Source organism: Nerophis lumbriciformis, linkage group LG17 (assembly GCF_033978685.3).
Source record: "Nerophis lumbriciformis linkage group LG17, RoL_Nlum_v2.1, whole genome shotgun sequence".
NCBI lineage: Eukaryota > Metazoa > Chordata > Actinopteri > Syngnathiformes > Syngnathidae > Nerophis > Nerophis lumbriciformis.
This window is the reverse complement of record NC_084564.2, coordinates 26,248,808-26,313,566: the sequence shown is the minus strand read 5'-3', so window position 1 is coordinate 26,313,566 and position 64,759 is coordinate 26,248,808. Positions and strand designations below refer to the sequence as shown.

At 40.1% G+C, this 64,759-nt stretch overlaps 2 protein-coding genes across 2 annotated transcripts in view; both read right to left on the bottom strand.

Moving 5' to 3' along the window:
- Positions 1–9,742: 9,742 nt before the first annotated feature.
- On the bottom strand, positions 9,743–41,135 carry LOC133614259 (uncharacterized). Its single transcript, XM_072915047.1, has 5 exons — positions 40,938–41,135; positions 40,292–40,379; positions 26,462–26,555; positions 12,224–12,280; positions 9,743–10,018 (listed from the first exon to the last, which is right to left on the bottom strand). The coding sequence occupies exons 3-5, from the start codon at positions 26,533–26,535 to the stop codon at positions 9,877–9,879; spliced, it is 273 nt and encodes a 90-aa protein (XP_072771148.1). The 5' UTR covers positions 26,536–26,555; positions 40,292–40,379; positions 40,938–41,135; the 3' UTR covers positions 9,743–9,876.
- Positions 41,136–44,473: 3,338 nt separating this feature from the next.
- Positions 44,474–64,759, bottom strand: part of ttc12 (tetratricopeptide repeat domain 12) — a 106,568-nt gene continuing 86,282 nt past the window's right edge. The window contains exons 19-22 of the mRNA XM_061972979.1: positions 64,337–64,436; positions 63,970–64,198; positions 51,073–51,146; positions 44,474–44,653 (exon numbers count right to left, since the gene is read on the bottom strand). Of these exons, the coding sequence (XP_061828963.1) occupies positions 51,077–51,146; positions 63,970–64,198; positions 64,337–64,436 (399 nt within the window). The 3' untranslated portion in view covers positions 44,474–44,653; positions 51,073–51,076. The remainder of the gene's footprint in view (positions 44,654–51,072; positions 51,147–63,969; positions 64,199–64,336; positions 64,437–64,759) is intronic.

Below are 64,759 nucleotides of genomic sequence, written 5' to 3'. Positions count from 1 at the left end.
CATCCATTCCATTCCACTGTCTACCACTTATCCTGCTCAAGGTTGCATGGAGATAGAGCGTATCCCGCCTAACTTTGGACAAAAGGCGGATTCCAATGACTCGTTAAGGAAAATATTATACCGTATTTTTGGGACTTCAAGGCACACTTCAAATCCTTTCATTTTCTCAAAACTCGACAGTGTGCCTTATAACCCGGTGCGCCTAGTGTACGGAATAACGTTGGTTGTGCTTACCCACCTCGAAGCTATTTTATTTGGTACATGGGGAAATGAGGACAGAGTAAAACAACTTGCACTGAGCCTAGTCTATAAAATCCGCTACACCTCCCTGATACCGAAGTACATGTCAAACTACTTCCTTAACGTAAATGACGGCCATAACCACAACACCAGAGGGAGCTCCACTAACCACGTTAAACCCAGATTCCGATCTAACAAAGGTCTTAACTCATTCTCTTTCTATGCCACATCAATGTGGAATGCGCTCCCAACAGGTATAAAAGAAAGGGCATCTCTATCCTCCTTCAAAACCGCAATAAAAGTACACCTCCAGGCAACTTCAACCCTAAACTAACACCCTCCCCGGATTGTTAATAATCAAATGTAAACAATCAAATGTAGATACTTTTCTTATGCCTTCTGATCTCTCTCTCTCTCTCTCTCTGCCCACTACTTGCTGTACATATCCTACCAAGTCAGACCTACACTGTTTCAATATCCATTTCTCTGTTCTCAATTGTTGATGACTGATGATAACAACCAAACCTACCCCCCCCCCCCCCCCCTACCCCCCCCCTCCACACCCCGAATTGTAAATAATGTAAATAATTCAATGTATACACCCTGATGATGATCTTGTGTGATGACTGTATTATGATGATAGTATATATCTGATAGTATATATCTGTATCATGAATCAATTTAAGTGGACCCCGACTTAAACAAGTTGAAAAACTTATTCGGGTGTTACCATTTAGTGGTCAATTGTACGGAATATGTACTTCACTGTGTAACCTACTAATAAAAGTCTCAATCAATCAATCAATCAATGATAAGTGTGACCAGTAGATGGCAGTCACACACAAGAGATATGTGTAGACTGCAATATGATGGCAGTCACACGTAAGAGATACGAGTAGACTGCAATATGACTCAAGTAAACACTAAAATTGTATATGTTTAATTGAAAATATAAAACATTACACACGGTGCTCAAAAACCTATCAAAATGTTTTAGTACGACTTTGGTAAGCTATGAAGTATAATATGAGTATTATTATGGTGTGTACATATTATCTGGGGTTTTGTTTCGCAATATTATGCAAAAGCAAATTTTTTTATCTTCTGGTACCTTCTGCGGATCTGTATTTGGGATCTGCATAAGTCCTGAAAATTTGTGCAAGTCCGCCTTTGTAGTCCGTGGAAACACCATAGTCGATAATCTTCTTCTTTTTCCTCAATCTTCTTGCTATGGGACATTCATCCTCCGCTGTTGCCATTTCTAATATAAAGTAGTGTAAAGTTCTTACTTATATCTGTCAGTAAACTCGCCATGAAAGCACTAAAACATACCGGTGTAGTGAGTTTACATTATTCACCCAAAGAACTTTAGTTATTAGAGGGTTCTGGTCGGACGTTTTTTCACGGGACACATATCTGGTGTTGTTATTGCACTAGTGAGCCACGGATGAGGAGATGCTGCTCCGTTATTGATTGAAGTAAAGTCTGAATGTCGTTAAAACAGTTAGCGCCATCTTTTGACACTTCTTCCACGCCGTCCTTGCACGCTACACCGCTACAACAAAGATGACGGGGAGAAGACGCTGCCGAAGGTGAGGCACGTAAATAAGACCGCCCACAAAGCGGCGTGTCCTGACTGTCAGAAAGCATCTTTAAGATGATCTGTAAAACATCATCTATGCAACATTTTGACCAAATATCCACCATTACATGTTATGTAGACCACAAGAAAGTCTTTTACATTTAGAAAAAAATAATAATAATATGACTCCTTTAATGCACCCCATAATCCGGTGTGACTTTTGTATGAAAATAGACCTGACTAGACTTGCTCATCGGTAGTGCACCCTAGTTCCTGGGGGTGCAGATAACTGACAGTATAACCTGGTCCCTACACACCGGAGCTCTTGTAAAAAGAGCTCAGCAGCGCATGCACTTTTTGCGTCGGATGAAAAGAGCACAGCTCCCTCCCCCCATTCTCACCACATTCTACAGAGGCACTATAGAGAGCCTACTGACCAACAGCATCTCTGTCTGGACTGGAGCCTGCAATGCCTCAGACTGGAAGTCTCTCCAGAGAGTGGTGAGGACGGCGGAAAAGATCATCAGGACTCCTCTTCCTCCTATCCAGGAAATCGCAAAAAGCCGCTGCCTGACCAGGGCTCAGAAAATCTGCAAAGACTCCTCCCACCCCCACCAAGGACTGTTTTCACTGCTGGACTCTAGAAAGAGGTTCCGCAGCCTCCGAAGCAGAACCACCAGGTTCTGTAACAGCTTCTTCCCTCAGGCCGTAAGACTCTTGAACGCATCATAATTAAATGATCCCCTCAACTCCCCCCAAAATGGATTAACTCGCTGGAATATAAAAGATAATATAACATACATCCATAAACGTGGACGCATGTGAAAAAGTGCAATATATTTATCTGTACAGTAATCTATTTATTTATTTATAAATACTTATATATATTTATTTATTTTATATATATATTTATATATTATTTATATATATTTATTTATTTATATATGCACCGTATTGCCTTTTTATCCTGCACTACCATGAGCTTATGTAACAAAATGTCATTCTTATCTGTGCTGTAAAGTTCAAATTTGAATGACAATAAAAAGGAAGTCTAAGTCTAAGTCTAAGTCTATGGTCCGGAAAATACGGTACTTTATAAGTCTTTTTTTATTTGTATTTATTAAGATATCTATTAAGATGAACGTTCTAATTCATCCAGGTCATTGTCATCTCAGAGCGTTCAATCGATCGCAAATGGACTGTTTGGTTTGTCTTAGAAGACGTTTTGCCGCTGTTTTTTTTTACACTTACATGTTGCGGTTAATAGTATTCTATTTGTATTTGTGGTTATTCATACATTCGGAATGAATGATGTGATAATGTTTATCAGTCAAATCATTGGTGTTCATTTTCATTCTATCAAGATAAAAAATTATATCAAAATCAAATTACAGGATGTTATTTATGTAGTCATTTCCCTCGACTGGTGCACTAATATGTTTGTTTTATTTTGTACATATGTAGCATCATCTACAAAGATACAAAACATTGTTATTGCGACATCTAGTGGACACAAGAGCTGGGCGAAGTGGCTGGGGAGAGGGAAGTCTGGGCTTCCCTGCTTAGGCTGCTGCCCCCGTGACCCAACCTCGGATAAGCGGAAGAAGATGGATGTATTGATGGATGGATATTATAAAGCATGAACGACACAGTTTTAGGGCCTTCAGCTTTACAGTTTTTTTTCCCCTTTTCCGTCTTAGACTTTTGCAAAAAAACTGAATCAGAATGAGGCTGATTCATCCCCAGTGGGCTGCACAAAGGCACACATCACATGACTCGCCCCTGCCCCATTAAACTAGCAGGCGATATAGCAGGTGATATCAGAACATCTGCATCCTTTTCCTTGCGTCTCTACAACTGGAAAAGCCCATATCCAACCTTCAGGGCACAGAACGACATGACATATTCAGGATATAAAAAGCCTCCCCCTTTTTCTTAGCTAGGACATCACACTCCTCACTGAGAAAACAGCTTCAGAGAGCTATTGCACTAGATGTAGTGTTTTATTATTTATCAACTTTAAGAATGTTTTCTGTGTGTTGTTTTCATGTTTCAAATATGATATCATCTCTTCTTTCGATTTTTATAACACCACCAAAAGTAATATATACACTTTCTTGGGTGTGTTCAGACTTCAAACAAACTGGTGTGTTTCCTACACTAGTAAAGTTGGTCAAGTGGGATCCCCTGGTGTGCACCAAACACTTGAACTGAGACTGCTTGAGGGATTGATTTTGTTTAGACAACAAGTGGTTGAAGTGTCCGCCCTGAGATCGGTGGGTCGTGAGTTCAAACCCCGGCCGAGTCATACCAAAGACTATAAAAATGGAACCCAGTACCTCCCTGCTTGGCACTCAACATGGCCCAAATAGTTTACAGTAGCACGATGCATAATCATAATACCAGAGCGTCTAGTGAGGGTCATTTTGTACTCCCTTGTCCCAGGAAGAATGCATTGCGGGAATCTTTTATTTATAGATCTGTATCGCTCTGGAATAACCTGCCTCAAATTCTCACCGGCATTGAGAGTAAACTAGTTTGCTTGTTGATGATTTTTGTTTGGTTTTGTATTGTGTAGTTATATTTATATGGTCATTAATATTCTGTGACTGTAAATTGTTTGCTTGTTAATGCTTTTATTTGTTTCTGTAGTGTGTAGTTATAATTATATGCTTTTATTTGAGCCATGAAATTCTAAGTTAATTATTTGCAACAAAAAAAAATAAAGTTGATGAGTTTGAACATCAAATATCTTGTCTTTGTAGTGCATTCAATTGAATATGGGTTGAAAAGGATTTTCAAATCATTGTATTCCGTTTATATTTACATCTAACACAATTTCCCACTGCAAAAAGTCAGTGTTCAAAAACAAGAAAAAAAATACAAAAAATAGGGTTATTTTATTTGAACTAAGCAAAATTGTCTGCCAATAGAACAAGAAAATTCGGCTTGTCAAAACTTTCCAAAACAAGTAAAATTAGCTAAGCTCAATGAACCCAAAAATGTGTATTGAGTTTGTGGACCCCAGGAAGACTAGTGGGTTGTTGTGGCAACCAGCTAATGGGGATCCCAAATAAAAATCAAAAATCAAATCAAACATCAAGGGTTGGAATTGGGGGTTACATCACCAAAAATGATTTCCGAGCGCGGTCACCACTACTGCTCACTGCTCCCCTCACCTCCCAGGGGGTGAACAAGGGGATGGGTCAAATGCAAATTTCACCACACCTAGTGTGTGTGTGACAATTATTGGTACTTTAACTTTAACTTTAACTTCAGTGAACTCTGTTGCGGTTCAGTTTCCTTAACACACACCAGTGTTAAAATGACAGCAAGAAACATAAATGTCAAATATGTAAGAGAATATGTGCTGGAAGAGGGACCTCTCCCTACTCTGCTCTTTCCCACAGTGCTCATTGGGATTTTTGCTCTGTTGTGTACCTCAACGTGCTTAGTTTTCCCTATGCTTCCTGTGTAATTACCTGCTACACCATTTCTTTATTTTTGTTGATAAATTGTACCTGCACTTCGTATGTTGTCTCTGCATCCTGGGATCACAACCAACACAACACTCAAGACAAAACTTTACAATAAACTTGTTCGGCATAGCAGTTGCTGGTATTCGCAACTCACATTTTGTAGTAGATTATTGTTCATTTGCATCTTGTATTTCAGCATGCATTCATTTCTAGTATACGTTTTTTTTTAATCACCATTGGAAGCAATGTTCCCTCTAAGGTGCGCGCCTGTGCAATTGCGCACTGCTCAAGCGTCCTCTGCGCACGGCAAATCTATGCCACGCACAAAATCAAATAAAAAAATAAGCGCATAACAATTTTCGACACACGGAAACGACAGAGAAAACAGTTTTCGTCATCATTGTTCAAATATTGTAACGTCTGTCGAGACGCTTTGAGGACATGAATTCCATCCATCACTTTACTGAGCAAAACTCTTTATTGTCGGCCATAAACACATCACCAAAACATTAGTAAAAAAAAATTATATCTAGCAAAACTGGTCATTTTCTGCAGTACAAACCAGACCAAAACCAACTTTGTTATATCAACAGCAGCCGCTCGCTCTTTCTCACTTGCGCCAACACATGCACATATGGCACTTAACCAGTGATGCGTTTACAGCCACACAAAATGTCGGACAACTCCAACACCACACATAAAGTGTCATTCCAGGTCGTTACACTATGATTTACCAATCAAATGTGTGCTTATTCTAGTGTCATTTATTAGGAATCTTAATTTATAAATATTAATCATGAAATGCTGTATATTGAATAAATACTAATAAAAAAATATTTTTTACAAACAGGAAGTTGCAGGAATGTACACATAATCCCCTGCTTACATCTCATTGTGCAACATGTGAATGTTTTATTGGGAACTAAATGCAATGTCTGAAAGGGGTACAAATTATTTCCAAAGCAGGACCTCCACCCAGACAAACAATACAAGTACACAGTTCATGAAAAACAATATTTTTTGTTATTGTCATTGTAAGTGGGCCTAAACACTTATATTATTACAAAATAACCTCATGGAAATGACTGCTGTCATTTGATTATAATAATAAGAGAATGTTGTCTGTCTATCTGTGTTGGCCCTGCGATGAGGTGGGGACTTGTCCAGGGTGTACGCCGCCTTCCGCCCGAATGCAGCTGAGATAGGCTCCAGCACCCCCCCGCGACACCGAAAGGTTTTGCGTTTGCTCACACACATGAAAAATTAGAGGGAACATTGATTGGAAGTGACGTCAGACAGAACGCGCCACTGCCAGCTTCATAATAAAGCGGTTTCGTAACTCGGCGCTAACCACTGGAAATATGGAGGCGAGTCATCCAGACATGCTCGTGTTTCTCCTTCCGTCTGTACAGACGCTTGTGGAAATCACACATGAATACCTTAAGAGAAAGCAATTGCAGCTATTTGGGATACAACACTTCTCAGACGGCAAGAGAACTTTCGAACTTCGTCCATTTGTCGAAGGAGAGACAACGAGAATGCGGGCTCCCGTGGATGTGATAAAAAAGGTAGCGTGTGTTTTGTATTACCTGGCCGACGAGGGAAGACTACGGAAAACAGCGAATGCTTTTGGACTGACAAAGCAGACAGTATCAGTTATTGTCCGCCATGTATGTCGCGGACTCAACGTCTAGGTCCAGAGTATATAAAGTCACCAAAAACGAATGGACAATGAAGGTGAAGGCAAAAGAGTGAGGAGTGTCCTGACCAGATATGTAGTTACCTAGATTGATTGATGTAAAATGTTCTTTATCACATTGATTACTTTCAAATGGCCATTAAAGATTTGATTAATTTATGATGTCTCAGGTGTGATTCACTACAATAGGGCCCCACAGCACACTGGATTCCAGTTAAATGAAATACCACAACACTGGATATTGTTCATAAAGTAAAAATTTAATTTAAGAACTTGCACACAAAGCAACACTGGAGGTGACAACTCAGCATTTTCCGCGCATGCGTACTAAGCCGTGTTGCGCCGGCGGACGGAGGGGGTATGGGGTCTTAAACATTTTGTGTGTGTGTGTGTGTGTGTGTGTGTGTGTGTGTGTGTGTGTGTGTGTGTGTGTGTGTGTGTGTGTGTGTGTGTGTGTGTGTGGACAAGGATAAGGTTAGGTGGGATTTACCCTGGATAACCTCAGACAGCCTTTAGAACAAAAGAAACTGGTTGATTATTTCCTGTAGACGGGAGGGTCTAAACAATACTAGACAAACCTTTTGTGTTTATTGAAGGACATTTAGAAGTTAACTGGCTGTCCCGCTTTGCGTATGTAAACATGCCACAGGACCGCCAGTAACCCCTATATATTTTATAAGATTTTAGGTACATTTTTATAGCAGAATTGTCATGATTCGTGGCCGGATCATGTTTTGTTTAGTTATGTTCTGTTAGTTTTGGACTTCCTTAGTTCCTGTTTTGTGCACCTCTGGGTTTGTTTTGTTTCCATGGGGATTAATTGGGTTCACCTGCCTCTGATTAGTGGTCGGCACGCTCACCTGCTGTCAACCACTAATCAGAGAGCTATTTATTCACCTTTCTCGCCACGCTCAGTCTGGCTTCATTGTTTGCTATACGCAGGGACGTGCACATGATTATAGAAGGGCAGGGGCTCAAAGTCAGAAAAGGGCAGGACATTTTTTTTGGTCCTTTACACAATATGGAAATTAATGTAAAATTAAATTTGCTAATAGGAAGCTAACTACTTAGCTGTATGTCCTTTGTAGGTAAAAGTGATTGCCATTTCTTTTGTGTCAACAAATTATTGTCATAATGAGTTAATTCACATGATCATAGGCTTGGAAGACATGAAAAGCAACAAAACACTGGTTTATTATTAGGCTATTTATTGTTAAAGATAAACACTTTAATATTGAACATTGAACAGTGCAACATGAACTTTGAAAAAAAAATACAAAAATAAATACCCAAATGGAAAAAACTTCAATGTGAAAATCTGTCCTTCTTGCCTTAACTTGATGAAAACACCATCAAGTTGTAACTTATGGTCTTTCTCACTTAATGCTCAGACTAAACAACTGAAACGCAATACAGGGCCAAAAATATGGACCAGGGGCCAGTAGAGGGCTGTAGGATGGAGGCCACCCATACCCAAATATGCTCCTCAATGTAAATTCAGGGCTTCCATGAAATGCTGTGAAATCAGTGCACAATCAGTAGTAGTAATTACTGCACGTTAATATGGATAATAGCAAACACATTTATTTGGCACAAAATGTATTTATATTCGCTCAAACAACCCGGTATTACAAGAAAATGTGGAGTTTTTGTACCGCTGTTTTTGTTTTGTTTTGTTTTTTTACATCCCTGACAGGAATTTATTAATGTTGTTTAAAGAAAAAAAAAAAAGAAAAAAAAACACACAAAGGCAGAGGGCACCTTTTAAGACGAGGCAAAAAAGGGCAAATCAAATCAAATCAAATCAAATCAACTTTATTTATAAAGCACATTTAAAATTTACCACAGGGGTAGCCAAAGTGCTGTACAATGGGCAGGTTAAAAGATAATACGAGTACCGAGCAAACACAACACAACACAAACAAAACACGATAAAAAATAAATAAATAAGATAGAATAAATAAAAACATAAAAACATAAAAACAGGTTCACAACATGTGTATTATGGGGCGCCATTGCAGGATGGATATCACTCAGTGTTAAAAGCCATGGAATAAAAGTATGTTTTTAAGAGAGATTTAAAAACAGGAAGAGAGGAGGCTTGTCTAATACTCAGAGGTAGGTCGTTCCAGAGCTTGGGAGCAGCAGCGGCGAAAGCTCTGTCACCTCTAAGCTTCAGCCTTGTGTCAGGGACCGTCAACAGCAGCTGATCGGCTGATCTTAAGGATCGGGTGGGGCAGTAAGGCTGAAGGAGGTCGGAGAGATAGGTTGGCGCGAGGGGGCAGGGGCTCAAGCACCCATAGGGCCCTATGTGTGCATGTGCCTGGCTATACGCAACAGGTATTTCTTGGCTCCTAGTTTATGATTCCTGTGCCAAGTAGTTATCTTAGCTTCCCGTGCGATCGGCACATTTTCTTTTGCTTGTTTCCTCTTTTTGGTACGTGTTTGATTTACGAAGATTAAATCATGTTCCTACCTGCACGCCTTGTCCGGAGTGGTCCGTCTGTATCCCGGGAGAACAAACCCCGCAGTAAGATGCGACCCAATCGTAACAAGAATGAAAAATATTAGGTTTAGCTTATTTCAGTCAGGTAATATGTCACAAAAGCTGCCTAATCAAGTCATTCATTGCCGTATGTATATGTTATTTTCTGTGAAGCCTTTTGGTCTCATAGCAAAAAATACCAGTGGAATCATTAACTCAACTGAATAAAAGTCCCAGTTTCACACATTCTCCCCAGCCCATTTGCATCATTCTTCTCGCTTCCACGTCCATTTCCCCCGTTTTCACAATGTCACACCCTCTCACACTAAATTTAACTCACTTTCTTGCAGTCATTACACACACTGCACCCACTCTCTGCTTTCTTACCCTCTCACTTCCTCGGGCTGGCGCTGAGATCACAGTGCACGTACGTTACATAGTAATTAATCATCTGCAGGAGACCGATGGCGAGGCTGGCACCGCTTGACAGGGCGCCGGGCAGCGGCAGGATCCCCGTCGGCTCCTCGGCCAAACTAAGGAGACCAACACAAACCTTTAATGATAGAAGGGGGAAGGAAGGCAGGTGTATAAGTGCCAAAACGGCATCGCTCAGTAAACACAAATGCAGTGAAAAAGCAGATACGCTTGCGATCAATATTTTAAATTGAATTGAGTTGAAAGGTTAGGAGAAAAGAAATCATGTTAGATAAAGGTCAACTTCCCGTTAGTATCACATGTTCATGCTATGTGCTGTTAACAAATTAGGCTTCCTATTGAGAAAATGAAACATAGCATTGCCTTTGTTTACATTCTTGGTTTATGAAATGAAGAATATTTATTAATTTTATATCTATTTTCCCACATATTTATATATGTCTTGGTCATGTATTTCCGGTTGTTTTCTTCTTTGGATTATCTTCAAAATGTGCACTTGTATGCCACACACAGAGATGATGTAGACATATTTTTATTTCATACGCCGCTCAGCTCTATTAATCGCTATTGACTGGAGTACAAAATGTGTATTTTCATACAAACAGAACAGCATTTTCTCATTATTGTTATTGTGAATAATTCATGCACGTCATCCTGTAATGTGTTCAGAAATAACATTTCACAGTCTAACAGCGTGATGATGCGCTTTGATGTGTCTTCTGTATGGTACACTACTACACTGTGATGAAAGATGAAATCCTTTCAAACAGGATGCATGATGATTTAAACTTTAAAATGGGCTTTATGTATTTTTGGAACATGGTGTATAAGCGGTAGAAAATGGATGGATGGTGTTATAGCAGTATGGTTTGCATGACATTAAGGAAGTACAATTAATGTATTAGTTTGACTGAAAAGCAAGCACTTTACTGTAGAACACAAAATACCATTAATTGGCTGAAAATGTCATGTAATAACAAATAAAAGGTGTGTGTGAGCGAATGGAAAAAAAGCTCGGACTACCTTGGTGAGAAGTCTTTGGGGGCCACCTGCTGGTTTGCACATATAAATCTTTAGACCGGGGTCCCCAAACCTTTTGACTTGAGGGCCGCATTGGGTTAAAACAATTTGGCCGGGGACCGGGCTGTGTGTATATATATATATATATATATATATATATATATATATATATATATATGCGTGTATATATATACATATATATATATATATATATATATATATATATATATATATTAGACATAAACATATGCGTATATATATATATATACAGCCCGGCCCCCGGCCAAATTGTTTTAATATATATATATATATATGATATATATATTAGACATAAACATATGTGTATAGATATATATATATATTTATATATAGATCTATATATATATATATATATATATATATATATATATATATATATATATATATATATATATATATATATATATATACACACATATATATATATATATATATATATATATATTAGATATGTATAACGAACTTTTCGCGCGCGCAATGATGTCACGTTATCGATGAGAAAATGCATTTTTAGACAATATAATTTACCTGAGCGGCTAGGAGACACCGTGAGTAGCAAGCGGTACAAAGTGGATAAGAAAAGACAGTAAAAAATGTTAAAAAATTATTTTTTTTTATACTTGGGACTTTCCGCGGGCCTGATTTTGGACGCTGGCGGGCCGTAGTTTGGGGACCCCTGCTTTAGACCCTGAGTATAAGATGATGCAATTTTTTCATTATTAAAGTATGGGTTATTATATTATTTAACCAATGGCGGTGGGGAAAACACTTCCGTATACTCTATATATCTGCATATAAACACAGGCTTATCATTAACCTACATAATGCATTAATTCATTAATCAAATGCCTTTGATTTATCCATATCAATGTTGACTACAAAGAAACTAATATCGGAGAAAACTTTACCTCGGCATAACGAAACCCTGTGGGAAAAGGACAATTCAAAAATGACCTAATCTGGAAAGCAGAGCATCCACAGATACAACTCTATAAATATGGGGAAACATAGGAGCATGGAAACATGGAAAGAGCGCTGGGTACAATCAAACTTGACAAAATAATCAATCTGATGGGAGTAACACAGATGTGGGAAACATAGCTCAAAACAGTGGACACAGGGAACATAAAGGAATGGAAAGATGTACACATCCTTTGGTAATACACAGGGAGATCTAAATCTTGGAAATAAGCGGCATTGGAGTGGGAAGAGTGGGAACATTGGAATAAATCAAGGAAACATACCGTAAGAAAAGATGAGGACACTGGAAACGCAGGAATAACATTTGAAGCATATGGGACCTGGAAACAGTAAGAGTATGATCAAATATGTGTACAAAAGAGGAATGGAATCATAAGAAACAAACATACATCTTGGAAGGGGAAAAAGACACAGGAACCATGAGGACATCTTTGGGACACAACTTACATGCAGAGGTGGGTAGAGTAGCCAAAAATTGTACTATTACTTTGGAGCAAGGGTCTTCAATGATTTCCAGGCCAAGGCCAAACTGATGAAGAGATGGAGAGGGGAGCCCTTATTTATATATTCTGTACAAAATTGTGCTTTGAATTAAACTGGTCCTAAATATTGTGCAATACTTGGATATTCAGTTTGCTGGCAGCTAATGCACTAATTACTAGCTGGTAACTACAGCGTTAATTACTAGCTGGTAACTACAGCGCTCATCACTAGCCGGCAATTAATGTGCCAATCACTAGCTGCCAGTTGGAGAGATGCATCCTAAAGACACCTTGTTATTTTGCAATGCTGAGATATTTAAAGAATAATGTATAGCACCACTACTTGTTAGAATAATTATGTGTAAGTTATCACATAACTCTTATGCTTAAAGGCCGTTGCTATAGTTATTATCAATTGTGCTGAAGTAGTTATTTTCTATCTCTGCAAAGGGACAACTTGCAATCCAAGATTGCGAGTCGTCTCGTATCAGTGTTTGTGTCCAGACCTGGCCTGCTGACTGCCAAGGGCGAACATCGAGTGCCTTGACGCAGACAAAGCAGAGACAGGGCGATATCGCGAGTGTCAGCACATTTCCATTTCATGAATAATCATATATTGTGTCTAACTGCGGATGCTGAAATTACCCCCCTTCCTTCAGAAGCAGCCTTAGTGAAGTAACCAGGGACCTCCCAAATAAATAGAGGAGAACGTGGGACTGTACCTTAGAGCGTAGGTTGGAACACTAACTAAGTGTACAGCCCAATACGTCTCTCCTCATTGAGCTAAATTTAACTCTGTCTCTGCATGATTCATTGCTTCTTGTCTGTTTAATAGATAGTCATCAGTGTTTGAAACTGACACTAATACAGTAGCTAGCCGGCTCTAATCGCTAGCTGGCAAATAGAGTGTTATCTGTAGCTATCGTAAATACTAACATGAATATAATAAGACAAAGCAGAGACAGGGCGATATCACGAGTGTCAGCACATTTCCATTTCATGAATAATCATATATTGTGTCTAACTGGTGCTGCTGAAATTACCCCCCTTCCTTCAGAAGCAGCCTCAGTGATGTAACCAGGGACCTCTCAAATAAATAGAGGAGCACGTGGGACTGTACCTTAGAGCGTAGGTTGGAACAGTAACTAAGTGTACAGACCAATACGTCTCTCCTCATTGAGCTAAATTTAACTCTGTCTCTGCATGATTCCTTGCTTCTTGTCTGTTTAAATAGATAGTCATCAGTGTTTGAAACTGACACTAATACAGTAGCTAGCCGGCTCTAGTCGCTAGCTGGCAAATAGAGTGTTATCTGTAGCTATTGTAAATACTAACATGAATATAATAAGACAAAGCCGAGACAGGGCGATATCACGAGTGTCAGCACATTTCCATTTCATGAATAATCATATATTGTGTCTAACTGGGGCTGCTGAAATTACCCCCCTTCCTTCAGAAGCGGCCTCAGTGAGGTAACCAGGGACCTCCCAAATAAATAGAGGAGCATGTGGGACTGTACCTTAGAGCGTAGGTTGGAACTGTAACTAAGTGTACAGCCCAATACGTCTCTCCTCATTGTCTCTGCATGATTCCTTGCTTCTTGCCTGTTTAATAGATGCCATCAGTGTTTGAACCTGACACTAATACAGTAGCTAGCCGGCTCTAGTCGCTAGCTGGCAAATAGAGTGTAATCTGTAGCTATCGTAAATACTAACATGAATATAATAATACAGTATATTTATTTATGTTTTTATAAATAAGAAAACGTCAAATAACCAAAAATATAACGAGCACTACTACGGACCCCCAGTTGAAGACGTCTGCTTTAGAAAAATATGAAACAAAGAAAAGTAATCAGTAGTCATTCAAAGTAATTATTTAGGTAAAAAAAAAGTACTCAAGTAATGAGTAACTGGTGATCTAAAACATGAAAAAAACAACGACAACTTATCACATGTTTCTGTAGTTGGAGGTGGAATTATTGTAGGCTGAAATGTGACTATTTCTATTGACACAGATGACAGCACAGATAAATCTGCACAAGCCACAGTGACTCAGATCCCACATCTGGGCAAGAAAAAACTCAACCCAATGGGATAACAATGAGAAACCTTGGATATACTGTTACTGTTTTGCTGATGCCATGTCACTTCTTACAGTGTGTAGTATGAGTGCGGTCACATGACTGCCATGCTCTGTTTGATTGCCGAAATAGAGAAACTATCATCATTCATAAGGAATGTTGTGGTTTTGTGTTTTACTTCCACTTCCTACTTTACGTTTGTCTTGCAGTGTCTTTACCACTGCTTCTGGGCACCGTTGTCTTAAGAAGGGTCCATCTGCCGCCTTGGCGTTTCCGTCAAGACACAAGAACGCCCCTTACGGATCGTGTTTCATCGACTAATCGCATGTAGTTTTTCAAGTCATACAGGATATGACGTTGTTTGTCCTTCCATATTGGCAAATTTATGTGGAGGATGAATTTGAGGACCACTCATAGACAATTTAGAGTGAAAAGCTCATTTTATTTTCACTCCCGTACAAAACATTCTAACTTGGATTGTTTGCCTGGCCTCGGCACTTTCCTGAAGGACAGTGCGACGAAGACACAACAAACTCCCTTCTTGTCTCTTATGGACACACACCTGTGTTTGTTGACTTTGGACTGACTGACAAGAACACCAAGGCCGCGGAACAGAGACACGTGGCAGGCTTACACACAAAATATACGCCACACACACATACCCCATACCCCATCCAACGCCCTTGACGCAAATCTCTTAGGGGTGATGGAAGGATGGGCAGCGCCTGAAGAGCTGCAGCCCGCCACCGTAGCCCCCAATCCCTCCCCTCTGTTGCAAGCCTCGAGATGTATGATGTAATATGTATATGTGCGTTGCTATGGAGTTTTCTTCCCACTCCAGACCGGGGCCCCTTAGAAGCCCAGTCTAGATTGTATTTATTTACTCATTGACCTTTTTCCCATCTTTTATGGGGCGACCCATCAGCGTTCCTGTTCTGTAACCCTGTACACTGTTTGTTTGTCTAATCTTGAGTTAAAGTTAAAGTACCAATGATTGTCACACACACACTAGGTGTGGTGAAATTTGTCCTCTGCATTTGACCCATCCCCTTGTTCACCCCCTGGGAGGTGAGGGGAGCAGTGGGCAGCAGCGGTGGCCGCACCCGGGAATCATTTTTGGTGATTTAACCCCCAATTCCAACCCTTTATGCTGAGTGCCAAGCAGGGAGGTAATGGGTCCCATTTTTATAGTCTTTGGTATGACTCGGCCGGGGTTTGATCTCACAACCTACCGATCTCAGGGCGGCCACTGAGTAGATCTTGAACGGGTTTGTGCTGAAAACAAAGTTTTGTTGTACTTGTGCAATGACAATAAAGACCTACCTACCTACCTGGTATGTTGTCCAGAAACAAACATTTGGTCAGAGATGATGTCGCTAAGTAGGCTAATGTATTATATTCTAATAACCTTCCTTGTTAGTTAATTCTACATTAGTTTTACGCAACCAGTACAGACTGAAAATCTTATTTTGGAACTCTGGACGGATGTAAAGAAGGGGGCGTTCCAGTCTGCGAAAATGGGAACCCTGCCAGCACGAGAATGCCCATTTGTGGCTACGGTTGGATGATGTTCCTGGTTGGCAATTAGAAGATTCACTTGTCCCGAATTGACAAGGAGGATTTATCTGCCAGTGTCGCCTTCCTTGCTACGCTGGTTCATTGTTGTATGTTCCCGGTGTGCCTTTTTTGTGTGTGTTTTCCTTACCTTCACACAAACATCAATAGGGCTCACGTTGGATTGGTGAAACTGGGTCATGTAACCGTGCTCGCTAGCAAGCCAAATAAATATGTGTTTGTATGCAGTCATCGATAGATTATAAATAAAGTAAGTAAAATTAGTGTATATTTTTCTTCACAAAAATACTAGTGAATGTAACGGGGTGAATATAGCATGTACCACCCACCTCTTTAAAGTCACCGTTTGGTTTTCGGCACATAAAGGGAACAAATGCTTGCATGCTTTTGTACCGTACCAAATGTTGTGTTCCATTTATTATGAATATGACTGTACTAGGGTTGTACGGTATACCGGTATTAGTATAGCACCGCGATACTAATGAATCATGTTTGGTACTATACCGCCTCTGAAAAGTCGCAAAAAGCCGCTGCCTGACCAGGGCTCAGAAAATCTGCAGAGACTCCTCCCACCCCCACCAAGGACTGTTTTCACTGCTGGACTCTAGAAAGAGGTTCCGCAGCCTCCGTAGCAGAACCTCCAGGTTCTGTAACAGCTTCTTCCCTCAGGCCATAAGACTCTTGAACGCATCATAATAATCCCCTTAATTCCCCCCAAAAACGGATTAACTCGCTGGAATATAAAGACAATATAACACACATCCATAAACATGGATGCATATGCAAAAGTGCAATATATTTATCTGGAACAGTAATCTACTTATATCGGCACCTTATTGCTTTTTTATTCTGCACTATAACGAGCTAATGAAACTAAATGTCATTCTTATCTGTACTCTAAAGTTCAAATTTGAATGACAATAAAAGGAAGTCTAAGTCTAAGTCTCTCAGTAGCGAATGTAGTCGATACTACTATGATTACGTTGATATTTTTTGGCATAACAACATCTTCTTTTATTTTTTTATATTGTGTTTATAAACTCAGGAAATATGTCCCTGGACACATGAGGACTTTGAATATGACCAATGTATGACCCTGTAACGACTTGGTATCGGATTGATACCCAAATTTGTGGTATCATCCAAAACTAATGTAAAGTATCAAACAACAGAAGAATACGTGATTATTAAATTTTTGCAGAAGTGTTGATAGAACATGTTAAAAGAGAAAGTAAGCAGATATTAACAGTAAATGAACAAGTAGATTAATAATTCATTTTCTACCACTTGTCCTTAATAATGTTGACAAAATAATAGGTAGATAAATGACACAATATGTTACTGCATATGACAGCAGACTAAATTAGGAGCCTTTGTTTGTTTACTTACTACTAAAAGACAAGTTGTCTTGTATGTTCACTATTTTATTTAAGGACAAATTTGCAATAAGAAACATATGTTTAATGCACCCTAAGATTGTTTGTTAAACTGAAGCCAATAATGCAAATTTTTGTGGTCCCCTTTATTTAGAAAAGTATCGAAATAATGTTGGTACCGGTACCAAAATATTGGTATCGGGACAACACTAGACTGTACTATTACACACCTAGTACATATGCAATTTATAATTTAGGTGGGATGATATTGATGTTCTTAAAGCTAATATGATAAGCAAGCCAGGCTAAGATTCCAATCGGCAGATAAAGAAGCTGTGGCAGTGCAGACTGCAGACGCTATCTTTCCTTCATCCCCAACACAAGCTGCCCCTTTGGCATTTTGTGCTTCTAATATCTGGGCTTTGGCCACACTTTAATTGTGTTTTGTTTGGGATTTTTTGGGGGGTCAGCAGTGTATGTCTACTCTTCCTTTTCAATTGTCTGTGTAGGTGTTGCTTCAGGTTCAAATAAAGTGACCTCTGCTTGCAGTGGGCCTCCTGAGTTTCAAAGCTCTCTGAGTTTCTTTTTTGTTGTTTCCACAAACAGAGGTAACAACAGTTCTCTTTTGCCATCTCCACGCGGACACAGGTATCTTTAAAAGCATTGTTTTCTACGGATTTGTGTCTCTTCTTGGCCCCTTGCAAACTCCTTTCGACGTCATGTTACAATTGCAGCTGGGTTAAAGTCGTTCTAAAACAGTTGCTGTATCCTCCAAAGTGACGCCCCAGGGAATCCAAGTTGTGTCACAATCCCAACCTTAACATCTTTTAAAAGAAACATTCAACTATTTGAGGTACATTTCAGGACAGAGGGCACATAAAAAAAGTTAAGAAAGTTACATTCAAAGACTTTAATTAGGACAGTCAACTTATTTTCTTAATGGTTTCTCCTAAAGTGGGACACTTGTGTTGAGGTGGATTTGTCTTGTCTTGAATAGTGATGGGTGGAGCAATATCATAATATTATATACACAGTATTTAAATAGGGCAGCACGGTGGAACAAGGGGTTAATGCGTCTGCCTCACAATACGAAGGTCCTGGGTTCGATCCTGCACTCGGGATCTTTCTGTGTGGAGTTTGCATGTTCTCCCCGTGACTGTGTGGGTTCCTTCCGGGTACTCCGGCTTCCTCCCACCTCCAAAGACATGCACCTGGGGATAGGTTGATTGGCAACACTAAATTGGCCCTAGTGTGTGAATGTGAGTGTAAATGTTGTCTGTCTATCATGTGGCTCTGCGATGAGGTGGCGACTTGTCCAGGGTGTACCCCGCCTTCCGCCCGATTGCAGCTGAGATAGGCTCCAGCACCCCCGCGACCCCGAACGGGACAAGCGGTAGAAATGGATGGATGGATGGATGGATGGAGTATTTAAATATTGATGGAGATGTGTTTGAGAGAATGATTGAGATACTGTACCTCGGTTTTCATTAGTAATCCCTTCCAAAAGGTCAGTTGAAAAATGAGAAGGGTTTTTTCACATGCAAATCTAATTAATTCGTCACAGACACCCAAAAGTGTTAATACAAGAGAAAAGCGCTCAGTAAGCGCAGACCTTTGCCAGGTCCTATCTCCCAATAGTAAGAAAAAAAAACTGTGAATCCAAACGGTGATCTGGACAACCCCCAAAATGCAATAATTTGTTCCTGATACCATTTCTGACATTTCCTAAATTTTGAGCTATCTGAAACAGAGTGAACACTCATGTCAGCCATCCACCACGGAAGCATAATCCTAAGGTTTACCAGGTTTTATCCGGCCTGCGGAATGAGTTTGCTAAGTATAAAAATTAACCTGAAACTTTTGAACGAAAGAAACAGCTGTTCTAAATGTTTCCACCAGATGTCGCAATAGCAATTTTTTGTATCTTTGTAGACGATGCTACATATGTACAAAATAAACCACATGACGTTAGTGCACACTTGTCACCATTAAAGGGGAACATTATCACCAGACCTATGTAAGCGTCAATATATACCTTGATGTTGCAGAAAAAAGACCATATATTTTTTTAATCGATTTCCGAACTCTAAATGGGTGAATTTTGGCGAATTAAACGCCTTTCTATTATTCGCTCTCGGAGCAATGACGTCACAACGTGACGTCACATCGGGAAGCAATCCGCCATTTTCTCAAACACATTACAAACACCGAGTCAAATCAGCTCTGTTATTTTCTGTTTTTTCGACTGTTTTCAGTACCTTGGGGACATCATGCCTCGTCGGTGTGTTGTCGGAGGGTGTAACAACACGAACAGGGACGGATTCAAGTTGCACCAGTGGCCCAAAGATGCGAAAGTGGCAAGAAATTGGACGTTTGTTCCGCACACTTTACCCACGAAAGCTATGCTACGACAGAGATGGCAAGAATGTGTGGATATCCTGCGACACTCAAAGCAGATGCATTTCCAAAGATAAAGTCAAAGAAATCTGCCGCCAGACCCCCAGGAAAAGAGAACGGATGAGGGTATGTCTACAGAATATATTAATTGATGAAAACTGGGCTGTCTGCACTCTCAAAGTGCATGTTGTTGACAAATGTATTTCATATGCTGTAAACCTAGTTCATAGTTGTTAGTTTCCTTTAATGCCAAACAAACACATACCAATCGTTGGTTAGAAGGCGATCGCCGAATTCGTCCTCGCTTTCTCCCGTGTCGCTGGCTGTCGTGTCGTTTCAAACCGATATGGCTCAATAGCTTCAGTTTCTTCTTCAATTTCGTTTTCGCTACCTGCCTCCACACTACAACCATCCGTTTCAATACATGCGTAATCTGTTGAATCGCTTAAGCCGCTGAAATCCGAGTCTGAATCCGAGCTAATGTCGCTATACCTTGCTGTTCTATCCGCCATTTTTGTTTATATCGGCATCACTATGTGACGTCACAGGAAAATGGACGGGTGTATATAACGATGGTTAAAATCAGGCACTTTGAAGCTTTTTTTAGGGATATTGCGTGATGGGTAAAATTTTGAAAAAAACTTCGAAAAATAAAATAAGCCACTGGGAACTGATTTTTAATGGTTTTAACCCTTCTGAAATTGTGATAATGTTCCCCTTTAATAATGTAAGATCTTCCTTCCGCAAAATTGAAACAGGCATACCTCAGGGTAGTCTTGGGACCGATACTATTAAGTCTATACATCAATGACCTACCAGATGTATGCATAGATATAGATCTACGGATGTATGCGGATGACACGGTGGTATATACATCAGGTCAGACCTGCACTCAGTTGCTGAGAAGTTAATGCTAAATTAGACAAAATAGCATCTTGGCTGGCATCATCCTGTTCAACCCATCCATCCATTCATCCATCTTCTTCCAATTATCCGAGGTTGGGTCGCGGGGGCAGAAGCCCAGACTTCCCTCTCCCCAGCCACTTCGTCCAGCTCTTCCCGAGGGATGCCGAGGCGTTCCCAGGCCAGCCGGGAGACATAGTCTTCCCAACGTGTCCTGGGTCTTCCCCGTGGCCTCCTACCGGTCGGACGAGCCCCAAACACCTCCCTAGGGAGGCGTTCGGGTGGCATCCTCACCAGATGCCCGAACCACCTCATCTGGGTCCTCTCGATTTTGCAGGAGCAGCGGCTTTAGTTTGAGCTCCTCCCGGATGACAGAGCTTCTCACCCTATCTCTAAGGGAGAGCCCCGCCACCCGGCGGAGGGAACTGATTTCGGCCGCTTGTACCCGTGATCTTGTCCTTTCAGTCATAACCCAAAGCTCATGACCATAGGTGAGGATGGGAACGTAGATCGACCGGTAAATTGAGAGCTTTGCCTTCCGGCTCAGCTCCTTCTTCACCACAACGGATCGATACAGCGTCCGCATTACTGAAGACGCCGCACCGATCCGCCTGTCGATCTCACGATCCACTCTTCCCTCACTTGTGAACAAAACTCCGAGGTACTTGAACTCCTCCACTTGGGGCAGGGTCTCCTCCCCAACCTAGAGATGGCACTCTAAAGGTAAATCGTAAGGTAACATAGTAAAATAAAATCTAATCAATTGTTCCAATTGGTACATTTTGTAATTTTTGCATGCCCCTCGCCTGCCGTCTCTGCATCTAGAGGTCACGACAAATGCAACCATGAAACGAAACATGACGCCCAGTTGTGTAGCTATATTCAATTAAAAAAAACTGACTTGACCAATAATCAAGATGCATACAAAAACCGGGGCAGCATTATGAGAATCCTCGTCAAACAGAAACATACAAAAAGTGGGGCCTACGAAAACAGAAGTTCGAACTGTGTAAGACTGTAATTCCAGGAAAATATTCTAAAAAAGACAAGTTGTCTTATTTTCGAGGTCTAGCGTTAAAATACATATGTAAGTCAACAGCTGATTTCAAAATGGCTTTTCCCTAAGTGAGTCAGAGCTTTTCTTCCTATTGCACACACACATTGAGACACACAGCAACTAATGACTGGGACAGATGCAGAGACCTGCAAAAATAAATAAAGGTATCAAAGTTATGATACTATTATTAAGATAATGCTAATTAATGTCGTCATCAACAGCAGCAGCAGAGCTAATCATATTGTGTTGACAGAAACTCATTTCCTTCCGCCTCTCATTGCAAGTATCTAATTTAGTGCTAATTCATGCAAAATTGGCCACATTTCATTCTATAAAGTTACAAACACGGTAATAGGTTTAGTGTGACAAAGTACAGTATATTAAATTCCATTCAACTTTAAGTACGGAATGAAAAATATCGTTTTACCTTGGATAAGAGTTTCTCCTGCTTGGTGAAAAGCACGATGTCAAGGCTGCCGGCCGTGAGGTTTCGTCTTCAAATGGATCCATCCATTTTTGAAGTTAGTGAAGCATTAAAATAATCTTTTTTCCATTACCAGTGTTTTTCTTTTTTAAAACAATTTCTCCAGAACAGTATGATCAATTGTCGCTTCACCTATGCTCGTGTTAGCGGTGATAAAACGCAGCCCGTAGTCCCAACAACTGGATTTTATTAATGATCCCTGTGGGCGAGCTCCCTATAGTTAATCAGTCACAGCTCCGCAAAGTGCTTGACTTATTGGGGTCATTTCAGTTAACTTATGCTTATTTGCTTCATCCCCCTTCGTTCTGCTTAGGAGCTGTCCTATGCAATCCGTGCAAAGATTCCATAGCTTCTCTTTTCATTCTAAAACATGGTGTGTTCAGCGCTCGGCTAAATTGGGAATTGTATTTTGAGCCTCACCCATTACAAATTTGTTTCATACCTTTTAATGTGAGACTGTTAGAACAATTATGTATACGTTATCACACAACTCTTATGCTTAAAGGCCGTTGCTATAGTTATTATCAATTGTGCTGAAATTGTACTTTTCTATCTGTGCAAAGGGACAACTTGCAATCTTGGATCTTGGACTGCGTCGTCTCGTATCAGTGTTTGTGTCCAGACCCGGTGAAGTGGCATAAAACACTGAAAGTGATTGTTCCTATAACCCCTTTGTTTCAAATGTTTGTTCCACTTGTGGCGCGGGCATCTTGTCTGACTCACACCATATACTCAGCCTTCCTTGTCACAAATTCTTCCTTTTCCCGCTATCCATCCACTAATTCAAACTGATCCAGCAGCGCAATTGAAGATTGTTTTATTTACAAAAATCAAGGAACAGAATACTCGGGAAACAAAATGAATGGTAGCCTATATAAAGCCGAGGTCTACAGACAGGTGAGGTCAAAGACAGTATGCTGGTGCCCGACTGCCAATCACGCGTCCAGCACGCTCCTGCCCCTTATAGGCCTGCGTGGGAACTTTTCACCACCCGCAAAGGGTGCACACTGACATACACACATCAATCACTCAAAAATAATAAAATAAACAGATAAATAAACAGATTCTATTTGGCTCCTACACCCGGCCTGCTGACTGCCAAGGGCGAACATCGAGTACCGTGACGCAGACAAAGCAGAGACAGGGCGATATACAGTATATGCTGAAATTACCCCCCTTCCTTCAGAAGCAGCCTCAGTGATGTAACCAGGGACCTCCCGAATAAATAGTGGAGCATGTGAGCTGTGCCTTAGGAGGTATGTTAGAACTGTAACTAAGTGTGCAGCCCAATACGTCTCTCCTCATTGAGCAAAATTTAACTCTGTCTCTGCATGATTCCTTGCTTCTTGTCTGTTTAATAGATGTCATCAGTGTTTGAACCTGACAGAAACGCTATTTATACTTTTTTTGAATTAAACTTGAATTTAATTTAATGCATATTTTGATGTTTTGTAGTAAAATATATTCATGGAAAATAAATAGTGCAAAAGGTTAATTGGCAACACTAAATTGGCCCTAGTGTGTGAACATGAGTGTGGATGCTTGTCTGTCTATCTGTGAGGTGGCGACTTGTCCAGGATGCTACTTGATCGACATCTTTTATAATCGAGCAAGAAACATAAACGGCAGGGGTTAAAAAACATCCATCCATCCATTTTCTTCCGCTTATCCGAGGTCGGGTCGCGGGGGCAGCAGCCTAAGCAGGGAAGCCCAGACTTCCCTATCCCCTGCCACTTCGTCCAGCTCCACCCGGGGGATCCCGAGGCGTTCCCAGGCCAGCCGGGAGACATAGTCTTCCCAACGTGTCCTGGGTCTTCCTCTTGGCCTCCTGCCAGTTTTTGATGCAATACCGCCTGAGGGATCGAAGGTCACGTTGGCTTTCCTCCTTGCTGCTTACGTGCAGTGATTTCTCCAGATTCTCTGAACCCTTTGATGATATTACGGACCGTAGATGGTGAAATCCCTAAATTCCTTGCAATAGCTGGTTGAGAAAGGTTTTTCTTAAACTGTTCAGCAATTTGCTCACGCATTTGTTGACAAAGTGGTGACCCTCGCCCCATCCTTGTTTGGGAATGACTGAGCATTTCATGGAATCTACTTTTATACCCAATCATGGCACCCACCTGTTCCCAATTTGCCTGTTCACCTGTGGGATGTTCCAAATAAGTGTTTGATGAGCATCCTTCAACTTTATCAGTATTTATTGCCACCTTTCCCAACTTCTTTGTCACGTGTTGCTGGCATCAAATTCTAAAGTTAATGATTATTTGCAAAAAAAAATGTAAAAAAATTATCAGTTTGAACATCAAATATGTTGTCTTTGTAGCATATTCAACTGAATATGGGTTGAAAATGATTTGCAAATCATTGTATTCCGTTTATATTTACGTCTAACACAATTTCCCAACTCATATGGAAACGGGGTTTGTACATTAATCGAGAGTATTTTAGCTTACTACATTTTCCAAGTAGCTTGCCCATTACCGTCTGTCATACACCATCCAGTGCAAACAGGCATACGATGGGTAATGAGAGCTGGTCTGAGAGACAACCACAATATTGCATCGTTATAGCAATCAATGACAGAATGATGATGATAGTGAAGGTTGTTTCGACTCTTTTGTTTCATTCATCATTAGTCCGGTCAATCAAGCCCCGATCTGTAGGCCAGGATTTAAATTAATCTGTTCCATAGCGGAGTGTTTACACCTGTCATTTGTTTTGAGTTATTAAAGCTGGTCTTTGAATGACTGTTCTCAGTAATTGCATATGAATGCTTCACCGCAGAGGTCACTTTGGTTTGCACGCTGTCGCTCTCACTGGGATTATCCCTAACAAGGACCCCAGCATGGCACTATTTACATATTCAGAGTTGACGTTTTTTTGTTTTTTTTTTGCAATTTTTTTTTTTTCGAGGTGTGTGATCTCGTTATCCCTGTTCGATAACAGGTGGCAGGTAAACCGTCACCTTCAAACAGCGTGAGATTTGGACGCCGCTGGGAGGCAATTGATGTTGTTTCTTTCGTTTATGTCATTTGTGTGTGCACACTGCAAAAACTGAAATCTAAGTAATATTAGAAATAAGGGTGATATTTGCTTATTTTCTGTCTGATAAGATAATTCTTCTCACTAAGCAGATTTTATGTTAGAGTGTTTTACTTGTTTTAAGGGTTTTGGTCCTAAATGATCTCAGTAAGATATTACAGCTTGTTGCTGAGATTTGATGACCTATATTGAGTAAAACATGCTTGAAACTAGAATATCAACTCTTGCAAAGCTTTGTCATCAACACTCACAAGTATAAAAACTACTTTTTTAAAAGTAATAATTTCTTATTTCAAGCATGAAAAAAAAAATCATGACTTTGACACAATTGTGTCTCATAATTAAAACAGATGACAGCCAAATGGACTTTGCTGTTTTATTTTCAATGAAACAATAGAACATACGTACTCATATAGTAGTACAGTTGGCACAGTGCAGTAAACTGACAGTTAATATTTAAACATTTCTAACAATTTTGAACAGAGATAGTTCATGCACATTCAGATAAATTCGTCAAAATTACAATTTAAAAAGATTGGCCGGGGGGCTGGGCTGTATATATGCGCACTAATTGACTGATGATGTCATGTTGTCGATGGAAAAATGCATTTTTAGACCATATGATTTGCCTGAGCGGCTAGTAGACCCCGAGAGTAACAAGCGGTTGCCTTGTTGCCTTTCCATTAAGACCAATAAATTAGTTTTTAGTATAAGTTTGCTGGTTTCAATCAATGTAATGTCGAGCGCATATCATTATGTCAAGATAATGGCACTAGCATTTATTTCATTTAAGAATATTTTTCAACATATTGAGCAAAAAGGTCTCTATTTTTTTTTTCTACCAAGAAAAGTGCACTTGTTATTAGTGAGAATATACTTATTTTAAGGTATTTTTGGGTTCATTGAGGTTAGCTAATTTTACTTGTTTTGGAAAGTCTTGACAAGCCAAATTTTGCTTAGTTCAAAATAAAATACAAATAAAATACCCCTTATTTTTGTATTTTTTTTCTTGTTTTTGAACACTGACTTTTTGCAGTGCAGATCCGTTTCATTGCGGCAAATTAGAATTTTGAGCGGCGGTTGAAAGGAGCGTCCTTACCTGAAGTCGTGTTGACGTACTTGAGGGGCTCTCGGTGAAGCTGCTAACCTTGCGTGAACTATTGGTTGAGTCATCTTCTGAATCGTCAAGAGTTCTTGGTGGAAAAAAAATAAATAAAATGAATTGTCTTCTTGAGTCATGCTTGAGGTCAAAGTGTCCTTGACATGCAATTCATGTAAACATGCTGGTATTAAATGTCCCACTTATTCTTTGTCATGGTTGGCCTGTAAAGATGAGTTTTCCATCTGAAACTGAAGTACTTCTGCGTGATCCCAATACAATGTGAACACAGAGAAGTGTTTACTTTAGCGTGCACTCAAGTACCTGGATGTTATTACCGGTGGGGAGGCAGTCAGTGACAAATTATGACTGATACGTGTTCAGATTTATTGTGGCTTCAAGCTTTGATGAACTTGTGATTTGCTAACTTTAAAGGACTCATCCGGGTCGGTCTTTTGTTTCACAAGTCATTGGTGTCTTTTTTTAGGTGACCTCTCACGAAGGTTGGCAACTCCCTGGAAAAAAAGGTTAAAAGGACACCTGGTCGACATGATTTGTTTTGCCTTTTATAGAAGTTTTATATTTTCCACACATATGTCCAATAATATTTTTTTTTTTGTGCAAAATAACAAAAAAAAACGGAATAAGATATTTTCCTTGATTACCGTATTTTCCGGGCCATAGGGCGCACCGGATTATAAGGCGCATTAAAGGAGTCTTTTTTTTTTTTTTTCTGAATGTGTGGATATCCTGCGACACTCAAAGCAGATGCTGACATCAACTGCAAAACTGGACAGATCAGCTTTCAGGAAAAGAGAGCGGATGAGGGTATGTCTACAGAATATATTAATTGATGAAAACTTTATCCATTACTCGCGGTTTTATGTAAAATATTATACATAAAATGTGTTTACCAATAATTTAGCTTAAAAACATGTATTTTTTTCAATCATTCAAGTACATTCGGGTAGTCTTGTGTAATACAGTATTTTGTGTCTATTTAGGTATGGTTAACCTGAGTGCTGAAATCGTGGAAAAAGATATGTTCTTAGCGCGCCTGAAATGGGCTGTCTGCACTCTCAAAGTGCATGTTGTTGCCAAATGTATTTCATATGCTGTAAACCTAGTTCATAGTTGTTAGTTTCCTTTAATGCCAAACAAACACATACCAATCGTTGGTTAGAAGGCGATCACCGAATTCGTCCTCGCTTTCTCCCGTGTCGCTGGCTGTCGTGTCGGTTTCGCTTGCATACGGTTCAAACCGATATGGCTCAATAGCTTCAATTTCTTCTTCAATTTTGTTTTCGCTACCTGCCTCCACACTACAACCATCCGTTTCAATACATGCGTAATATGTTGAATCGCTTAAGCCGCTGAAATCCGAGTCTGAATACAAGCTAATGTCGCTATACCTTGCTGTTCTATCCGCCATGTTTGTTTGTATTGGCATCACTGTGTGACGTCACAGGAAAATGGACGGGTGTTTATAACGATGGTTAAAATCAGGCACTTTGAAGCTTTTTTTAGGGATATTGCGTGATGGGTAAAATTTTGAAAAAAAACTTCGAAAAATAAAATAAGCCACTGGGAACTGATTTTTAATGGTTTTAACCCTTCTGAAATTGTGATAATGTTCCCCTTTAAAACATTGCCTCTGTAGTTAAATACAGTTTGTATGATGGCCACACACGGACTGCTATCCAGTTATCAGAGGATACTGCAAAATTCAGGCTTTTGGGAGTTTTTTGCCATTAGTGACCAATAATACATTACCACCAAGGCCATAACCATCTGAATAATAGAGAGCACACAGAAAAAAACACTGTAAATGGCTAAAGGAAGTAACTTTTAATCAGTAATGATGGCAACATCAGGACCTTTTAACCCTTCTGAAATTGTGATAATGTTCCCCTTTAACTTTCTCCTGTCCCACTAAACACACCAATAAGCTTGTTAATAGATGTATATTACAACTATTTTGTTATAGTACATGGGAAAGTGCACATTAATGGACATATAAAATGTTAATGTGCCAGATTGTAGCCAAAGGTTGAATTAAGACAACAAACATGTTCAATGTTTAACAATAAGTCCAATAATATTTTATTTGTGTGCAAAATAACAAAAAAACGGAATAAGATATTGTTCTTGATTACCGTATTTTCCGGACCATAGGACGCACCGGATTATAAGGCGCACTTCCCATGAATGGTCTAGTTTTGATATTTTTTCATATATAAGCAGTGTTGGGTTAGTTACTGAAAACCAGTAACTAGTTACAGTTACTAGTTACTTTATTTCAAAAGTAACTCAGTTACTAACTCAGTTACTTACACCAAAAAGTAATGCGTTACTGTGAAAAGTAACTATTTAGTTACTTCTTTTTTTCTTCTTTTTTTTTTAAAGCTCCCATTAATGCCCTTTTTGCCTTCATTTCAGTACTGTTATTGCACTGGAGAATAATACAATCTGTTGATCAACTTGACATGCATTTTTATTTTCCTTTTAACATAATTAATGAAAAACAGTGCAACATAAAAAGGCATTCCTCCTTTCTTTAAACTTGGACCAATGACCATTAATAAAAAACAAGTTTAAGTGCAACATAAGAAGAAACATCATCTTCCTTGAAACATAGGTAGTGAAATAAAGCCTGACATCTGGAGTGATGCTGCTGTCTTCCACACTTGGAGCCATGGATTGTAGAATCCTTGTTTTCAGTGGCAGGATCATTGACACAGATGGTGAAGTTTCAGTGCTCAGTAGAGATGGAACACTTTTGAGGGGTTTAAGCACCTGGAGGACCTCATCTGCCACTCTCACATCATCATCAGACAGGGTGACATTTGTCTTCAGGGTGATGTGGGTCAATGCAGAGTATATTGCTGCCTGCTGCTCCAACATATCATAAGTGGAGTTCCACCTTGTTGGGACATCATGTATGAGCAGGCAGCTTTAGCATTTCTTGCTTTGTCTTAAGCACATGAGCAGCTGTTGTGCTTGGGTGGAAGTAAGAAACCTTCCTGATCCTCCCAAAGAGGCGCTCCATCCTATTGACTGAGATTCCCTTCTGTGATGCCAAATTCACTACATGTGCAAAGCACCTATCTGTGGTCCCAGTCCTGCCTCATTCTCTGTAATTATTTGATTTTTGGCATTATCACGTGTGACTGGCATATCTTTATCTTCAATTCCTCCACTGCTTGTGTCAGTACCTGCGCAAGGTGACTCTCGTAGAGGGGGCGTGTCTTCTCATCTCCCAGTCTGCTGTGATGAAGTGAGCGCTTATAGTTCCCCTGGACGTCCACCCGTCTGTCATGAGCGCAACAGCTGATGCTCGGGATAGTTCATCCACAACTTTTTTCTTCTCCTGCTCATAAAGATCTGGCACAATCTTATTGCTGAAGTGGGTGCGCGACGGGATGTCGTAACGTGGTTCAAGCACGTTCAGCATGTGTTTAAAACCCTCGTTTTGCACAACAGAGTCTGCACTTATAAACACACCGATTCAATGGCGGGGGCGTTCAAGCTCCTCCGTTACTCCGCTCGCCATGACCACGCTGTGTGTGGACTGAACGTGACAACAACTTTTTTTTTTTGTTTCATATATCAAACCGCGGATCACTTGTGTGCCTCATCCCCTCCCCACACACACACACACACACACAGACCGCGCCTCTTTTCTTCTCTCCGGCTTGTGACAGAGGAAGATTCAGAAGAACGACACCGCAGCGCTTCTGTTTCTAGCCGACTAGCCGATACTACATCAAAAGTAACGTAAAATAACGCAGTAACGCATCATGTAGTAACGGTAACTAAATTACTGAATAAAAAAAAATAACGCGTTAGATTACTAGTTACCGCCGAAACTAACGGCGTTACAGTAACGCGTTACTTTGTAACGCGTTAGTCCCAACACTGTATATAAGGCACACTGGATTATAGGGCGCATTAAAGGAGTCATATTAGTATTTTTTTTTTCTAAATGTAAAACACTTTTTTGTGGTCTACCTCAGTGGTCCCCAACCATCGGTCCGGAGACCAGTCTGTGACGCAATTGCTACTGGGCCGCACAGAAACAATAATTAATTTATAAACTACCGCGTTTTCTCCGACTTAACTTTCGCCTGTCCCACTAAACACACCAATAAGCTTGTTAATAGATGTATATTACAACTATTTTATTATAGTACATGGGAAAATGCACATTGATGGACATATAAAACGTTAATGTGCCAGATTCTAGCCAAAGGTTGAATGAAGACAACAAACATTTTCAGTGTTTAACAATAAGTCCAATAATATTTATTTTTTTTGTGCAAAATAACAAAGAAAACGGAATAAGATATTTTCCTTGATTACCGTATTTTCCGGACAATAGGGCGCACCGGATTATAAGGCGCACCGCCCATGAATGGTCTATTTTTTTTATCTTTTTTCATATATAAGGCACACCGGATTATAGGGCGCATTAAAGGAGTCATTTTATCATTATTTTTGTCTAAATGTAAAACACTTCTTTGTGGTCTACATCAATGGTGCCCAACCACCGGTACCGGGACGCACAGAAACAATAATTAATTTATAAACTACCGCATTTTCTCCAATTTAACTTTCGCCTGTCCCACTAAACACATCAATAAGCTTGTTAATAGATGTATATTACAACTATTTTGTTATAGTACATGGGAAAATGCACATTAATGGACATATAAAATGTTAATGTGCCAGATTGTAGCCAAAGGTTGAATGAAGACAACAAACATTATCAATGTTTAATAATAAGTCCAATAATATTTTATTTTTGTGCAAAATAACAAAAAAAACGGAATAAGATATTTTCCTTGATTACCGTATTTTCCGGACCATAGGGCGCACCGGATTATAAGGCGCACTGCCCATGAATGGTCTATTTTTGATATTTTTTTCATATATAAGGCACACTGGATTATGGGGTGCATTAAAAAAGTCATATTAATTAATTTGTTTTTCTAAATGTAAAACACTTTCTTGTTGGCTACATCAGTACTGCCCAACCATCGGTCCGGGGACCAGTACCGGGCCACACAGAAACAATAATTAATTTAGACTTAGATTTAGACTTCCTTTTTAATGTCATTCAAATTTGAACTTTACGGCACAGATAAGAACAACATTTCGTTACATAAGCTCATGGTAGTGCAGGATAAAAAAGCAATAAGGTGCATATATAAATAAATATATATATATATATAAATAATATATAAATATATATATATATATATATATATAAAATAAAGAAATATATATATAAATATATATAAATAAATAAATAAATAGATTACTGTACAGATAAATATATTGCACTTTTTCACATGCGTCCACGTTTATGGATGTATGTTATATTGTCTTTTTTATTCCAGCGAGTTAATCCGTTTTGGGGGGAATTGAGGGGATAATTTAATTGTGAAGCGTTCAAGAGTCTTACGGCTTGAGGGAAGAAAATTTATAAACTACCGCATTTTCTCCGACTTAACTTTCGCCTGTCCCACTAAACACACCAATAAGCTTGTTAATAGATGTATATTACAACTATTTTGTTATAGTACATGGGAATGTGCACATTAATGGACATATACAATGTTAATGTGCCAGATTGTAGCCAAAGGTTAATTTGTCATGCTCATTTTTTTGCTGTTTTTATCTGCCACCCGTACAAAGCAGGTCCGTGAAAATAATGCATATATTAAACCGGTCCCTGGTGGAAAAAAGATTGGGGAACTCTAGTCTACATAACATGTAATGGGTGGTTCTTTGGTCAAAATGTTGCATAGATGATGTTTTACAGATCATCTTCAAGCCGCTTTCTGACAGTCGCTTCCGGATGCGCTGTTTTGTGGGCGGTCTTATTTACGTGGCTCACCTTCGACAGCGTCTTCTCCCCGTCATCTTTGTTGTAATGGTGTAGCATGCAAGGACGGGGGTGGTAGAAGTGTCAAAAGATGGCGCTAACTGTTTTAATGACATTCAGACTTTACTTCAATCAATAACGGAGCAGCATCTCCTCAGCCGGAAACAACAACGCCGGAAATGTGTCCCGTGAAAAAACGTCCGACCGGAACTCTAATAACTAAAGTTCCTTGGGTGAATAATGTATACTCACTACACCGGTATGTTTTAGCGCTTTCATGGCGAGTTTACTGACGGATATAAGTAAGAACTTTACACTACTTTATAGTAGAAATGGCAACAGCGGAGGAAAAATATCCCATAACAAGAAGATAGAGAAAAAGAAGAAGCTTATCGACTACGGGGTCGACACAGACTAAAAAGGCGAATGCGTGCAATTTTTCAGAATTTATGCAGATCCCAAATACAGATCAGCAGGTACCAGAAAGTTACAACTATTTGGCATAATATTACGAAACAAAACCCCAGATAATATGTCTTACCTTATACACACACCATAATAATACTATGTTGAAACACATCAAACGGTGCAGCCTACACTTATCTCTTATGTTTGACTGCTATCTACTGGTCACACTTATCATTACATCATGTACCAAATGAAATTGCTATGAGGTGGGTAAACTCAACCAAACGTATTCCTTACATTAGGCGCTATAAGGCGCACCGTCGAGTTTTGAGAAAAAACACGGATTTTAAGAGCGCCTTTTAGTTCGGAAAATACGGTAGATTTCCTGGTTAAATTAACAAAATGCATGTAAATAAACATACATTTATTCAGCAGACATTTGTTTTGTTTCCATTAAAACAGTATAAATGGTTCAGTTTTATGCTGGAGCAGGTCTTAAACTGGCATTAGTATAAAAACAACTTGGGCAAAAACAAAGGAGAGTTGAGAAATGTCTTTTATTTACAGTATATGACTGGCAACTAGGGATAAGTAATTGTCACATTCGAATCGATATGGTACCGATTCGCTGTACATGAGAATCGACGCCGGTTCTCAGCGGTACCAATTTTTGGTGCTTTAGTGTGTACATGTGTTGATAAATGTTCAGTTGTTTAATGATGCATTCATGTGAGCTGATAATAACGGTGCTGTCCAGTCGGTATATTTTGTTTTCTTACACTTCCGAGTCTCATTTGCAAGTATTAGATAATAGACATTGCATGTAGTTGCCATTTCAAGACATTACATTGCAGTAGTGTATAGTCTATGGTGTGTTGCCTAGCCAAGAGGTAGTCTTTGCCATTAATTATCGTATGAATGTGTCATTCTAGTCTTGTGCCCTACGAAGTGTTTATACTGTAAGTATTGTACTTATTACACACTAGCCCTTTGATTGTAACATGCATCTCTGTTTTAGTTGTCATTACCAAATTCGGAGGTGTTGAAATCGCCATGTAAAATTGCTAATGCTAACCAGTACCGTGTGCATGTAAGTTAGCATTGTGGTTGAATATTTTTTTAAATGGAAACTTAATGAACGTTCAAGCGTTTTCAATCAGGCATACTTGCTTTGTAGATATGGAAAATTGTAACATTACCAAGTCCGTTCTGAGTACTGCTTGAGATTCTACAACGGGACCTGTCGTCACGTGCAACAATTGTAATGGAATGGAAATCACATAAAACTACGATATTCGGTACCCATCCCTACTGGCAACATGTTATTGTTCTATTTTTACAAAACCCATGTTTACTCAGTCATCGTCTTTATGCTATACTGTGCTAAACTGTCAACGAATAGAGGTATTATGTCTGAATTTAACACTCCTAAAATACTAAAGTCTTGATCTAATAAATGTTTATGTGTACTAAAACAGTGTGCAAATGTGATAGCACACCCAAATCTGATCTACTAAGCTTGCGTGCAGGGAATTACGTCCCTTAAGTGAGCTGAATAGAGAGTGCAAACCATTTTTGGGTGTCAGTCTTCATGAATATTCAGAATATATGCTGATTATCAGAACACCCACAATAATGGGAGGAGAATATGCAAATATAATCATTTAGCACGCAGTTTGATTTATCAAGGCTGAAATTGTTTGGCGGTCGCATCTTTGCGTCTATATTTATATTATATTTATGCGCAAACCGGCAGTTGCACAGAAATGTCTGTGAGAAAGGAGGTGAGCGTGCTGCAGCGCCGTCTTGGTATGCTTGTCAACATACCGTAAATGAACGTCAAACATTACAATATTAGACATATCTATTCAGCAATATAATTTTATAATTTTACAGCTGCTGGAAGACTTAAAGGGTAGATTAAAACAAATTAAATTGATGTGTTTTAGTGTCTGCTGGCAACTTTTTATGACGTTTGTTTTTAATATATATATGTAAAAAAAAAAAAAAAATGCAGATATGCATTTTCCTGCCACTGAATCATTCTAGCTCATGACTCTCACAGTTTGTGCGAGCATCTCCCAAGGTAGGTTCAATTGTATGTGCACTGCAGGACTGCTTCTAAAATGCCCATAACAAGTGGCATATGTCTGCTGCATATTTCAAAACATGGCAAAACACCCCAGGTAGGAGCATGATGACATAAATGTGCAGTAAATGATTGCGTATCTCCGTGGTGAAAGCCTTTTAGTACACGCAAAGGTCTCTTTTAAATAGGGTGGTCTGCACCAGTTATCAATTTTTCACGCAGTCTTAGTAGATCACCTAATAGTACACGCAATTTTATAGTTTGCACAAGCTGTTTAGCACGTGTTATTTGGATCTTTGTAGATCAGGAGTTAGGAGTTTAAACAAATACATCTATATTATTCTCTATAAACAGCTATCTGTTGTGAGACCCCCCGTAGTGTCACTATCATAAAGTGTAGTGTTACTACCATAAAGTGTAGTCTCAGTATCATAAAGTGTAGTGTTACTACCATAAAGTGCAGTGTCACTATCATAAAGCTGGACACATTTTTATGTTTAACAACTCAACAAGATCTCCAAACTTGCCCATGCTCCTTTTTTAAAGAAAAAATGTCACTGCAATAAAAAGGCACATTTTGTACTATGATTGCCAGAAGTGAGGAGGATAACTCGAGCAAGCTGCCATTTCACAGACTACTTTGTATTACAAACCCCGTTTCCATATGAGTTGGGAAATTGTGTTAGATGTAAACATAAACGGAATACAATGATTTGCAAATCATTTTCAACCCATATTCAGTTGAATATGCTACAAAGACAACATATTTGATGTTCAAACTGATAAACATTTTTGTTTTTGCAAATAATCATTAACTTTAGAATTTGATGCCAGCAACACGTGACAAAGAAGTTGGGAAAGGTGGCAATAAATACTGATAAAGTATACTTATACTTATTTGGAACATCCCACAGGTGAACAGGCAAATTGGGAACAGGTGGGTGCCATGATTGGGTATAAAAGTAGATTCCATGAAATGCTCAGTCATTCACAAACAAGGATGGGGCGAGGGTCACCACTTTGTCATCAAATGCGTGAGCAAATTGTTGAACAGTTTAAGAAAAACCTTTCTCAACCAGCTATTGCAAGGAATTTTGAGATTTCACCATCTACGGTCCGTAATATCATCAAAGGGTTCAGAGAATCTGGAGAAATCACTGCACGTAAGCAGCTAAGCCCGTGACCTTCGATCCCTCAGGCTGTACTGCATCAACAAGCAACATCAATGTGTAAATGATATCACCACGTGGGCTCAGGAACACTTCAGAAACCCACTGTCAGTAACTACAGTTGGTCGCTACATCTGTAAGTGCAAGTTTAAACTCTCCTATGCAAGGCGAAAACAGTTTGTCAACAACACCCAGAAACGCCGTCGGCTTCGCTGGGCCTGAGCTCATCTAAGATGGACTGATACAAAGTGGAAAAGTGTTCTGGGGTCTGACGAGTCCACATTTTAAATAGTTTTTGGAAACTGTGGATGTTGTGTCCTCCGGACCAAAGAGGAAAAGAACCATCCGGATTGTTTTAGGCGCAAAGTTGAAAAGCCAGCATCTGTGATGGTATGGAGGTGTATTAGTGCCCAAGAAATGAGTAACTTACACATCTGTGAAGGCGCCATTCATGCTGAAAGGTACATACAGGTTTTGGAGCAACATATGTTGCCATCCAAGCAACGTTACCATGGACGCCCCTGCTTATTTCAGCAAGACCATGCCAAGCCACGTGTTACATCAACGTGGCTTCATAGTAAAAGAGTGCGGGTACTAGACTGGCCTGCCTGTAGTCCAGACCTGTCTCCCATTGAAAATGTGTGGCGCATTATGAAGCCTAAAATACCACAACGCAGACGCCCAGACTGTTGAACAACTTAAGCTGTACATCAAGCAAGAATGGGAAAGAATTCCACCTGAGAAGCTTAAAAAAGGTGTCTCCTCAGTTCCCAAACGTTTACTGAATGTTGTTAAAAGGAAAGGCCATGTAACACAGTGGTGAACATGCCCTTTCCCAACTACTTTGTCACGTGTTGCAGCCATGAAATTCTAAGTTAATTATTATTTGCAAAAAAAAAAATAAAGTTTATGAGTTTGAACATCAAATATCTTGTCTTTGTAGTGCATTCAATTGAATATGGGTTGAAAAGGATTTGCAAATCATTGTATTCCGTTTATATTTACATCTAACACAATTTCCCAACTCATATGTCGTCCACATGAGAGGCAAGTGTGCTGACCACCGAGCCAGAAGCCTGGCTAACTTGGCAGGCAGCACACTCTTGAAGTCGTCAGGGAGTGAGGTTTACTAATGTACATATGGCGAAGTCACACTGGCTGGCCCTCACTACACTCACCCCCTAAACCTCACTCTAATTAGGGTCACGTCACCAATGTAACCCAGGTGGTTCCAACGCTGGTCGTCCGCATTAGAGGCGAGTGTGCTGACCACAGAGCCAGAAGCCCACACTGGCTGATCGCCATTGCACTTACAGTAATAAAAATAAGGAACGAGGTGTATCTCTTGACGGCTCAATACGGAAAGTGCACTTTTGTTTCTAAATGCAGGACATTTCTGTTTTTTACAGTGCGATTGGCAACCCTACCTCTAACATAGAGGTTCCACCTGTATATTACACACAGAACTGACTGATTTGTTTGGCGTATAACATTCACTACATTTTCATGCACTAAATTGGTCTGATTTCTCAAATAGTTCGTTTTTTTGTATGTTCGCACCTATGTGTGAAGTCCAAGGCTATGTCTACACTAAGCCGGATAACCCCTTAAACGAATAATTATTTAGCCTAAGCCCCGTTTCAGCCACACTAAACTATAATTTAAGGTCCCCCTCCTCGGACAATTTTTTACACAGGTAAGTGCGCCATGTATTTCTTGAATCTCCGGCTCTTAGCTTCGTATGGACTCTTTGATCGTTTACAAACTGAGTTCGGAGAGGAAGTGACGCCAGAGGAAGTGACGTCAGAAAGAACGAGCCACAGCCAGCTTCATAACAAAGCGGTTTCGTAACTCGGAGCTAACCACTGGAAATATGGAGGCGAGTCATCCAGACATGCCCGTGTTTCTCCTTGTTGTACATGTACAGACGCTTGTGGAAATCACACATGAATACCTTAAGAGAAAGTGATTGCAGCTATTTGGGATACAACACTTCTCAGGCGGCAAGAGAACTTTCGAATGTCCAGGTCAGCTGTGACTCTACTTACCGAAAAACTTCATCCATTTGTAGAAGGAGAGACAACGGGAATGCGGTCTCCCGTGGATGTGATAAAAAAAAAGGTAGCGTGTGCTTTGTATTACCTGGCCGTCGAGGGAAGAATTCGGAAAACAGCGAATGCTTTTGGACTGGCAAAGCAGACTATCAGTTATTGTGCGCCATGTATGTCGCGGACTCAACGTCTAGGTCCAGAGTATATAAAGTCACCAAAAAATAATTGACAGTGAAGGTGAAGGCAAAAGAGTGAGGAGTGTCCTGACCAGATATCTAGATCCCTAGATTGATTGATGTAAAATGTTCTTTATCATCTTGTTTACTTTCAAATGTCCAATAAAGATTTGATTAATTTGTGATGGCTCAGGTGTGATTCACTACAATAGGGCCCCACAGCACACTGGATTCCAGTTAAATGAAATACCACAACACTGGATAGTGTTCAGATAAGTTAAATTTAAGAAGTTGCACACAAAGCAACACTGGAGGTGACTATGATGTGAGCATTTTCTGGGCATGCGTACTAGGTCGCGTTGGGCTGGCGGACGGAGGTGGGGAGGGGGTCTTAAATGACCATTGTGTGTGTGTGAACAAGGATAAGGTTAGGTGGGATTTACCCTGGATAACCTCAGCCTGCTTAGTGTAGTGCCTCCCGTACACTGGGGGGGCGCTTATTTAATTTTAGTGTGGACAAATTAATTGCTTTTTCAGTTGACCTATGACATCACACTAGCCTCTGTGGATCCTTAAAATTTGTTTTAACTGACATCCGCTGTGACATTGGCACATATTACAAATATTCCGTCTCTAATGGCCATGCTGATGTTAAATAGCAGACAGCTTCAACAAATGATATTGGATTGTGCTACGAACATGACGCTACCAAGGATGTATAGAGGCAGATGCATGTCCGATGCAAAGAAAGACGGGCAAAATATTTTTTCCGAATGAATTTTCGGACGCAGGTCATGGAAACAAAAGATTTGAATGTCTCGGAGTCCATTCATAAGGTTCTGTGGATTGATGGAAGGAGTTTTAAATCCAAAGGAAAAGACAGTTCGTGCCCCGACTGATACTGTTCAAATGAAGGTTGCTGTTGTTCTGGACTGTCTTACCAGTTGTGTGGAATACAGAGTTATTGATAATCAGTTTGGAGAGCACAAATGCAGCGTGAAGAGGTTTATGTATGCTTTACTATTCGTCTTTAATATACCTGCTTCATTATCTTTCATCTCATTTGTATTTTGTTCAGGAGTCCGATAAGCCGGCATTTTACATTTCCTTAGATACCATCTTAAATAAATCTCAGTTTTTTTCTCTCGTCGATGCACTTCAGTCTGTTCTGTTCAGTCTCCTCTTCATTACAATTGTTTGCCTATGTTTTTATTGAATTGTATCTGCTTCCAGGTTATATCCCGCACGTTGATACACACCGCCTGGAGAGATCTGGTTTTTAATCGCATAATCCAGGTGTGTTAGTCCGACTTTTCAAAAACTAAACATGATCAGATTATGAGGTTTCCATGGGTTGTAAGAGGCTCATTTAGAGCCGAACTATTTAAGAAATTGGACTAACTTAGTGCATGGACACGTACTGACTTGTCAACCAGCAACAATTGCAAATGGGCAGGAAAAGTGAGTACAATTTCACAGCTCAGAATACTGTTTCACACAGAGTCATTATTGGAATGGGTTCTCTTTTGCAATCTTTCAAAATTGCTGCATCAGAGGCTCAGAGACGGATTTATTCACCCGTGCCTTTCAAACCTAGCCCGGCGATAAAATACTTGTCAGCTGATAACAAAACAAAACAGGAGAAGTGTCAGGGGTTAAACTTCACAGTTCAGCGGATTACTCTCTCACACAGGATTCTTTTCTTTTATCAGTCAAGATTTTGTGTTCTACAAGGTAGCCTCTTTCACGTGTAAATGTCACATAATTGGAGTTAAGGCAGGATTTGTCTGGGCCTTTCACATAACCCAGCATTTGGTGTGACTTAAGACAGTACTTGCTAGTCAGCAACTTTTCCAACGTGACGGGAGAAGTTATAAGTGGGCTAAGTCTCTTTTGTCATAGCAACATTGTTGCTGTAGTTGTGAACTCCGGATGCAGAGACTGCAGGCAGAGTGCAGATAAGAAGGTATTTTAATTAGGATTAGGACATAATTAACTTTAGTCAATGAACCAGTGTAGCAAAGAAGGTGACTGGCAAAAAACTCACCTTATAAGGGACCAGAAGCGGCCGAATCCCCTGATCACTAAACAAGAGCAGGTGTGGCGAACAGCACTCAGAAAGAGTGGCAAAGTCACTGTTGGACAAAACCAAAACAGAAAGTGGAATAAAATTAGGAGCGCTCGACAGGCAGAAACACTTAATACAGGAAAAACACTATTCACATGTGCCTTTCACACAGAAGAAAGCAACTGGTATAATGTGATACTTGAACATCACCAATTGTAGTCAAACCAACATGTAGCCACCACTCCACCTGTTAGAACCCTGATCTTTCCCTAGATGCTGAGAAAAACCACAATACTGCTCGTTTTCCTGCAGTTTCATGTCTTCATTTGCTCATCTTTCACTTTTGAGGGAGACTTTGGACATTGGTGAAGGATAACCTGTTTGTTGGTTTGGATCCAAGATTTCTGAAACTACAACACCTTTTCTTTTATGTACTTTAAATAGCTCTGACTTGTGGTTATGGGTGTCGTCAGAATACTGTTGAGTCCCACATCTGTAAACCAGTTTGTCAGCACTTAAATCTTTCATGACTCATCATCTCCTCCCTTAGAGCCGTTCTCAATTTAACAGTGGAGGTAAACCCAACAATAAGGTTGGGGATTGTTGAAATCAAAACTAGGTTTACCTTAGCACGGTCATCTGGGAGTAGAGTCACTGCTACTCCACGTCGAGAAGAGGTAACGTCTACGGTATTCAGACGAGGTGTTCAACTGTGAAGAGACCCTGGAATTGCTCAAAAACAAGTTGGTAACACTGTCTCACAGCTGGCCTCAGTAAAACGGGACAACAACTTGAGGAGGTGGATGGAAAAGGTAAGTCTCGGCTTGAATGGATCGTATATAGATTGTTTTACTACAGTTAAAACACATCCTTGTGGTCTACATAACATGTAACGATGGGTCTTTGATCAAAATGTTGCATAGATTTCCAGACCATGTTCAAGCCACTTTCTGCCCATTTTGTGGGCGGTCTTATTTATGTGCCGAAGCCATCCTCTATACCAAGCCCCTTTCGACTGCATCTCCACCTCGTCAGATATGTTGTAGTTTTTAGCGCTTCCATATCGAGTCTACTGACAGATACAGTATAAATTAAATCCACCATATTTTCAGACTATAAACCACTACTTTTTTCCCAAGCTTTGAAACCTTTGGCTTACACAAAGGTGCGGCTAATCTGTAGATAGTTATTTGCTAATGGATACAATTTTGTAATTAAGCAAATAAATCAAACAATGGACTAAAATGATCTATTTTAAGAAACTGTACAAAGAAGAAGAATCTGTCACAGCCAGGGCGCATGCCAACTCATCTGTGCGCTCTGTTGATTGCGCCTCCAAGAGCGCACCTGCGTGTGTCACTCACAATCTGCAATCTGCGCACCTGTCGGTGATGATCTTCCTGGGCTTCTTAAGCAAGTGCAGACCTGCGTTCCGGGCCAGAACGTAATCATCTGTTTCCGCACTGTAAGCCGTATACGTGCTTGATGCAATCCTGCTCTCTCTGTGTTTTCCCCTCCGTGTTTTATTGTGCGTTTTCCCCGTGTCGTCCTTCCAGCAGTCTGCCTTTGTTCCCGCGTCGACGAGCTGTGCGTCTCATCATATCTTGCTCCACTGCTTCCCGGACTGCCTCTTGGATCTCAACCTCCCGCTTGGATACGGACCACCTACGCCACGCTTAGCCCCCGACTTCCTGCTTGCCTGACGGACATTCGAGCACGCCTTCTCCCCCTGATCTTCCGCCTCTCGCCCAATACCATACTCATTAATTCCTACACATAGTCTCACACCATACACACCTTTGGATTTTGTCACATTCTGTTTCCTTATATTATTGTTTATTATTATTATATATACTGTCATTATATATATATAATAAAACATAGAGCTTCGACGCCCCCTTGTGGTCTGTGCCGTCTACACTCCTCCGCAAACATAACAAAATCCAGATAACATCTCAAACCTTAATAAAAAGGAGAATATTTTATTAATCTTGAAAAATATGAATAAAGACATCAATTACTTTTCTGTTTTGTTTGATCAGCCGTTTTACTAGAGTATTACAGAAAATCTTGCTATGTAAATATCTCATTTCACAACGTATTGGTACATATCTGCAGTATACAGTCCAGTGCAGCTAATATATGGAAAAAAAATGTTTTCTTCTAAAATTTAGTGGGTGCGGCTTATATACCGTTGCAGCATATAGTCCAGAGAATACCGTATGCGCTATTATTTGAAAAAATTAATAATGGGTGCATGTACGAGCCAGGATAGAGAAAAAAGGGAATCTATTGACTACAACTTTGGAGTAAAACCGGATAAAAATGTCAAAGTCGCATTCATTGAGTAAACCTCTGCCATATATAAGGAGGCTCAAGGTCCCCGGTGTCAAGCATTATCAGGATGTTGTTTTATAAGGCAAACATTGAATCTGTCATCTGTTATGGCATCTTCACATGGTTTGGAAATCTGTCTGTCAAACTCAAAACCCAACTTCAAAACCTTATCAAGAGGGCTGGTAAAATAATTGGCATGCAGCCCCCTTGTTCCCTTCAAGAAATATTTGACAAGACCGTGAGGAAGCAGGGTCTTAAAATCACCCGTGACCCACACCACATACTTCATAGTGAAATTGTGTTGATGCCAAATGGTAAACGGTACAGAACAGCAACATGACAAACTCAACAGGTATAGATTTTCCTTTGTCCCACTGGCAATCGATGCACTTAACAACAGAAAACTACTGTAATAACCGGATGCATAAATAAGGAGTGCAATATTGAGATAGGGCAATACGGGAGGTGTGCAATGTGTGATCTCATAACTAACTGATATACCTGGGCAACGTTCACTGTCGTCACTGTATTGTCGGATGAACTGTATGTATGTATGTATGTATGTACGTAAAACGCTGTGTCTTGACGTCCAAGACAAATTTCTCCTCGGAGATACATTAAAGCTAATTATTATTATTATCATTAGGGATGTCCGATCATATCGGCCTGCCGATATTATCGGCCGATAAATGCTTTAAAACGTAATATCGGAAATTATCTGTATCGTTTTTTTTATTATCGGTATTGTTTTTGTTTGTTTGTTTGTTTTTTGTTTTTTTTTATTAAATCAACATAAAAAACACAAGATACACTTACAATTAGTGCATCAACCCAAAAAACCTCCCTCCCCCATTTACACTCATTCACACAAAAGGGTTGTTTTTTTTTGTTATTAATATTCTGGTTCCTACATTATATATCAATATATATCAATACAGTCTGCATGGGATACAGTCCGTAAGCACACATGATTGTGCGTGCTGCTGGTCCACTAATAGCACTAACCTGTAACAGTTAATTTTACTCATTTTCATTAATTACTAGTTTCTATGTAACTGTTTTCATATGGATTTACTTTCTTTTTTTTCAAGAAAATGTTTTTAAATTTATTTATCTTATTTTTATTTTTTTTAAAAAGGACCTTATCTTCACCATACCTGGTTGTCCAAATTAGGCATAATAATGTGTTAATTCCAAGACTGTATATATCGGTATGGGTTGATATTGGTATCAATAATTGGACAATATTGGAATATCGGATATCGGCAAAAAAGCCATTATCGGACATCCCTAATTCTTATTATATAGAGATATCCACTGATGTAATAAGGCAAAGTATGCCATTCTAAAATTCCAAACGGCTTGTTTAGAGCAGGTTCCGCTATTCCTCCATGGTTTGATTTCAAACTTTTGGGAATTATGGGGATCCCAAATGCATCAAAACAGGCCCCATCAGCTGAGATAATTAGACATATTAGGACCCTCTTTAAGACCGCTGCCTTAAAAACCTGGATAAGCCGCTAGATGGCTTGTTCAAAATTCTGGACTATCACCAGATGACCTCTTTCTTGGTCAAAATGTTTCCTCTCCTTGGAAGATGGATCACATGGCAGCTAATGGACACTTATTGCTTCCCTCTTTTCATTACTGCCCTGAGATCATTTGTCATCATTACTCTGCGCTACCAGGTTATCGTACATTAGATAGAGATAAGGACAGAAAGCGCCAACCTTCTATCTGCAAATGCCCATTACCATGTACAGTGTGGAGCAGATTGAGGGCTTTAATGTGTCTGTGGGACAAATGAACATTAGGCTCAAGGGGTGCTGTTAATCATTCATTGAAATGCAAGGCAAGATGTATCTGTATGCTGTCAAAGGGTCACTTGACGGTGCATGTGTGTTAGTCACTGTGGATTCTCTCTCAAGTGATGTTTCAGCGCAGGATTTCACAGTCGAGCCCCTTTGTTTGCGTGGTAACCTTGACAAATCTTCCTTTCCAGCCCTAAATGCAAAAAGCGACAAACAAAACATATCACTCAGGTTTGTTTCCTTGAAATCTTTTCAAGACAATCACATTGTTTCCATCCATCCATCCATTTTCTACCGCTTATTCCCTTTTGGGGTCGCGGGGGGCGCTGGAGCTTATCTCAGCTACAATCGGGCATAAACAATCACATTGTTCTATTGTTGGGCACTTTGGGGAAATATATGTGCTGTATGAACTTCGGGGGGGTGAACGGTACTTTGGGCTGTGGGATTGAGTGTGTTGTGCAGGTGTTTGAGTTGTATTGGCGGGTTATATGGACGGGAGGGGGGAGGTGTTTGTTATGCGGGATTAATTTGTGGCATATTAAATATAAGCCTGGTGGTGTTGTGGCTAATAGAGTATATATATGTCTTGTGTTTATTTACTGTTTTAGTCATTCCCAGCTGAATATCAGGTCCCACCCGCCTCTCACAGCATCTTCCCTATCTGAATCGCTCCCACTGCCCTCTAGTCCTTCACTCTCACTTTCCTCATCCACACATCTTTCATCCTTGCTCAAATTAATGGGGAAATCGTCGCTTTCTCGGTCCGAATCGCTCTCGCTGCTGGTGGCCATGATTGTAAACAATGTGCAGATGTGAGGAGCTCCACAACCTGTGACGTCACGCTACTCGTCTGCTATTTCCGGTACAGGCAAGGCTTTTTTATCAGCGACCAAAAGTTGTGAACTTTATCGTTGATGTTCTCTACTAAATCTTTTCAGCAAAAATATGGCAATATCGCGACATGATCAAGTATGACACATAGAATGGACCTGCTATCCCCGTTTAAATAAGAAAATCGCATTTCAGTAGGCCTTTAAATAAGATATGTTTCTCCCTGTTATGGCTGCGTATGGTGGAAGGCCGGAGGAACAAAAACATTTTATTTTAATAAAGTAGAAATAATACAAAAAAATGCAAAACAAAGGAGGAAGACAAAAAAAAGCCAATGTTACACAGAAATGGGTACAATTGGCAACATTTTGGCTACGTTGAATTGTATTAGTGTAAACATGTGATGTACTTCCATGGACTGTAACTTAGTCAAAGCATGTTGAAACTAGCCCAGCTATGAGGTGGCGACTTGTCCAGGGTGTACCTTGGTATAGGCTCCGGCACACCAGTGACCCGAGAGGGACAAGTGTTAAAAAAAATGGATGGGCAGATGTTCAAACCAAACCATTGTTAATGCCAAGGTCAATAACCTTCCTTTTCTATTTCCATAAAGATTCTTGCTGTGCAATTATGTGCTTAAGGACTTGGATGTGAACGTCAGATCCAATTATCTAGCGTAATGAGGCTGCTTGTAATCACCTTTTCTCTGGTTTTACTGGTTTGCACGATTCACTTTCACCTTACCTGATTTCCACTCTCGCACTGTCAACACACACACACACACACACACACAAACGCACCCAAACAAGCACACACACACATCCTCCTTGGTTTCTCAACAGTCATTTTTCTCAAGCCTCCCTTTTGGTTTTCAGGACCATTATTTCATTGTGGTGGTTGAGTCGATTCGTATATTATTCTGAACAAAAGCATTCACACACAGCACTGTGTAAACGGCCTCCACGGCATTGAACAACTTTGTTAAAACATTTTTTTTAAAGGCAGGCTTCACAACACATCGTTAAAAACGCCTGGACATTTTAGGCGATCATCTGCTTTTAACTTTTTCAGGAACAGTTTAGGAAGTTGAAATTTGGTGTGGGAGCTAGCTTCTGACCTTACAATGGTTCTCCTGGATAAATGGACAAAAAATTCCCTGGATACACACTGCAAAAACTGAAATCTAAGTAAGATTAAATATCTCAAATAAGGGTGACATTTACTTATTTTCTGTCTAATAAGATAATTCTTCTCGCTATGCAGATTTTATGTTGGAGTGTTTTACTTGTTTTACGTGTTTTGGTCCTAAATGATCTCAGTAAGATATTACAGCTTGTTGCTGAGATTTGATGACCTATATTGAGTAAAACATGCTTGAAACTAGAATATCAAGAGTTGCAAAGCTGTGTCATCAACACTCACAAGACCAAAACTACTTTTTTCAAGTAATAATTTCTTATTTCAAGCATGAAAAAGAAAAATCATGACTTTGACACAATTGTGTCTCATAATTAAAACAGATGACAAACAAATGGACTTTGCGGTTTTATTTTCAATGAAACAATAGAACATACGTACTCATATAGTAGTACAGTTGGCACAGTGCAGTAAACTGACAGTTAATATTTAAACATTTAACATGTGACATTTATAACAATTTTGAACAGAAATAGTTCATGCACATTCAGGTAAATTCCTCAAAATTACAATTAAAAATTTTTTGGACGGTGGCCAGGTTGTATACATGCGCACTAATTGACTGAAAGAGCACGCACTTGGCGCGATGATGTCATGTTATAGATGGAAAAATGCATTTTTAGACAATATGATTTGCCTGAGCGGCTAGGAGAGCCCAAGAGTAACAAGCGGTTGCCATGTTGCTTTTCCATTAAGAACAATAGATTAGTTTTTAGTATAAGTTTGCTGGTTTCAAGAAAGCGCATATCATTATGTCAAGATAATGGCACTAGCATTTACTTAATTTAAGAATATTTGTCAACATATTGAGCAAAAAGGTCTCTTTTTTTTCTATCAAGAAAAGTACACTTGTTATTAGTGAGAAAATACTTATTTTAAGGTATTTTTGGGTTCATTGAGGTTAGCTAATTTTACTTGTTTTGGAAAGTCTTGACAAGCCAAATTTTCTTGTTCTATTGGCAGATAATTTTACTTAGTTCAGGTAAAATACCCCTAATTTTTGTATTTTTTTTCTTGTTTTTGAACACTGACTTTTTGCAGTACACGCCACCATATTGGAAGCACTTTAGTTTAAAATATGTGGTTATACATGTTTAAAAAAAACTAAGCATTGTTAGCCTGACAGCTATCTGTTTCGGAAACAATGCAGATGGAACTGCAACATAATAAGCCCACCTGAGATTAATTGTTGCTGCTCAAATAGGGGTTGGCACAGAGATCTTAATTTGCCCTAGTGCAGAAAACAGCAAATGTACAAGGGCAACACAGTATACTCATTATTGCACCGCTCTATAGTTTGTATTCGCAAAAGTTACTTCCATAATAAAAACAGACAGAATTACTGGTAGATATACAGTATTTCAGTTGATAAGCTTTTCTATGTCCACCCAACATTGGTGTGCGCACGCAAAGGTATAGTAGATAAGGCTGCTGGGTGCTGACCACTTTTAATCTAATGCAGCAAAATAAAATCGATCTTGTTACAGTAATACAAAACTACATCAGGAAGTTGCCTACAACCACAGCGGTTTTTGACACAGTGCTAATAATAGGCTGCATGTGTTATAGGAGACTCTTTTAATTTATACTTACTGGCTTTTGACCCAGCATGAGACTTTGAATTGTTTAAACAGTTTTTTAACTTGTTAACTGCTTTTTTCCAACAAAAATTACTCTTAAGATCATTTGTATTTGCTTTTTCTATGTGCATGTGTGTGTGTATATATATATATATATATATATATATATATATATATATATATATATATATATATATATATATATATATATATATATATATATATGCATATATATATATATATATATATATATATATATATATATATATATATATATATATATATATATATATGCATATATATATATATATATATATATATATATATATATATATATATATATAATATATATCCATCCATCCATTTTCTACCGCTTGTCCCTTTTGGGGTCGCGGGGGGTGCTGGAGCCTATCTCAGCTGCATTTGGGCGGAAGGCGGGGTGCACCCTGGACAAGTCGCCACCTCATCACAGGGCCAACACAGATAGACAGACAACATTCACACTCACATTTACACACTAGGGACCATTTAGTGTTGCCAATCAACCTATCCCCAGGTGCATGTCTTTGTATGTGTATGTATATATATATATATATATATATATATATATATATATATATATATATACATACATGTATACACATATATATAAGTATATATACATACATATATATATATATATATATATATATATATGTATATATATATATATATATATATATATATATATATATATATACACACACACATATATACGTTACGTTGATATACTTAAGTTAATTAAAAGTTCTAATAAAATAAATGTAGATATAATAAAATGGGGTGCATTTGCTTCAATTATGCAATTTTTTCCAAAATATATATTTTTGCACAATTCTCTGCATTCCTACTTTTCACAATGTTGTCTTGTCCTGGGCAGCGAAAACAGCCAATATTTATCCCAACAGCAGTCGCACATATCCAAATAGCGGGTGTAAATATTTAGCTTTCAGCAGTCAAGCACTGACCTTCCCCAAGTGGGTTGGTTGTGTTGTCAAACACAAAGAGTCCAGCTCTCTGGTGTTTCGACCGAGGAATCCCTTTTTTTATTTTGCAGTAGGGGACTTTTCTTTTATCTGCAACTCTCGCAAGCACATTTGTTTAATTTAAGATTATTAACACGAGTGCAATAAAGAAAAGGGATCAATTATTCATAAAATTCACTTGACTTAAGTGTCAAAAGAGCAAACATCTGTGGAATGTTAAGAACACTAAAAACTAGAGATGTCCGATAATGGCTTTTTTGCCGATATCCGATATTCCGATATTGTCCAACTCTTAATTACCGATTCCGATATCAACCGATACCGATACATACAGTTGTAGAATTAACCCATTATTATGCCTAATTTTGTTGTGATGCCCCGCTGGATGCATTAAACAATGTAACAAGTTTTTCCAAAATAAATCAACTCAAGTTATGGAAAAAAAATGCCACCATGGCACTGCCATATTTATTATTGAAGTCACAAAGTGCATTATTTTTTTTAACATGCCTCAAAACAGCAGCATGGAATTTGGGACAAACTCTCCGTGAGTGAGCATGAGGAGGTTGAGGTGGGCGAGGTTGGGGGGGGTAGCAGGGGGTGTATATTGTATCGTCCCGGGAGAGTTAGTGCTGCAAGGGGTTCTGGGTATTTGTTCTGTTGTGTTTATGTTGTGTTACGGTGTGGTGCGGATGTTCTCCCGAAATGTGTTTGTCATTCTTGTTTGGTGTGGGTTCACAGTGTGGCGCATATTTGTAACAGTGTTAAAGTTGTTTATACGGCCACCCTCAGTGTGACCTGTATGTCTGTTGACCAAGTGTGCTTTGCATTCACTTGTGTGTGTGAAAAGCCGTAGATATTATGTGATTGGGCCGGCACGCCAAGGCAGTGCCTTTAAGGTTTATGGTCCTCTGTACTTCTCCCTACATCCGTGTACCACTCCGTACAGCGGCGTTTTAAAAAGTCATAAGTTTGACTTTTTGAATTCGATACCGATCACTTCCGATATTACATTTTAAAGCATTTATTGGCCGATAATATCGGCAGTCCGATATTATCGGACATCTCTACTACAAACCTAAACTTAAACTTATACATATACATACATACATACATACATATATATATATATATATATATATATATATATATATATATATATATATATATATATATATATATATATATATATATATATATATATATATATATATATATATACATACATATATATATATATATATATATATATATATATATATATATATATATATATATATATACATACATATACATACACATATATATATATATATATATATATATATATACATACATATATATATACATATATATACATATATATGTATACATATATATACATATATATGTATATACATATATATATATATATATATATATATATATATATATATATATATATATATATATCCATCCATTTTTCTACTGCTTGTCGCTGGGGGTGCTGGAGCCTATCCTAGCTGCATTTGGGCAGAAGGCGGGGTACACACACATATATATATATATATATATATATATATATATATATGTATATATATATATATATATATATATATATATATATATATATATATATATATATATATATATATATATGCGTGTTACATTTTCACTATTATTATTCATGTGTGTTGCTTCAGCTTAGCCAGCATCACTCATTCACATTGTTACAATTGCCATACTGTTGACATATTCAGGACAAACCTGGATTTATGTAACCAAGTTCAACACAATCATTTACATTATGACGGGTGCGGTATTGGAAATTATTAATCACGTTAATATGGTTAAGACTGAGTGAACTGGCGCCACCGTCGCTGCATCTTCATGCTAATTAGTTATATCCACATGGGTTTGAGAAAAGAGGTCATTCAAGGGCATTATGAATGTTTATGAAATAATGCAATATGTAGTTAAAAAATATCTATTCTCACATCATTATTTGATGAGCTTCATACAGGAGTGCAGGATCTCAAAGCCGTGGAGGTCTCGAAGTTTGCTCACATGTCTGACAATAAGAAAGAAAAAAAAGTGTTATCATTTTCTCATTCTTCAACCTTGAAGAATACATAGTTCAAACAATAATACACACAGGAAAATGACTTCCAGCAGCCACATATCATCATGTCATAAAGCATGTCCTCGATCATTTTTTTCTTTACGCAACACTGGGTCTAATTAGCGAGGAGAGGAACTGGAAATGAGAAGGCTAATCGACCTAATATGACTTGCCGCCTTGTTTTCAAATGCTCTTCGGCGTCTAACAGTCAAAACACATTCATTCTCTGACGCCTTGTACTTCTTTTCCTATCTCTCACTTTGTGTACCTGCATGTGCTATAATGAAGTGAAACAGAGTGCCTGCAACCAGTAGAGGTTGCGCGATTTAGACATCAATTATATAAACGATAGAAGTTGTCATATCGTGATAAACAGTGTTCTGAAAATTACTTTAAAAAAGTAATTAATTATAGTTCCTCATTACTTTACCAAAAAAGTTTAATAATTACTAACATAATTACTCTTTAATAAATGTAATTTAATTACTAAGGAAAGTAAATAATACCTTACTTAAAAAAAAAAACCTTAAAATATCTGGCATATAGCTGAGAGACGTTTCATAAGAGGACAAAGCTGTTGCCTTGTGCCATGTGACGTCAATGAAGGTTTCAGCTCCTTGTTTGTTAGTTTTAGCAGTCAGCATCTGGAGTGTATCCTCTCTGATCTTTTTGAATCTTTTTACTGGATTGTGTTGCCTCTGGTTAATAAAGAGATTGAATGTGTCTCCATGGCTGTCACACATTATTGTCAACAAACGGTGTATTGTTTGGATGGCAAGTTTGTCACTTCCAACATTGATTTGTCTGTTCATGATTATTCACATTGTGTACTTGTGCGTATGTTGTTGTCTGCTTTGTCACTAGGATGTGGCCTCTTCCTATTTGATATCAATGCTGCCATGCTGCTTGCTGCTTTCAATAGTAAAACGATATCGCCTGCATTGAACTTGCTGCACTTATGGCGCTGTCTTGTCCTTGACATAAAACCACATCAAAGTAGTGTGCCTAGTTACATCAAGCTATCGCTAATGGCGTTGTAACGGACCTATAAGTACAAACTTCGTTTCTATATGAGTTGGGAAATTGTGTTAGATGTAAATATAAACGGAATACAATGATTTGCAAATCCTTTTCAACCCATATTCACTTGAATGCACTACAAAGACAAGATATTTGATGTTCAAACTTTTTTTTTGCAAATAATCATTAACTTAGAATTTCATAGCTGCAACACGTGCCAAAGTAGTTGGGAAAGGGCATGTTCACCACTGTGTTACATGGCCTTTCCGTTTAACAGCACTCAGTAAATGTTTGGGAACTGAGGAGACACATTTTTTAAGCTTCTCAGGTGGAATTCTTTCCCATTCTTGCCTGATGTACAGCTTAAGTTGTTCAACAGTCCGGGGGTCTCCGTTGTGGTATTTTAGGCTTCATAATGCGCCACACATTTTCAATGGGAGACAGGTCTGGACTACAGGCAGGCCAGTCTAGTACCCGCACTCTTTTACTATGAAGCCACATTGATGTAACACGTGGCTTGGCATTGTCTTGCTGAAATAAGCAGGGGCGTCCATGGTAACGTTGCTTGGATGGCAACATATGTTGCTCCAAAACCTGTATGTACCTTTCAGCATTAATGGCGCCTTCACAGATGTGTAAGTTACCCATGTCTTGGGCACTAATACACACCCATACCATCACAGATGCTGGCTTTTAAACTTTGCGCCTATAACAATCCAGATGGTTCTTTTCCTCTTTGGTCCGGAGGACACGACGTCCACAGTTTCCAAAAACAATTTGAAATGTGGACTCAACAGACCACAGAACACTTTTCCACTTTGTATCAGTCTATCTTAGATGAGCTCAGGCCCAGCGAAGCCAACGGCGTTTCTGGGTGTTGTTGATAAACGGTTTTCGCCTTGCATAGGAGAGTTTTAATTTGCACTTACAGATGTAGCGACCAACTGTAGTTACTGACAGTGGGTTTCTGAAGTGTTCCTGAGCCCATGTGGTGATATCCTTTACACACTGATGTCGCTTGTTGATGCAGTACAGCCTGAGGGATCGAAGGTCACGGGCTTAGCTGCTTACGTGCAGTGATTTCTCCAGGTTCTCTGAACCCTTTGATGATATTACGGACCGTAGATGGTGAAATTGTCACACCTGGGTGAAGTCTTGTCTGGGTTTCGTCTGTTGTCATGTTGTCTTGCCATTTCCTGTTTTATTTTGAAAGGTTAACTCTCCCTCTCGTTTCAGGTCACTTGCCCTTCCTCCTGTTTCACTGGTCTGATGTCTCTCCTGATTGCCTGATTGTTCCCACCTGTGTCACACTCCCTCATGTGTATAAATGTCTCGTCCTCCTCTTGTCTTGTGCCAGAGTGTCTCGTTACTTCATGTGCGTACCTCCAGCGTTCCCTTGCCATAGCATTGTCCACAGCCACAGCCACGTTTCTTGTATTTCTTTTGGATCCATGGGAGTATTTTGATTTGTAAGTTTTCTCAGGTAAGATTAGCTTCCTAGCATCACCTCCATTGGAGCGACTTTTGTTATACTTAGTAGTTTTTTTGTTCATAGCCCCTTTTTCCCTCCGTAGATGGAGCGTTTTTGAGTTATTGATATTTTTGTTAGTTTAGAGCTCAGGTCAGTTGTGTTTTTATAGCCTGTTTTGTTTTTCCTGTTTTGGACCCCTTCCCTTGTCCAAATAAATATATTGTCTTCAAATCCTGCATCTGTGTTCAGAGTCCTGTTCTGGTCGTGACAGTACACTCTGGCCTGTATGGACACAGCAGGGTTGAAGCAGTGGGCCGCGACCCTTCATGCGCAGGAATCCCGCCTCTCCGCTCATGAGGAGCGGGTGGCAGTCTTGGGCCAGGGAATCCAGGGGATCGCCCGAATCCAAGAGAACTTTCAGACCGCTGTTACCTCCCAGGTGGGCCAACTTGCGGAACAGGTGCAACTTTTGTTCACCCAAATGACCAAGCCTGGTCCCGCACCCCATGTGCCTGAGCCGCAGCCAGCCCCCATGACTCAGGTACTCCCTACCATTCATAGTGGGGTGGGAGCCCGATTGGCCCCTCCAGAACGCTTTGCGGGCGAACCCGGACAATGCAAAGAATTTATCATAAGCTGTGAGATGCATTTGGAGCTCTCGCCCCATGCCTTTCCCACCGATCGTGCTAAGGTGTCTTTTATGATCTCTTATCTGGCGGGGAGAGCAAGGAAATGGGCCATGGCCGAGTGGTCCAGGGGCTCTCACATATGCAGCTCACTCCAAGACTTCACAGAGACTCTCCAAAGGACTTTTGATCCTGTCTCTACTGAGCGCGAAAGGGCCAGAGAGCTAAGTAGGATTCGTCAGGGGAAAGAATCAGCTTCTGATTATGCCATTCGTTTTCGAACACTGGCCGCAGACAGCGGATGGAACACTACAGCACTCTATGACGTCTTCCTCAAGGGGCTGGCCGGCCCGCTTCTGGAGCGACTTCTACCCAGAGACCTACCCGCGAACCTGGACGACCTCATCACCCTCGCCATCAGGACAGACCAACGACTACAGGAGTTCAAGTTTCTCCAAGGAGGCCGTCCGACGGATCCAGACCACCAGCCGCAGTTTTCCCTCACCGCCAATTCTACTCCAGGTCCTCAACCAACAGTACGGCTTCCCTATTCCCTGCCTGAGAGGGGAGAGGAGCCCATGCAGTTGGGCCGGGCAAGACTCCCACTGGTAGAGCGCCAACGTCGCCTCAAGGAGGGGCGATGTTTCTATTGTGGGGAGGTGGGGCATCTCGTGGCCGCCTGCCCTTCCAAGTCGACCCAGGTGAGGGATCAGAATCCTGCCTCAAGTGCTACTGTGCGTACCTTGACACCCATTAAGGTAACCAATGACTCTATTAGTGTGGTTATGCATGTTTTAATTGACTCTGGGGCCGATGAGAGCTTGATGGACTGGGGTTTAGCCAAGAAATTGGGAGTAAAAACAAGGGCCATCACACCCCCCCTTAAGGCTAGCGCCCTTAATGGTAGCGCTTTATTCACGATCACCCATGTCACAGAACCCGTAGCCATAGACATTGATAATCACCACGAACTATTGAACTTTTTTTTGTTTCACTCACCAGCACGCACCCTGGTATTGGGATATCCATGGCTCGTTTACCACAACCCCCACATAGACTGGCCCACAGGCAAAATCAGGGGCTGGGGAAGGAACTGCGTGGGGAAGTGTATGAGGGTTAGTGCCCCAGCAAGAACCACCACGAATATAAACTCTGTTTCTGCTCACTTTACCATAGAACCACAGCACTCAGATTTGACGTCAGTACCTCCTTGCTATCACCACCTGAAGGAGGTCTTTAATAAGGTAAAAGCTACATCGCTCCCACCACATCGTCCTTACGATTGTGCTATAGACCTCATTCCCGGATCTACCATCCCCAAGGGGCGCCTATATTCGGTTTCAGGTCCCGAAAAACATGCTATGAAAGACTACATACAGTCCTCACTTAAGACGGGACTCATTCGTCCCTCATCGTCACCTGCTGGAGCAGGGTTTTTCTTTGTATCCAAGAAAGACGGCACCCTGCGACCGTGTATAGACTATAGTCCCCTCAACGACATAACAATAAAGAATCGGTACCCTCTGCCATTAATGTCATCGGTTTTCGATCAGCTCCAGCAGGCCAAAGTTTTAACCAAGCTTGACCTACGCAATGCTTATCACCTCATTCGCATTAGGGAAGGTGATGAGTGGAAAACCGGATTTAACACCCCTAGTGGCCACTACGAATATTTAGTAATGTCTTTTGGTCTCACTAATGCCCCTGCTGTTTTTCAGGCTATGATTAATGATGTGCTGAGAGACTTTTTGGACAATTTTGTTTTCGTCTATCTTGATGACATACTAATTTATTCTGACAATCTGGACATTCACAGACACCATGTCAGCCAGGTTTTGCAACGGCTCCGGGAAAACCACCTGTACGTAAAAGCTGAAAAGTGCAAATTCCATGCCGACACCATCTCCTTCCTGGGCTTCATTGTAGCCCCTGGAAGTGTACAGATGGATCCGGCTAAAGTTAGCGCAGTCGCCAAGTGGCCAACACCTGATAGTCGTAAGAAGGTTCAGCAATTCCTCGGTTTTGCGAACTTCTACAGACGATTTATCAGAGGCTTTAGCGCAATAGCTTCCCCTCTCCATGCTTTGACTTCTCCACAGGTGCGCTTCCACTGGTCTCCGGAGGCAGAGAGGGCGTTCCAGGATCTCAAGCGCCGCTTCACGACTGCACCCATCCTCACGCTACCAGATCCACAACGCCAATTTGTGGTCGAGGTGGACGCGTCGAACGAGGGAGTTGGGGCGGTCTTATCCCAAAGACTGGAGGCAGATGGCAAGACCCACCCCTGTGCTTTTCTGTCTCGCCGGTTGAGCCCTGCAGAACGTAACTATGATGTTGGCAACAGGGAACTTCTGGCGGTCAAGGTAGCGCTGGAAGAGTGGCGACATTGGTTAGAGGGGGCACAACATCCTTTCATAGTTTGGACTGACCACAAGAACTTGGAATATATTCGAAACGCCAAGAGACTGAATTCACGTCAGGCCAGGTGGGCATTGTTTTTCAATCGTTTTAACTTCACGTTGTCTTACAGGCCGGGGTCCCGCAACGTCAAGTCAGACGCTTTGTCACGCCTCTACGACCCCGAGCCTGCTGCCAAGGTACCAGAACCCATCCTTCCACTGAACTGTGTGGTTGGAGCGGTCACTTGGCAGATAGAACGAGAGGTAAGGCACGCTAATGGTGAGACTCCTCCACCTAGTGGGTGCCCAGAGAATCGCCTGTTTGTCCCGGTCAGTCTGCGCCCACAGGTGATCCATTGGGCTCACACCTTGCTGCTTACCTGCCATCCGGGGGTCCGGAGAACTATGTTTATGATCTCACAGCGGTTCTGGTGGCCATCCATGGAGGCGGGGGTCCGGGAGTACATCGAGGCGTGTCCGGTCTGCGCTCGTAACAAAACATCCTCTGGGCCACGTGTTGGACTTCTACAGCCGCTGCCTATCCCTTCCAGACCGTGGTCTAACATCTCTATTGACTTCGTCACTGGCCTCCCGGTCTCAAGAGGTAACACCACGGTGCTCACCGTGGTCGATCGATTTTCAAAGATGACACATTTTATTGCCTTGCCAAAGTTGCCCACAGCCAAGGAGACTGCTCAGATATTGATGCAACACGTTTTTAGAATTCATGGATTTCCCACAGACATTGTATCAGACCGGGGGCCCCAATTCATCTCACGGTTCTGGAAGGAGTTCTGCAAGCTCATCGGGGCTACAGCCAGCCTGACATCAGGATACCACCCGGAGGCAAACGGCCAGACCGAGCGCCTCAATCAACAACTGGAAACCGGCCTCCGATGCCTCGTGTCCCAGAACCCAACAACGTGGAGTTCCCACCTGGTCTGGGTGGAATATGCCCATAACTCCTTGCCTACCTCTGCCACTGGTTTCTCCCCCTTCAAGTGTGTCTATGGCTACCAACCGCCAGTGTTCCCAGACTCAGAGCCAGAAGTTTCCGTGCCCTCCGCCCACGCCCTGGTGCGCCGATGCCGTCGTATTTGGCTTGCGGCCCGACAAGTGCTCGCTCGCCAAGGAGATCGGGTCAAGAAAGCAGCCGACCGGAAGCGGCGCCCAGCACCTGATTACCGGCCAGGACAGCGAGTATGGCTATCCGCCAAAGACCTGCACCTCAAGGTTCCCTCCAAGAAATTAGCGCCCAGATTCGTGGGTCCCTTCCCCATCACCAAGGTCATCAATCCAGCAGCAGTACGCCTCCGCCTACCCAGGTCGCTCCGCGGCCACCCTACTTTCCATGTCAGCCAAGTCAAGCCTGCCAAAGAAAGCCCCATGGTCCCAGCCACCAAACCCCCCCCACCGCCGCTGGAAGCTGTAGACGGAGGACTTCTGTACCAGGTCAAGAAACTTTTAGCGGTACGCAAAAGAGGTCGAGGTAGACAGTTCTTGGTGGATTGGGAGGGGTACGGTCCAGAAGAGAGACAGTGGATTCCCCAACGGAACATTGATGACCCCTCCCTGATCCGGGACTTCTATAGACTCCACCCTGAGGTCCCTGGGCCGTCAGGAGTCGGCCCTAGAAGGGGGGGTTCTGTCACACCTGGGTGAAGTCTTGTCTGGGTTTCGTCTGTTGTCATGTTGTCTTGCCATTTCCTGTTTTATTTTGAAAGGTTAACTCTCCCTCTCGTTTCAGGTCACTTGCCCTTCCTCCTGTTTCACTGGTCTGATGTCTCTCCTGATTGCCTGATTGTTCCCACCTGTGTCACACTCCCTCATGTGTATAAATGTCTCGTCCTCCTCTTGTCTTGTGCCAGAGTGTCTCGTTACTTCATGTGCGTACCTCCAGCGTTCCCTTGGCATAGCATTGTCCACAGCCACAGCCACGTTTCTTGTATTTCTTTTGGATCCATGGGAGTATTTTGATTTGTAAGTTTTCTCAGGTAAGATTAGCTTCCTAGCATCACCTCCATTGGAGCGACTTTTGTTATACTTAGTAGTTTTTTTGTTCATAGCCCCTTTTTCCCTCCGTAGATGGAGCGTTTTTGAGTTATTGATATTTTTGTTAGTTTAGAGCTCAGGTCAGTTGTGTTTTTATAGCCTGTTTTGTTTCTCCTGTTTTGGACCCCTTCCCTTGTCCAAATAAATATATTGTCTTCAAATCCTGCATCTGTGTTCAGAGTCCTGTTCTGGTCGTGACAGAAATCACTAAATTCCTTGCTATAGCTGGTTAAGAAAGGTTTTTCTTAAACTGTTCAACAATTTTTTTTTCGCATTTGTTGACAAAGTGGTGACCCTCGCCCCATCCTTGTTTGTGAATGACTGAGCATTTCATGGAATCTACTTTTATACCCAATCATGGCACCCACCTGTTCCCAATTTGCCTGTTCACCTGTGGGATGTTCCAAATAAGTGTGTGATGAGCATTCCTCAACTTTATCAGTATTTATTGCCACCTTTCCAACTTCTTTGTCACGTGTTGCTGGCATCAAATTCTAAAGTTAATGATTATTTGCAAAAAAAAAATAAAGTTTATGAGTTTGAACATCAAATATGTTGTCTTTGTAGCATAATCAACTGAATATGGGTTGAAAATGATTTGCAAATCATTGTATTCCGTTTATATTTACATCTAACACAATTTCCCAACTCATATGGAAACGGGGTTTGTAATTAACTAGATTACTCGTTACTATTAAAAGTAACAAACGCCGTTATTACGAACACTGGTGATAATGTATGTTGATGACACATTTTTGCTATGTCCCGCAAACTTGACAGCGATGAGCAAACGTTGCTACTAATAAGTTTTTTTTACAAGTAATATTGTCAGTGGAGGAGGAGGAATAGGTTAGCATGCTACACTAAACACCATAGTATATGCTAACTGCATAGATAGAATTCTGGGATGTAAACAAAAGTGGGTGGACCAATACAAATATCAACAGTAACAATAGCAAGTATAGTATCAGTATATGGTCAATCAGTAAATGGAAATAAGTTCCTGGACACAAGAGGGTTTTCGAAGCAAAAAAACTAATGATTTAAATCAGAGCCAATATTAGTTTGCTTAAAATATGTAATAAAAGGGAATAAGGAAATTATCTACGCATTGAATTGATATTGTTACATCGTAAATCTCCGTTTTTGTCTGATTATAACAATGATCAAAAACTAATCATTCAATGACCTTGAAAATTTGAAGAATCAGTATCGGCATTGGAATAACCAATACCCCTGTAACTACTTGGTATTGGATCGTTACCCAAATTTGTAGTATCACCCACAACTGATGTGAAATATCTGAACAACAGAAACATACATGCGTATTACAATGTAACGGAAGTGTAGATAGAACCATATTACAACAAAAAGTAACTAGCTATTAACAGTAAATTAGCAGATAGACCAATACCAGATTTGAGAAAATGATACAATCGCAATATGTTAGCGCATATGTCAGCAGACATATTAGGAGCCTTTGTAACCCGTTTTGAAATGGTTCTGTTATCATTTATGTGTCAAATAATATGTGATATAGGCTGGATTGTGTATCGCAATATACAAAACCCAAAACCAGTGAAGTTGGCACTTTGTGTAAATGGTAAATAAAAACAGAATACAATGATTTGCAAATCCTTTTCAACTTACATTCAATTGAATAAACTGCAAAGACGAGATATTTAATGATCAAACTGAGAAACCTATTTATTTATTTTTTTGCAAATAATCATTAACTTAGAATTTAATGGCAGCAACACATTGCAAAAAAGTTGGCACAGGGGCATGTTCACCACAGTGTTACATGGCCTTTCCTTTTAACAACACTCAGTAAATGTTTGGGAACTGAGGAGACCAATTTTTTAAGCTTCTCAGATGGAATTCTTTCCCATTCTTGCTTGATGTACAGTTTAAGTTGTTCAACAGTCCGGGGGTCTCCGTTGTGGTATTTTACGCTTCATAATGCGCCACACATTTTCAATGGGAGACAGGTCTGGACTACAGGCAGGCCAGTCTAGTACGCTAGAAGGTTTCTCATAGTCATTCACATCGACGTCCCACTGGGGTGAGTTTTCCTTGCCCTTATGTTGGCTCTGTACCGAGGATGTCGTTGTGGCTTGTGCAGCCCTTTGAGACACTTGTGATTTAGGGCTATATAAATAAACATTGATTGATTGATAGTACCCGCACTCTTTTACTACGAAGCCACGCTGTTGTAACACGTGCAGAATGTGGCTTGGCATTGTCTTGCTGAAATAAGCAGGGGCGTCCATGAAAAAGACGTTGCTTGGATGACAACATATGTTGCTCCAAAACCTGTATGTATCTTTCAGCATTAATGGTGCCTTCACAGATGTGTAAGTTACCCATGCCTTGGGCACTAATGCACCCCCATACCATCACAGATGCTGGCTTTTGAACTTTGCGCCAATAACAGTCCGGATGGTTCTTTCCGAAGGACACGACGTCCACAGTTTCCAAAAACAATTTGAAATGTGGACTCGTCAGAGTACAGAACACTTTTCCACACTGCATCAGTCCATCTTAGATGAGCTCGGGCCCAGCGAAGCCGGCGGCCTTTCTGGGTGTTGTTGATAAATGGCTTTCGCTTTGCATAGTAGAGCTTTAACTTGCACTTACAGATGTAGCGCCGAACTTTAGTTGCTGACAGTGGTTTTCTGAAGTGTTCCTGAGCCCATGTGGTGATATCCTTTACACACTGATGTCAATTTTTGATCAAGTACCGCCTGAGGGATCGCATTGTCGCTTACGTGCAGTGATTTCTCCAGATTTTCTGAACCTTTTGATGATATTATGGACTGTAGATGGTGAAATCCCTAAATTCCTTGCAATAGCTTTTTGAGAAATATTGTTCTTAAACTGTTGGACAATTTGCTCACGCATTTGTTGACCAAGTGGTGACCCTCGCCCCATCCTTGTTTGTGAATGACTGAGCATTTCATGGAATCTACTTTTATACCCAATCATGGCACCCACCTGTTCCCAATTAGCCTGTTCAACTGTGGGATTTTCCAAATAAGTGTTTGATGAGCATTCTTCAACTTTCTAAGTCTTTTTTGCCACTTGTGCCAGCTTTTTTGAAACATATTGCAGGCATTAAATTCTAAAGGAGTTAATATTTGGGGGAAAAAAAGCTTACCAGTTTGAACATTAAGTATCTTGTCTTTGCAGTCTATTCAATTGAATATAGGTTGGAAAGGATTTGCAAATCATTGTATTCTGTTTTTATTAGGGATGTCTGATAATATCGGCCTGCCGATATTATCGGCCGATAAATGCGTTAAAATGTAATATCGGAAATGATCGGTATCGGTTTTTTATTATCGGTATCGGGTTTGTTTTGTTTGTTTGTTTGTTGTTTTAATTAAATCAACATAAAAAACACAAGATACACTTACAATTAGTGCACCAACCCAAAAAAACTCCCTCACCCATTCATTCACACTCATTCACACAAAAGGGTTGTTTCTTTCTGTTATTAATATTCTGGTTCCTACATTATATATCAATATATATCAATACAGTCTGCAAGGGATACAGTCCGTAAACACACATGATTGTGCGTGCTGCTGGTCCACTAATAGTACTAACCTTTAACAGTTAATTTTACTCATTTTCATTAATTACTAGTTTCTATGTAACTGTTTTTTTATTGTTTTACTTTCTTTTTTATTCAAGAAAATGTTTTTAATTTATTTATCTTATTTAATTAATTTTTCTAAAAAGTACCTTATCTTCACCATAGCTGGTTGTCCAAATTAGGCATAATAATGTGTTAATTCCACGACTGCATATATCGGATATCGGTTGATATCTGTATCGGTAATTAAAGAGTTGGACAATATCGGAATATCGGATATCGGCAAAAAGCCATTATCGGATATTCCTAGTGGTGACCCTCACCCCATTCTTGTTTGTGAATGACTGAGCATTTCATGGAAGCTGCTTTTATACCCAATCATGGCACCCACTTGTTCCCAATTAGCCTGTTCACCTGTGGGATTTTCCAATTAAGTGTTTGATGAGCATTCTTCAACTTTCTAAGTCTTTTTTGCCACTTGTGCCAGCTTTTTTTAAACATGTTGCAGGCATTAAATTCTAAATGAGTTAATATTTGAAAAAAATAAAGTTTACCAGTTTGAACGTTAAGTATCTTGTCTTTGCAGTCTATTCAATTGAATATAGGTTGGAAAGGATTTGCAAATCATTGTATTCTGCTTTTATTAGGGATGTCGATAAATGCGCTAAAATGTAATATCGGAAATTATCGGTATCGTTTTTTTTATTATCGGTATCGTTTTGTTTTTTTTGTTTGTTTGTTTTTTTATTAAATCAACATAAAAAAACACAAGATACACTTACAATTAGTGCACCAACCCAAAAAAACTCCCTTCATTCACACTCATTCACACAAAAGGGTTGTTTCTTTCTGTTATTAATATTCTGGTTCCTACATTATATATCAATATATATCAATACAGTCTGCAAGGGATACAGTCCGTAAGCACACATGATTGTGCGTGCTGCTGGTCCACGAATAGTACTAACCTTTAACAGTTAATTTTACACATTTTCATTCATTACTAGTTTCTATGTAACTGTTTTTATATTGTTTTACTTTCTTTTTTATTCAAGAAAATGTTTTTAATTTATCTTAATTAATTTTTCTAAAAAATACCTTATCTTCACCATACCTGGTTGTCCAAATTAGGCGGAATAATGTGTTAATTCCACGACTGTATATATCGGTTGATATCGGTATCGGTAATTAAAGAGTTGGACAATATCGGAATATCGGCAAAAAGCCATTATCGGAAATCCCTAGTTTTTATTTACAATTTACACAACGTGCCAACTTCACTGGTTTTGGGTTTTGTATATTGTAGGCCATACTTACAAACGATTCATTGATTACTAATTTTCCCTCTTGTTTATTAAAGAAAGGTAGTCAAATGCCTATCTCTATTGCAAATGTCAATAATCCATGCATTTTAGGTTGCAAATGGATTGCAATGGCAGGGAGTCTGTTTCATCACATATTAATTAATATAAAATGTTTAACAATTCAGTCGTTTATCTGCAAACATCATTGTCACTCTTCCATCTAATGTGCCAGTTTGCTTTAGGCCATTTCCTAGCATATAATCAACAACATGTGCTCTATAGATGCAGTGAGAGGGCACCTGGGCTCCGATTGACATAGCTTCCCCAGAGCAATGGCTGCATTTTGCTGCACGGCTGTCCTCTTAGCATCCCCTGCAGCGTGGCGAAGCAGCTGAAGTACGATATCAGTGCCCAGCAGGTTGCTGGCAATATCCTTCAACTCGAGGCAATGGGCCAGGCAGAGGGCTGCATTTCCTGACACCATCTCATCACAGCTTGCGCTCAGCAAATGACGGAAAACAGATAGCGCTGCGATAAACAAAAAGCAAATAGGAAGACAATGAGCGTTCGAATACACGAAGACGTACGTGCAATGAACAGAAACGTGTATTCTGCATACAAGGTCAAATGTGAAAAGTAAATTGGAGCCTGTCAATCGTGCCTTACTTCTGTCAGACTTCACCAACTCCCGCCGGGCCGAGTGGCTGGCAGCCGTGCACACCGCCAGAATCTTTATAGCATATTTAGTGGCAGTTGATTCTGTTCTCTGGCAACCAGTCAAGAAACAAGATTATATTGGACAAATATTGAGAGACAGCATGTTTGTGAACTTAATAAAAGCGTCCCTGGGGACTCAACAACACTCATGTGGCCTAGTGGTTAGAGTGTCCGTCCTGAGATCGGTAGGTTGGGAGTTCAAACCCCGGCCGAGTCAAAGACTATAAAAATGGGACCCATTACCTCCCTGCTTGGCACTCAGCATCAAGGGTTGGAATTGGGGGTTAAATCACCAAAATGATTCCCGGGCGTGGCCACCGCTGCTGCCCACTGCGCCCCTAACCTCCCAGGGGGTGATCAAGGGTGATGGGT

Excerpts from the sequence above, each read along its gene's own strand:
- LOC133614259 (XM_072915047.1), bottom strand. The coding sequence starts at position 26,535 with ATGACTCAACCAATAGTTCACGCAAGGTTAGCAGCTTCACCGAGAGCC. Across the intron at positions 12,281-26,461 it reads GTACGTCAACACGACTTCAG|GTCCCATATGCTTCAAATGT; the intron begins GTAAGGACGCTC and ends TACTGTTTCCAG. Across the intron at positions 10,019-12,223 it reads TGTCCTCATCTTTTCTTACG|TTTGGCCGAGGAGCCGACGG; the intron begins GTATGTTTCCTT and ends TGGTCTCCTTAG.